At 36.8% G+C, this 60,948-nt stretch overlaps 5 protein-coding genes and 1 non-coding gene across 7 annotated transcripts in view; 4 read left to right on the top strand and 2 right to left on the bottom strand.

Annotated features, from left to right (window-relative positions):
- The first annotated feature begins 769 nt into the window (after window positions 1-769).
- On the top strand, window positions 770-2,329 carry LOC138897030 (nuclear matrix constituent protein 1b-like). The gene is made up of 3 exons (XM_070182984.1): window positions 770-1,399; window positions 1,499-1,690; window positions 1,757-2,329. The coding sequence occupies exons 1-3, from the start codon at window positions 770-772 to the stop codon at window positions 2,327-2,329; spliced, it is 1,395 nt and encodes a 464-aa protein (XP_070039085.1).
- A 22,747-nt stretch (window positions 2,330-25,076) lies between these two features.
- Window positions 25,077-25,149, top strand: TRNAF-GAA (transfer RNA phenylalanine (anticodon GAA)). The gene has a single exon. It is a non-coding gene; the product is annotated as a tRNA-Phe (tRNA).
- A 608-nt stretch (window positions 25,150-25,757) lies between these two features.
- Window positions 25,758-30,401, bottom strand: LOC104095760 (autophagy-related protein 8C-like). Of its 2 annotated transcripts, none has more exons than XM_033655986.2 (6): window positions 30,188-30,346; window positions 29,093-29,148; window positions 28,926-28,978; window positions 28,128-28,246; window positions 27,957-28,044; window positions 25,758-25,953 (listed from the first exon to the last, which is right to left on the bottom strand). In XM_033655986.2, exons 1-6 carry the CDS (start codon window positions 30,222-30,224, stop codon window positions 25,785-25,787), a joined length of 522 nt encoding a protein of 173 aa, XP_033511877.1. In that variant the 5' UTR covers window positions 30,225-30,346; the 3' UTR covers window positions 25,758-25,784. The 2 variants fall into 2 exon arrangements, with proteins under 2 accessions (XP_033511877.1, XP_009600249.1); XM_009601954.4 differs by lacking the exon at window positions 25,758-25,953 and adding an exon at window positions 30,353-30,401 and having other exon boundaries at window positions 27,771-28,044; window positions 30,188-30,261.
- A 2,386-nt stretch (window positions 30,402-32,787) lies between these two features.
- Window positions 32,788-33,309, top strand: LOC104095761 (protein S40-1-like). Its single transcript, XM_018770630.1, has one exon. It carries the CDS (start codon window positions 32,788-32,790, stop codon window positions 33,307-33,309), a length of 522 nt encoding a protein of 173 aa, XP_018626146.1.
- A 14,394-nt stretch (window positions 33,310-47,703) lies between these two features.
- LOC138897029 (uncharacterized) lies at window positions 47,704-48,201 on the bottom strand. The gene has a single exon (XM_070182983.1). It carries the CDS (start codon window positions 48,199-48,201, stop codon window positions 47,704-47,706), a length of 498 nt encoding a protein of 165 aa, XP_070039084.1.
- Window positions 48,202-58,550: 10,349 nt separating this feature from the next.
- Window positions 58,551-60,948, top strand: part of LOC104088683 (reactive Intermediate Deaminase A, chloroplastic) — a 4,872-nt gene continuing 2,474 nt past the window's right edge. Inside the window, exons 1-3 of the mRNA XM_009593405.4 lie at window positions 58,551-58,782; window positions 60,115-60,230; window positions 60,359-60,403. Coding sequence (XP_009591700.1) covers window positions 58,599-58,782; window positions 60,115-60,230; window positions 60,359-60,403 — 345 coding nt within the window. The 5' untranslated portion in view covers window positions 58,551-58,598. The remainder of the gene's footprint in view (window positions 58,783-60,114; window positions 60,231-60,358; window positions 60,404-60,948) is intronic.

Genomic DNA, 60,948 nt, shown 5'->3' with positions numbered 1-60,948 from the left:
GGTTCCTGGTCGATATGAACCAGTATCGAGGTATATGTGTTCGATAACTAAGGGACACCTCGAGAAGCTGAGGAAAGATTGTAACTGGGAGAAAATAGAAGTGATAATCCCGGTTCCCGAAGAAGATATCACTACTTATGTGAAATGGGTTTTAAGTGTTTATACTTACCTTTTCACATTGACCCCCCTTGACCCTGTCGTTATCGATTACTGCCGCCAATACCTAATAATCCTAGGCCAAATCTATCCTTCATTTTGGCGGATCGTTATTCTGATCCGCTTCTTCGTGAACAAGATCGATGGGATACCTTTCACCCTCGACCATCTTATTAGACTGTACAGCCCCCGCCTCTATCAAGGTGGGTTAATAAAAATCCAGCGCTGGTCTACTAAGGTGCTTCTCTCGAGCATAGACGAGGACAAGGATCGAGGTTGAATGGGCAGGATCGTTCGAGTGAAGACTTCGGACCTAATTCCGGCCGAGAAAATGCTATTTCCCGATGAATGGAATATTAAGCGTAAGTATAATTCTGTTGTTATCTCCTATTGTTTTCCCCTTCGTTTCTTTCTCACCGATATCCCCTTTTGCAATGCAGCGCCTTAAGAGCTGGGTACGGGACTTGGCTTTGACCTCTACATACGCCGAGCGCTCGTGGCGTGATTTGTCAAAGGGCCGATGGGAGGCCAAAAATCATGGTTGGCCTCTTTCCCATGTCTTTGATGGTTATAACCATTTTTCTTGTGCGTATGTTTGGTAAAAGATGCGTTTATGAGGCCCCCATTTGGTGAGGAAGAGACTTCGGCCTCAGTTCCGAAACCGACGAAGGGCAATAAGAGAAAACGAGCCTCCACTTCCGAGGATCCAGAACCCAAGACAAGGACGGCTCGTAAGCCGATGAAGAAGATTATCCCTCTGATCGAAGAATCTGCTCGGCGTCTGAGGGATGAAGACGAAGAAGAAGAAGAAAACGACGGCTCCATTCTGGTGTCCCGAGTGAAAAAAACCATCGATGCCCCAAAGGTAGCTGGATCGATGGTGGTTTATAAAGCTCCGCCTCAAACTGAGGGGATATCAGAGAGAGATTCAGATAGAGTCCCCGAATCATTAGAGATCGAGGATGCCTCCCACCGAAGTCAACAAACGGTGGGTATATCTGAAGGGGCCAGTCCCGAAGCTCTTCGAATTGAAGAGAACGCCCCAAGCGAGTCGCTTGGGGAAATAGTAATCAGGGAATCGCCTACTCTCCCTGCTTTTTACGAAGGGGCGATTCAGGAAGCCCAAGATTTGGGGACCCTCGACGTAGGCCGATCTCATGAGGGGGAGGACCCTTTCCGTGATTTGTTTACCAGTGTCGAGGATATCGTTGGCCCTAGTGATGTGTCGAGCCATTTTTGCGAAGTACAACAAGCTCTGAATCGGTTAAGTTTTAACTCCCTTCGCTGATACCACTTTTATGTTTGTTATTCTTTTCTAACTTCTTTTCTTCTTTCTTCGTAGGCCTCATCGGTTCATCGAGAAGCATGCTCTCGGTCTCGAGCCGAACTGAGTCGGTACGAGGCCGACCTTCGAAGGGTTACGGAGGAGAGAAACACCCTTAAACTCCTATGTGGGAAAAGGGAAGAGGAAATCAGGGACCTCCGAGCCGAGTTGGCCAGGGCTCATCAAGACCAGACCGACCTGACCGAGCAGGTAATGATAATCTTAAAAACCCATGGGCTCGATTCTGGAACAGTGGCTAATATTTCGATCTCACAGCTGCAACAGAAGCTTGAGGTGATTGGGAAGCTTCGTGAGGAGGTCGATACGATAAGGGCAGAGGCCTTGGGATGGAAATATGGCATGGACCGTCTCGCCGCAGAAAAAGAAACTGCTCGAGCCCAATTATCATCGGCCGGAAGTCAACTTCAAGGCATGAAGGAGAGGAGCTCAGTTCAAGCAAGAAAAATAGAGGAGCTCGAGGCTCGGTTGGCTTCCGAACTTGCCAAGGCCATATCTGAAGCCGAAAAAGCAAAAGCCAATGCTGATACATTCGTGGCCGTCTATCGGGTCGATGCTGAAGCCACTCAGGTACAAGCGAGAGAGGCAGCCGAGACCGCCAAGACTCGAGCACATTGGGTTGCTGAACTCGCCAAATGCCAATCTCGGAGGGAAACCCTCGAGGAGATCCATGCTCGAGGTTTCGATCTTACCGAAGAGATAAAAAGGGCTAAAGAGCTTGAAGCTGATGCTGGAGCCTTGGCTTTCGATGGTGATAACGATGGGAGCGAGAGTGGGTCTGATAGCAGGGTGGAGCCCGATGGAGAAGAGACTACCCCCGTAGATAATTAGGATTTTTCCCATTTTGATTTTTTGTGTAGGGTCATGATCGGACGTTGTAAATACTCTCATATATACATAAATATCTTTTACTTTCCCTACTTATCTTTGTTTTATTTCTGCCTTGTGAAGGTTTTGTTTCATTCATGCCTTATGAAAGTTTTCATAAGGTCGAGGCTCTAGGCAATTTGATCGAATTTGGACCTTATAGTCTTTATAACCGAGTGAGTTTTGCTCGAACTCGAAGTAAGAGTAGACCTCAGGCTTTATGGTCGAGTGAGTGATTGCTCGAACTCGAAGTAGTGTAGCCCGTAGTCTTTATGGTCGAGTTAGTGCTTTGCTCTAACTCGAAGTAATAGTTAGCCTGTAGGCTTTTATTGGTCGAGTGAGTGCTTTGCTCGTACTCGAAGTAAGTTAGCCCGTAGGCTTAGTAGTCGAGTGAGTGATTGCTCGTACTCGAAGTAAGGTAGCCCGTAGGCTTAATAGCCGAGTGAGTGATTGCTCGAACTCGAAGTAAGAGTATCCCTTAGGCTTTGATTGGTCGAGTGAGTGATTTCTCAAACTCGAAGTAATAGTTAGCCTGTAGGCTTAGTAGTCGAGTGGGTGATTGCTCAAAATCGAAGTAATGTTAGCCCGTAGGCTTAGTAGTCGAGTGAGTGATTGCTCGTACTAGAAGTAAGGTAGCCCGCAGGCTTAATAGTCGAGTGAGTGATTGCTCGAACTCGAAGTATGAGTAGCCCTTAGGCTTTAGTAGTCGAGTGAGTGATTGCTCGAACTCGAAGTAAGAGTAGCCCTTAGGCTTTGATTGGTCGAGTGAGTGATTGCTCGAACTCGAAATAATGTTAGCCCGTAGGCTTAGTAGTCGAGTGAGTGATTGCTCGAACTCGAAGTAAGATAGCCCCTAGGCTTAATAGTCGAGTGAGTGATTGCTCGAACTCGAAGTAAGAGTAGCCCTTAGGCTTTAGTAGTTGAATGAGTGATTGCTCGAACTCGAAGTAAGAGTAGCCCTTAGGTTTTAGTAGTCAAGTGAGTGATTGCTCTAACTCGAAGTAAGAATAGCCCTTAGACTTTGATTGGTCGAGTGAGTGATTGCTCGAACTCAAAGTAATGTTAGGATTAGTAGTCGAGTGAGTGATTGCTCGAACTTGAAGTAAGGTAGACCGTAGGCTTTTCAGTCAAGTGAGTGCTTTGCTCGAACTCGAAGTAAGGTAGCCCTTAGGCTTTTATTGGTCGAGTGAGTGATTGCTCGAACTCGAAGTAATAGTTAGCATGTAGGCTTAGTAGTCGAGTGAGTGATTGCTCGAACTCGAATTAATGTTAGCCCGTAGTCTTAGTAGCCGAGTGAGTGATTTGCTCAAACTCGAAGTAAGGTAGCCCGTAGGCTTGTGTGGGGCTTGGTCTTGTTGATTTTTCGGTTGGCAGTCTCCGATTTATGGGGTAATGGTCGGCCCTTAATCCTGTTTGCATAATAGATCATAAAATAGAGGATGGATTTTGAGACGTGAGATATCGGCAAAGAAGAAATTTCACTTTATGTCATTATACATGTGTTCATGTTTTGTACCAGTTATCGAGTAAACTACACGAGCATGGTTCGTTTTGACCATTTGGCTCTTACAATTTTTCCTATCGAAACCATATTGTTTCCTTGCATCGAACTTGATAATCGAACTTACTTGATATATCTGAGGGTAATGACCCCAGTATTCGAGGTTGATTGTAAAGAGGCCTCGGATACTATTGAATTGTACTAAGTTAGCACGATCAATGGTCTCCTCATTAAAAACCTTGCCGAAAAACCCATTTGGGACAAAAACTGGTCAAAGGGAAAAAACGTGTAACGTGTGCTTTCAAGCCTAAAGGCTTCGAGCCAAATAATCCATTCCTATTTCTGATCGAACACCTGCAAGGATTAATTTCGAAATATAAATGAACATAGGAGGTTGTACCTTAACAGTAGTATCGTTTTAGGTGCGACACGTTCTAATTGCTTGATAGTTGCTTTCCGTTTATTATACCTAACTTGTAGGATCCTTTACCGACGATTTCGAGGACCTGATACGATCCTTCCCAGTTCGGACCCAGTTTTCCTTCGTTCAGATTTCGGGTGTTGAGGGTAACTTTCCTCAGCACTAAGTCCCCGATCTTAAAATGGCGAAGATTGGTTCTTCGATTATAGTATCTTTCAATCCGCTATTTTTGGGCGGCTAATCGGGCGAGAGTTGCTTCTCGTTTTTCATCCAATAATTCAGGGCTCGTGTTCATTATTTTGTTATTCGACTCATTTGTCGCATACCGAAATCTAACGCTAGGTTCTCTGACCTCAACCGGGATAAAAGCTTCGGCGCCATAAACCAATGAGAATGGTATTGCTCCGGTACTGGATTTTGATGTTGTTCGGTATGCCCACAGGACCTCGGGTAGTATCTCTCTCCATTTTCCTTTAGCGTTGGTTAATCTTTTCTTAAGATTTTGGATGATCATTTTGTTTGTCGATTCAACCTGTCCATTTCCACTTGGATGATAAAGTGTCAAAAGGATCCTTTTGATTTTGTGGTCTTTGAGAAATTTGGTCACTTTGCTTCCGATGAATTGCTTTCCATTATCGCATACATTTTCGGATGGCATCCCAAACCGACATATGATATGGTCTCAAATGAAGTCTATTACCTCATTTTCTCTAACTTTTTCGAAAGCCTGTGCTTCAACCCATATAAAGAAAAATAAATTGAGCCTTACCTGGGGCTGATGGGAGAGGGCCAACGATGTCCATTCCCAATTTCATTAAAGGCCAAGGAGATAGGACCGAGTGGAGAAGTTCTCCGGGTTGATGAATTATAGGTGCATGTCTTTGACATTTATCGCATTTTCGAACGAACTCCCTTGCATCTTTGTCCATATCGATCCAATAATATCCTGCTCTGATTATTTTTTGGACTAATGAATCGGCACCGGAATGATTTCCACAAGTGCCCTCGTGAATCTCACGTAGGATGTAGTCAGTATCTCCCGGTCCCAAACATATTGCCAGTGGACTATCCAACATCCTTCTAAACAACGTTTCATCATTGGATAAGGTGAACTGTGCAACTTTTGTGCATAGAGCTCTTGACTCTTTTGGGTCCGATGGAAGTTTCCCGTTCTTGAAGTATTCTATATATTTGTTTCTCCAATCCCAAGTTAGACTTGTGGAGTTTATCTCAGCGTGACCTTCCTCGATTACGGGTCTCGAGTGTTGAATGATAGTCCCCGAGCTGATCTCATCTTCCTCGACGGATGACCCCAAATTTGCAAGTGCATCAGCCACACTATTTTGTTCTCGAGGTACATGTTGTAAAGTCCATTCCTTGAAACGATGCAAAATTACATGCAATTTGTCCAAATACCTCTGCATTCTATCCTCTCAAACTTCGAAGGTTTTGTCTACTTGGTTCACCACCAATAAAGAGTCACACTTGGCTTCAATGACTTCTGCCCCCAATATTTTAGCTAGCTCGAGACCTGCAATCATGGCCTCGTACTCGGCCTCAATGTTAGTTAACCTAGAAGTTTTGATAGATTGCCTAATAGTGCCACCTGTGGGCGGTTTCAAAATGATGCCTAGCCCGAACCCCTTCACATTCGAATCACCGTCTGTGAAGAGGGTCCATACCCCCGATGGTGTACCTGATTTTAACAAGAGTTCCTTTTTAACTTCGGGTACGAGGGTTGGCGTGAAATTGGCCACGAAGTCCGCTAAAATTTGATAATTGATGGCCGTCCGGGGTTGATATTCGATATCGTACCCACTGAGTTCGACGGCCCATCTGGTAATCGGCCCGATAATTCAGGCTTGTGCAAAATATTATGAAGTGGGTAAGTGGTTAATACGCATATGGGGTGACATTGAAAGTATGGTCTTAACTTTCTAGAGGCGCTCATTATAGCAAGTGTCAATTTCTCTAAGTGTGGATATCTAGTTTATGCTTCTCCTAAGGTCGACTTACATAATAAACGGGAAATTGCGTACCTTGATCTTCTCAAACTAGGACACCACTTACCGCGATTTTCGATACTGCCAAGTACAAGTAAAGTTTCTCGTCTGCCTTTAGAGTGTGGGGCAGTGGTAGGCTCGATAGGTATCGCTTCAATTCCTCTAATGCCTATTGGCATTCAGGGGTCCAGGCGAAATCATTCTTCTTTTTGAGTATAGAGAAAAATCTGTGGCTTTGATCCGGCGACCTCGAAATAAATCGGCCTAAGGCAGCTATCCGTCCAGTTAGCTTCTGCACGACTTTTACACTGTCCACGACGATGATGTCTTCGATAGCCTTAATTTTATCGGGGTTGATCTCAATCCCTCGATTCGATACCATGAAGCCAAGGAACTTGCCCGAACCGACCCCAAAAGCACATTTCTCGGGGGTTGAGCTTCATGTTGTATTTTCTTAAAATCTCGAACGTTTCCTGCAAATGAGCCAAATGGTCCTCTGCGCGCAGGGACTTAACTAGCATGTCATCAATATAAACTTTCATGATTTACCTATTTGTTCCTCGAACATTTTATTTACTAGGCGTTGGTAAGTAGCTCCTGCATGTTTTAGCCCGAAGGGCATTATAACAATATGTTTCATACTTGGTGATAAATGAAGTTTTTTCTCGGTCCTCCGGGTTCATTTGGATTTGATTATACCCGAAATAGGCAATGAGAAAAGTAAGGATCTCGTGGCCGGCTGTGGCATCGATCATGCGATCGATGTTAGGTAGCGGAAAAGAATCTTTGGGGCACGCCTTATTTAATTCCTTATAATCTACACACATTCTAAGTTTGTTCCCTTTTTTAGGGACTGCAACTACATTGGCTAACCATTCGAGACATTTCACCTCCCGAATGGACCCTATTTTTAGAAGTTTAGTTACCTCGTCCTTTATGAATGCATGCTTTACCTCGGACTGGGGTCTTCTTTTTTGCTTCACCGGTTTGAACCTAGGGTCCAGGCTTAGCCGATGCGTCATTATCTCCGGTGGGATCCCTGTCATGTCTAAATGGGACCAAGCAAAAAAATTTATGTTATCAATAAGAAATTTAATAAGCTTTTTCCTGAGTTCAGGGGTTAATCCCGTTCCCAGGTATACCCTTTGTTCGGGCAGATATTCGATTAGTATGACTTGCTCCAGTTCTTCAACCGTTGATTGGGTAGCGTCGGAATCATCGGGGACCACGAAGGATCGAGGGATCCCTCGCTCATCATCTTCGTCAATCTTCTGATTTTCTAGTTGGGTCGAAGCTGACGTCTGTGACTTCTATTTGGCATCACGATCCCCCTTTGTTGATGAAGGCGAGTATATCAGAATTGCTTCTTCGATGGCAAACATTTCTCTTGTGGCCGGTTGCTCTCCGTACACTGTTTTGACTCCCTCCGATGTTGGGAATTTAAGAACCTGGTGGAGGGTCGAAAGTACGGCTCTCATATTGTGGATCCATGGCCTTCCAAAAAGGGCGTTGTACCTCCTATCGGCTTTGATTACGTGGAACTTCAATTCTTGGATGGTCCCGACCACGTTTATCAGTAGAATTATATCGCCTTTGGTAGTTTCACATGCCATATTGAATCCGTTTAGAACCAGGGTTGCGGGTATGGCCTGGTCCTGTAGACCGAGCTGTTCTACGACCTTCGATCTAATAATGTTGGCCAAGCTACCTGGATCAATTAACACACGCTTAACTTTAGTTTTATTTATAAGTACGGATATTACCAGTGCATCGTTGTGAGGCTGCATGACTCCTTCCGCATCTTTATCATTAAAGGACAGAGTTCCTATGGGTGCGTAATCCTGAGTTCGAGGTCGCTTCTCTCTCATAACCGATGTCTTAGTGCGTTTAAGCACTGACCCTTGAGGGGTATCGATGCCACCAATGATCATGTGGATGATGTGCTGTGGTTCTTCTTGTTCATTTTGCCTACCGAAATCCCTGTTTTTGATATGGTTTTTGGCCCTGTCGCCTAAATATTCTCGAAGGTGCCCTTTATTGAATAACCGGGATACCTCCTCTCTTAGTTGCCTGCAATCTTCCATTCTGTGGACATGGGTGCCATGATATTCACACATTTGATTGGGGTTCCTCTGGGCAGGATCGGTCTGCATGGGTCGAGGCCATTTAGTGTCTTTGATACGTCCGATAGCCGACACGATGGCGGATGCATCGATGCTAAAGTTATACTCCGATAACCGTGGTGCTTCCTTAGGTCCGGTATGCCTATCAAACCCATTTCTGTTCATCAGCCCCCGTGACCCTTGACCTCGATCATTTATTTTATTGCCCTTGTCCGGGGTTACGTCTCGATTCATTCCCCCTATGGTCTCCACTATATGGTCAGTATCGTTCCCTGATCAGCCCTTGTTCTCGATTGATGTTAGCGAGTCCAGAACCCAACTGATCGTCTTCGACTCTAATTTTCGATTGATACCGATTATGCACGTCGGCCCAAGTAATAGCTGGGTACTCTATTAGGTTATGCTTCAACCGTCGTGAAGCCATCGAATTTGGTTCGTTCAAACCTTGAGTGAAAGCCTGAATAGCCCAATTATCTGTGACTGGTGGTAGATCCATTCGTTCCATTTGGAAACGAGATACGAACTCCCTTAGCATCTCGTTATCTTTTTGTCTTACCTTGAACATGTTCGACTTCCTGGTCTCAACCTTTATGGTCCCAGCGTGTGCTTTTAGGAAAGAATCTGTAAGCATAGCAAAAGAATCGATAGAATTGGATGATAAATTATGATACCATATCATTGCTATCTTTGCCAGGGTTTCACCGAATTTCTTCAATAATACGGATTCAATTTCATCGTTCTCTAGATCGTTCCCTTTAATGGTACATGTGTAAGAGGTGACATGTTCATTGGGGTCGGTAGTTCCGTTATATTTAGGAATATCAGGCATGCAAAACTTCTTTGGGATCGATTTTAGGAGGCGCGCTTGGGGAGAAAGGCTTTTGTACGAATTTTTTGGAATCTAAGCCCTTCAATATTGATGGTGCCCCCGGGAGCTGATCAACCCTGGAGTTATATGTTTCCACCTTTTTGTCGTTTGACTCGATCCTCCTTTCTCCTAATTTTATTCGTTTGGTCCGTTCTTCGAACATCTTAGAAATTTCGGGATTAATCCCCGACTCTTGCTCATTTAACCTTACTATAGCTGGTTCCGTTTTCCTCAATGTTATGGGTATCTCGAACTGCAGATCGAGTACCCCTATGAATGTTATTTTCAGGTTCAGAATGTAGGTTTGCCTCAATGGCCACATGCGAATTAACGTCTAATGGCACGTCGACTATGCTACACCCTATGCGTCCCAAGGTAACGTAATGAATATGAGACTTGTTAATCATGATTTAAATGATTTTAAAGTCATAATATGGCTATATATTATGTTTGGATAAAAAATATGAAGTTTGAGAAAATTCGGATTAAAGTTGCGAAAACACCGACTAAGGATTTGCCATATAACAGATCTTTTTCAGAAATATATTTCGTGTGCTATATGAGGTCTTTTTGGGATATATTATACACCAAATTGAAGTTCTTGGAATGTAGTTTCCAACGTACTTAACCGTTCATTCATACGACACCCGGATAAAAAGTTATAAGCAATGGAAGAAGGGCCAATCATAGGGTGCCAAGTAGCACCTTTTTGAATTTTAAATAAATGAGATTTTTACATCCCATCTCCTCTCTTTCTCTATCTTTCGAGAGTGCTCGCCCAAATAACACCCCTAACTTTACTCTTAAGCTCTCTGCAAGAGCTTCAAACAATATTATCATCCCGGGCACGGAATCAAGAAGCGATAACATTAAAACGATCCCTACGACGTAAGTATCGCTATATCGCCTCTCTTTTTCTTTGTAGTTTGAGTTTTGGAAGGTACTTCATAGTTAAGAAAATGTGTACTTTATGTATTTAAGTGTTTAAATATAAAGGAATGTTGATAAATTCGTTTTCTAATGGTTAGAAATCACGTGACGGTGATCGGAAGCCGTGAGTTCGAGTTATTTGACATGTACTGGACTGTTTGGTGGGCTGTTTCGTGTTGACTTTGGGCTGTATATTTTTCTACTATTTAATGGAGTTTTGTAGGACAAATGGTGTGGAGAAACACCACATAATGACGGAATTGTGGGCTGGTCGTTCGTCATTATATATTTTTAAGTTGTTTGACACTACTTTGGTTGTCGTTTTATGTATGAAGTGATTGGGGTGTGTAGGCTGTTTTGTGGTATATTGTGATGGAGATAAGGTTGGAAAATTATTCTTACATATTGTTATTGTTGTATTCTTGTTGTTGTTGGTATATTATGGTATTGGAGGAGGGCCTAGTTACAGGGGAGATGCTGCCCAAATTTACGTAAACGAGCTACTAGTTTAAGTTGCGGACTTAGCCTTTACTCAGCACTAATTTTGAATCTCCTTATGATGTGGTAGATTGAATTGAGTTGTTTGAAGAATTTCGTAGAAGGTATTAAGGATTCAACGGAGTTAAGGTATATTAAGGTTATCCCTTATTTCTTTTTGGCATGATCCAAATGATACAAACGAAATGAGCAAAATACGCAACTTTCATAAATGACTCTATTCATGATTCACAGAGCTATTCAGAATTTCAGGTTGAGTTCTTTACTCCATGTTTCTTTCATATCTTTTATATACTATTGTCATGCCTTACATACTCGGTACTTTATTTGTACTGACGTCCCTTTTGCTTGGAGATACTGCGTTTCATGCCCGCAGGTCCCGATAGATAGGTTGAGAGTTCTCTTAGTAGGCTATCATCTCAGCAGAATGTGTTTGTGCACTCCACTCGCTCCGGAGTTGCCTATTTGGTCAGTATGATTTGAATATGTATTTTTTGGTATAGCGGGGCTCTGTCTCGACCTTTATGATATTTATGTACTCTTAGAGGCTTGTAGACAGATGTCATGTATACGGATACTGGTATGACCTTATAAGCTAGTACGTCATATGTATAAGTCGGTATATCAAGTTGGGTCACCTATACTGAGTATTTCCTCATGTTTTATTCTACTTATCTCATGACAGCCTCTCCGGTTCAATTACCTATGATAGTATGATACAAAAGATACGTTACGTTGGTACTTGGTTGGGTAAAGTACCGGGTGCTCGTCGCAGCCCATCGGTTTGGGTCGTGACAAAAGTGGTATCAGAGCAGTTCTGTCCTAGGGAGTCTACAAGCCGTGTCTAGTAGAGTCTTGTTTATGGGTGTGTTGTGCACCACACTTATAAGCAGGAGGCTACAAGGCATTTAGGATTGTCACTCTTTCTTCTTACTCTAGATCGTGTGGTAGAGCTCAATTGTAAGAAATTCAAATTCCTAAATTCTATTTTATTTGTTATACAACGACATCTACATCCAGAAAGACAGTTGGTAAGAGATTGAATGTGGTTGTGGAAGAGTTGAGTCAAAGGAACTCTATTTTGCGTCATGCTTATGATGAGTAAATGTAAGGCCTTAAGTAGATATGTGTGTATTACGACGCGTGAGCCTCTTGATAAGGAGTCCTAAGGCATGAATATCTATCTACCCCTATGGTAAAAAAAATAGCAACAAGAGAATCAAAAAGTAGATACAAGTTTCAACAAGTAAAAGAAGCTAGGTGAAGAAGGATACGAGGTACCCAGTTAGTGAAGATTATCTGTATTTACAATTCAGGCAGAGAAATATAAACATTCTGAGTTGCTTTCAACAGTAACATAGATATATACAATTGGTCACACCTATCTCAATTATGTCATATGGGAGCTAACAGATATAATTTAAGAGAAGGATGGGATATCATCATCCAGCTGGGGTTAGAGTAACCCAAAATTGTGGATGGATTGTTATCATTAACTCACATTTCCGAGGGATATTGCAAACATGGTAATGGTTCTCCTTGTGAGACACCCAGATGGCGCACTCTAGAATAGTACAATCAGATATGAATACTAGAATGTTCAGAAATTTCAGAAGATTGGCATTGAAATCCTAGAAGGGATAAATATTTACCTTTGTATGGCTCTCGTCCCTAGTAAAGAGAGAGTGTTAGGCGACCCGAAGAGCCAGTGAGTTGAATCAAGGGGGGCTAAAAGTGAAAGAATTTTTTTAAGAAGTTTTCATAATAAGGTGATAGACATAAATATTAGCAGGAGAATAAGAAGAAAGTAAATGAAGTATTATGAGTAAGATGTGATAAATAGATGATAACGGTAAATCAAAATATGACAAGACTACAGATTCTATAGTCAAGTGAAGGAAAAGACAAGAAGTTACATGCCTTGAGACAATAAAAGAGTATAAGACATAAGGTCATGTCCCCATTTCGAGAAATGAGTTGGTGAATCATATGTGATTACCAGAAGGAAAAGTTAGACCCCGGAGTAATAGAAAATAGTATGGGCTAGTGAATAAGATAAACTGAACATGAATTCGAGACCGAAGGATTGTATAATAGTTGACATCGTGAGAATTTCAGAGATCGTGTTCCGGGCGATAATTGAATGGACAACAGAAGAATAACTTTTAAAGGTCATTCAAGAAGACGTTTCCCTAAAACAAGTGTTGTGAGTAGAGTTAAGTGTGCCAGTTATACTAGGTGCCACCTTTGTGTGTAAGAAATTAAATTATCCCTCGTACATAAGGGTTACCGCAAGGCAAGTAAGAGTCCGTGAAGATGTGAAAAGACGCCAAATATGAAGATGTGAAACATTTATAGGTAAATCTTCATAGCAATAAATGTTAGTACTCCCCTAAAGGGGGAAGATGGTGTGATATGGTATTAAGTCGGAGTTGTGTGGTTAAGGTAACTATGGAATAGTAAAGGAAGAATGTGGTAGAAAGGCGAAAGGAATGAGATTGCATTTATTTAGATCCTACGGATATGATACGATTCCAGAACAGTATGTAATCATGACGACGGGGAGAGACAGTAAGGGTTCCATAACTAGATGTTATTGATAAATAAGTGCAAATGAACACTGGATACATAAGGAGCCAGTGTGCGAGATAAGTTAAAGTTAAGATAAAGGATATAACCCAAGAGAGATTACGTAGAATATATATATATATATATATATATATATATATATATATATATATATATATATATATATATATATATGAGAATGGACTAACGTGTAGTTAGTAGTTGATTCAGGAAGAGCCTAGCCATGGCTAAATAAGAGGATATAGACAAATCAGCAGGTTGTGCAAGATAAACATAGCGAAACCCAACATAGGGAATTCAGTCTCGCAAATATGATGACATCGTAATCCTTGAGAAATATGCAAATAGGAGTTAGGTTGTTAAAGGTACCGTATAAGTGTACGAAAAAAAAAATGGTGCCACCGAGAAGACAATCCAAAAACATTCAGTTCAGAATCAACCTTACGAGCACAAGGGCGCGGAGGTAAGTAATTAAGGATAATTATAGGCGAGTAAGAACGTCAAAAATTCTTTCAAGTATACGATGTAATAAGATCGTAGCCTTACAGGAGTCAAAGGGTCCCCCCTAAGTCTACAAAGAAAGACTAGCTGAGGAAATAAGGAAGAAGGCTTCAACTTAAGTATAGTGACATAAAAAAGAAATGATCTTATAACAACAGTCTCACTACAACATTGTATGCACGCCATAAGAAATTGGCACATATCGTTACTAATGAACGGGAAGAAGAAAAAAAAATCAAAAGATGATATTTGAGATCATATGAGTTACAGGAAATTCCAGTATTTGTGGGCAATGAGATAAGCCATGTATTCATGCAACAAGTGGCAGAACGACCACGAAAAGTAATTGCTTATGTTTAAAGATAACTAATAAAGCACGAGAAGAATTACCCGACCCACGATTTAGAGTTAGCCGCAGTGATTCATGCACTAAAGATGTGGAGGCACTATTTTTATGGCATTCATGTTGATATCTATACGGATCATAAGAGCCTTCAATATATTTTCAATCAAAAGGAATTGAATTTACGCCAAAGGAGATGGTTGGAGCTACTGAAAGACTATGGCGTTGATTTATTTTATACCATCTGGGGAAGGCGAATATAATAGCCGACGCCCTCAGCCGTAGATCTAAGGGTAGCCTGTCATATTTATAGCCAGAGAAGTGTGGGATAGCCCATGAGATTCATCAGCTAGCTAGTCTTGGAGTTCGATTACTGGACTCAAGTGATACCAGAGTTACTATTTAGGACACAACAACATCCTCTTTAGTAACTGAAGTGAAGGAACGCCAGTATGAGGATCCTGTGCTAGCTCATTACAGATATACATCCCCTCAAAAAGAGAATACACCATTTGAGATTACAGGAGATGGAGTCCTCAGATATCGAGGTCGATTATGTGTTCTAATGTGGCAGGGTTGCGCCAGCAGGTTATGGGAGAAGCTCACTATTCTCATTATTCTATTTATCCAGGAGCGACGAAGATGTATCATGATATCAGGGGAATATATTGGTGAGACAAAATGAAGAAGGATATAGCAGAGTTTGTTACTCAGTGCCCAAATTGTCAGCAGGTTAAGATTGAGCATCAGAAACCCGGTGGATTATTATAGGCTATAGAGATTCCGACTTAGAAATGGGAAGTGATTAATATGGATTTTATCATAGACTTACCTCGTACCCAACGTAAGTGTGATTCTATATGGGCTATTATCGATAGACTAACAAAATCAACCCATTTTCTGCTTGTCATGACTACTTATTCAGCAGAGGATTATGCAAGGCTTTACATTAGGGAGATAGTACGACTTCATGGTGTCCCTATATCTATTATCTCAGATAGAGGTGCTCAGTTTACAACTAATTTCTGGAGGTCCTTCCAAAAAGGATTGGGGACTCAGATAAGTTTTAGTACATCATTTCATCCCCAGACAGACGGTCAGGCTGAACGTACTATTCAGATACTGGAGGATATGCTACGGGATTGTGTGATGGACTTCAGAGGAAGTTGGGATGATCATCTTCCATTTATTGAGTCCGCATATAATAATAGCTATCATTAAATCATCCAGATAGCTCCACATGAAGCACTTTATGGACGAAAGTGTAGGTCTATTATAGGATGGTTAGAGTTTGGAGAAACTAAGTTAGTAGGACCAAAGTTGGTACAACAGGCAGTTGAGAAGATTAAGCTTATAAGGGAAAGGCTATAAGCAGCTCAGAGTCGTCAAAAGTCCTATGCAGGTAATCGACGATGAAACTTGGAGTTTCAGGTAGATGACTGGGGTATTCCTAAAGATATCAACGATGAAAGGCGTTATGAGATTCGGTAAGAAAGGAAAGCTTGGCCCTCGGTACATTGGACCTTATAAGATTATATGCAGAGTAGGCCAAGTAGCATATGAGTTAGAATTGCCTTCCAAATTGGAGTATGTACATCCAGCATTTCATGTGTCTATGCTCCGTAGGTGTATTAGAGATCCCTCTAAAGTCATTCTAGTTGACGATGTTCAGGTTACAGAGCAGATATCATATGAGGAAGCTCTCATTGCTATACTAAATAGACAAGTTTGGAGATTAAGAACTAAGGATGTAGCTTCAGTTAAAGTACTTTGGATTAATAATAATATAGAGGAGATGACTTGGGAAGCTGAAGAAGAATGAAGACTAGGTATCCTTACTTTTTTCCACTTCCGGAGGAGGATCAGACTGAGACATCACAGCCCTTAGGTACGTATATGATACTTGATTCTGATGTTAGTTATTGTTATTGGTCGTGTGAGGCCATTAGTGTTATTGATGATTATGGCCCTATGCGGATTTGTATTATTGGGTTTACTGTGTGACAAGTTGGTAGTAGTAACATAACATAGGAGACCCTGCCAAAATTTCTATAGATTTATGGGAGTTTAACATTCGAGGACGAATGTTTCTACGGGGGAAAGATTGTTACACCCTGTGCGTCCCAAGGTGACTTAATGAATATGAGGCTTTTTAATCATGATTTAAATAATTTTAAAGTCATAATATGGCTATATATGATGTTTGGATAGAAAATATGAAGTTTGATAAAAATCGGATTAAAGTTGCGGAAGCACCGACTAAGGATTTGGCATGTAACAGAGCTTTTTGAGAAATATGTTTCGTGTTCTATATGAGGTCTTTTTGGGATATATTATATACCAAATTGAAGATCTTGAATGTAGTTTCTAACGTACTTAACCATTCATTCATACGACACAGGGATAAAAAGTTATAAGCATTGGAAGAAGCGCCAATCATAAGGTGCCAAGTAGCACCTTTTTTACTTTTAAATAAATGGGATTTTTACATCCCATCTCGTCTCTTTCTCCATCTTTCCATAGAGCTCGCCCAAATAACACCCCTAACTTTACTCTTAAGCTCTCTGCAAGAGCTTCAAACAATATTATCATCCCGGGTACGGAATCAAGAAGCGATAACATTAAAACGATCCCTACGACGTAAGTATCGCTATATCGCCTCTCTTTTTCTTTGTAGTTTGAATTTTGGAAGGTACTTCATAGTTAAGAAAATATGTACTTTCTGTATTTAAGTGTTTAAATATAAAGGAATGTTGATAAATTCATTTTCTAATAGTTAGAACTCACGGGACGGTGATCGGAAGCCGTAAGTTTGAGTTATTTGACTTGTACTGGAGTGTTTGGTAGGCTGTTTCATGTTGTCTTTGGGCTGTATATTTTTCAACTATTTAATAAATTTTTGGAGGACAAATGGTGTGGAGAAACATCACATAATGACGGAATTGTGGGCTGGTCGTTCGTCGTTATATTTTATTAAGTTGTTTGACACTACTTTAGTTGTCGTTTTATGTATGAAGTGATTAGGGTGTGTGGGCTGTTTTGTGATATATTGTGATGGAGAAAAGGTTGGAAAATGATACTTACATATTGTTATTGTTGTATTCTTGTTGTTGTTGGTATATTATGGTATTGGAGGAGGGCCTAGTTACAGGGGAGATGCTGCCCAAATTTACGTAAACGAGCTACTAGTTTAAGTTGCGGACTTAGCCTTTACTCAGCACTGATTTTGAATCTCCTTATGATGTGGTAGATTTAATTGAGTTGTTTGAATAATTTCTTGGAAGGTATTAAGGGCTCAACGGAGTTAAGGTATGTTAAGGCTATCCCTTCTTTCTTTTTGGCATGATCCAAATGATACAAACGAAACGAGCAAAATACACAACTTTCATAAATGACTCTATTCATAGAAATACTATGGGTGTGTATATTCTTGATTTTCCATGTGAATTATTATTATATCATCTATTCATGGGTCTTAGAAAAATATGTATTTGATAAAGTTTGTCCATAAGGCATATTGATTTTATGATATTCGAGAAATCTTATTAATGTATTTATTATGCATTTCATGCATTTATACATGTACATTGATCCATGACCAGAAGACGTTATATATGCATATATTATATATATATGGGATATGAGAAAAAGGTTACGGCGTTATATACGCACCACCACCTGATCAGCTGGTATACATTGATGATTTTGCCCACAGTGGCCGAGATGATATGATGGGATGCCCTCAAAGGATTGATGATGTTATGGACGCATATACTTATAAATGGTATGACATTTATATGCATATGCATGGCATTGTAAATTTTCATGATTCACAGAGCTGTTCAGAATTTCAGGTTGAGTTCTTTACTCCATGTTTCTTTCATGTCTTTTATATACTACTGTTATGCCTTATATACTCGGTACTTTATTTGTACTGACGTCCATTTTGCCTGGAGATGCTGCGTTTCATGTCTGCAGGTCCCAATAGACAGGTTAAGAGTTCTCCTAGTAGGCTATCATCTCAGCATAAGGTGTTTGTGCGATCACTTGCTCCGGAGTTGCCTATTTGATCAGTATGATTTGAATATGTATTGTTTGGTATGGCGGGGCTCTGTCTCGACCTTTATGATATTTATGTACTCTTAGAGGCTTGTAGACAGATGTCATGTATATGGATACTGGTATGGCCTTATAGGCTAGTACGTCATATGTATAAGTCGGTATATCAAGTTGGGTCACCCTATATTGAGTATTTCCTCATGTTTTATTCTACTTATCTCACGACAGCCTCTTCGGCTCAATTACCTATGATAGTATGATACGAAAGATATGTTACGTTGGTACTCGTTTGAGTAAGGTACCGGGTGTTCGTCGCAGCCCATCTGTTTGGGTCGTGACAGACTCGAGCTCCAACGGCGTCGACAAGCGGCCTTTCGGCCCTGGGCGTCAAGTTGTTGTTATCACCTTGAAGGCCAGCTTCATTGTGGATAGGTAAGGCCATTTAATTGAGATCTCGTCGTTGCTAATCTGAAAAAAAGATATTTTCAAAAACAAGCGTAAAATGGTGTGTTTTGCAAATTCATATCAAATAACCATTGTTATCCTTAGCCCCACGGGGGCGCCAAACTGTTTATCCGAAAAACAGATGAGTTGAATTTGTACGTAGTTCTAAGCGTATGTGGAATAACTTGACACAAATTGTAAGAGTAAGTAGAAATATCGAATATTGACTATAAAGAAAAGATACAAACCGAGTTAAAAGAAAGATGATTTATGAACAAGCAAAATGAAATTATGTATGAAGCTAAAAAGGATAATCTCTTAATATGGGAATGTATCAACAATATTTGAGTTACAGTATATTAATGACCTGATTCCTCTACAGAAATAATAGACATCCCTCTTATAGTGGAGGGATTCTACTTTAGATATAATAAAAAATACATAGTGGGGAACCCATGATAAATCAAGTTTTTCCTAATTTCCGCCGAGATTCTCTCTCTTAGTGCGGCTTTAACGGTTCTTATATCTTGGCTCGATCTTGATTGGACTCGGTATTGGTCTCTGGCTCTGAAGCTTGATACCATCGCTTCTCATCATAGCTCGATTTGGACTCAAGTTCGATAATGACGTCGAGCTCGGTATTTAATCTGACCTCAAAACTCGAAGCTCGTTCGTGCCTTCTTCAAATCTCACCTCAATATTATGAAGACGCTCTTCGATCCATCTTCACCAATCGTACGAAGGTCGAAACCGGTTTTGACCGTATATAGGTAGCTTTATAGAACGTCTACAATATCTGAAGAACATGTAAAATCAATTTTATGGCGCAAATTTAGTTGCCACAAAATTTAATAATAAAATAATAATTACAACGCAACATTGACGGATGCACATTTACATTGATCCAAGTTTTGGCAAAAAGTTTTCACAAAAGTTATATGTAAAAACAAAAACAAAAAAATTGGATTAGCCAATACTTTTTATGATTTAAATAATAATTTATAGATCAATTTACTTGGCTTCGAACAACTCACTTTCATGTTTGTTACTATTAGTGCACCGAAGAAAATAAGTTTTTAGTGACAATATTATTGGCGATCAATAATAGTCGCCACCAAAGGTAATAATCTAGGACGCCTCCCGAATTGGAAACCGACCTAAAATTAAGGTTTCTGGTGACGCTTCTTAGTAGCGACCATTTAGTCGCCACAAAAGATTTTTGGGTGATGCCGTTTAGTGGCAATAATGGAGTCGCCACCAAAAGTAAATTGTTATACTTAGTTCTTTGAAGTAGCTGACTTACCTAAAATCTATTTTGTTATTTATTTTTTGTGAAAAAGTTTAGTCGCCAAAAAACTTAATAATAACAATTCAATAGGGGCAGATACACATTTACATTGGTCCAAGCCTTAACGAAAAATGTTCACAAAAAGTATATGTAAAATAAAAATAAAAATGAAAATAGGTTGGTTTGAGCAATATATATTAGGAAAAAAATTATAATTTAATTAATTTCAATAACTCACTTTCATATTTTTCGCTATTGAAGCACTAAAGAAATTAAAATTTTCAGTATTGGTGGCGACTTTGTTAATCACCACAAAAGGCAAAGCTCTAGGTTGCTCTTTGTGGAAACCAACCTAAAGTACTGCTATATTTAGCCATGTGCAAAAGAATTGATGAGTGGTAATATATGATCTTATATTATGTCGTTGCACTTACATAATATAGTGATTAGGTAACTGTTTAAATAGACTTTTGAGTGTATTATACGAAGACTTGTTTTGTTCCTTTCTTTTCTTTGGTTATATTATATTTTGCTATTAATCTTGGTTATTAGTTGAAATCGAATTTTCTCAGTTATCTACTGAAGCTACTGAAAAATATTAGGTAGTAACAAGTTCTTTTTGATAAGGATATTAGGTTGTAAAAAGTTTTAAAAAAGTCATCCAAAACCTTTTATGCATTTTCTATTCATATTCCTTTGGTTCTGCATTCCATTTGATCTGTATTTCTACGAATGAGATTTTCAAAAGAATTATAATAAAATTTCTTTTTACAATCTTACAATTTTCTTAAAACTAAGTTGCAATTTGACAAATTTAAATTCGGTTTCAGTTATCTACCAACTCGAAATATTGTTTTGTATCAAGGATCTCATTCAAGTACCAAGAGTTGATCTTCTTTAAATAGGATTTAAATTTTTCTTAAATTCTTTTTCCATTACATAGGAGATTAGGAAAGGAAATAGTGGGAATCGAACTCACAATTATTATGTAGAAATTCTCACCGGTACCATTAGACTACATGTCTTTATGGTAAATATGTTAGACTTATATATATTGATCGTGCATAATTTTCTTACACAACCAAATGTAACCTATTGTATTAAATAATCTGCTCTATTTCTAGTTAACTAATCTCACTTTTATAAGTGTTTATCTATAATTAATATTTTTTAGGTAACAAGACAGTACTGTCAATGTATAGAAGTTATACTCCTCTAAATATCGTTGCAACAAAACATCGATCACATGATAAAACATGTAGTATACATTAAAAGAGCCTAAAACTAGTAGAAGTTCTTTAGGTGGATCACTATTAACATCTCATGAACTCTGAATTTTCGAGTCAGGTGTTCGACAAATGTTCAAGTAGAGGCGGAGCTAATAACCTTCTAGCTCCGTCTCCATGTTCAAGTAGAGGCGGAGTTAATAACCTTCTAGCTCCGCCCCTTTATTCAAGGTGACGAGCCAATGTCACCGCTAAGTCCAGCGTCACCAACTCCTCCATTACGGCCGCGCCATTGCCACCACCAACTCTGAATCCCCCACTAATTCCAACTCCAAATCGACCTTCAATTCCTCACCCACTTGGTCCTGCCCCAAAACCCAACCTCCCTCCTATTCCAACATTAGCACCCCACCAACGGCACTTCCTGTTAGAAAAGAATAAACAGAATCAAAGAAAGGCTTCGAGGCGTGAAATCAATATTCTTAAAAGCATATTGTTCGTATATTGGTTTGAAAAATACAAGCAAGTCGCTTTAGGAATTTTCAACAAACCCTATGTGTATTCTTACAGTGGAGCACCCACATGTAAGCAGGGGCGGAACTAGTGCAGTGATGTCATGTTCATCTGAACCCTGTATTTTCAATATGGAACATAAATTCATGGATAAGAATTATCTAAAATAGGAACAAAAAGTAGATATTAACTCATAACTTTAACAATATAATGAGTTCAATACTAAAAATTTTAAAAATTGAACCATAGAATTCAAATCCTGAATACGCCTCTGCATGTAAGGAAGGGAATTCGTCCAAAATTATACTATACAATGGGGTATAATTAATCTTTTTTTTTTTTTTTTGTAAATGTAGACACAACCTTTGAATCCGTTGAAATAAAATATAAAATACTTTGTGTAGCGGTAAAAGTGGTTCAAAAATATCAAATATAGCGTTTTTGTTATTTTTGAATCCTTTAATTACTATAATTTTTGTTTAAATTCAAATGACAAAATATTCTGTTAAAGAAACAAATAAAAATAAAACCTTTATTTTTTAAAATAAAAATAAAACCGCTTCCGCACAAATCCAAAGCGGAGCTGCAGTATTACGTACGGGCTCGAACGACAGTAGCTTGCTTAAATGTTGTATTTGTATTAGTAAATTTATTAATATGTTTAAATATTTAATTACAAATCAAATAATTAAAACGAGCTATGAATTCGATAAAATTTCAAAATTCATAAACTTCAAATCCTAGGTCCTCCTCTGTGACAAATATAAACAAATTGCAATTACATTACGTGCTGCAACTAATCCACCACCATCAGGGGCAGATCTACCTTATGAGTTAGGGATACTACGGTACCCGCTCGCTTCGCTAAAATTCTTACCATGTACATAATATCTCTGTGAAGAAACGTATATATGGATAAAGTGACACTTAAAAGTTACAAAGTGGAAGCGGGTGACATTGGTTCAGCCTTCCCTTTGAAGGCTTTCTTTGGCCTCATGAATGTCATTCCCTGTTGGAATAGCTTCTTTGATTTTTTATTTTTTCTACTTATTAAGATTTCTTTTATTTTCAGTTGAGCCCGAGGGCCTCACCTCTTTTTCGGCTCTTTCCTCCTTTTCTTCCTTTTATTATTTGCTAAGTCTCTCTTCTTCATTTTTTTAAATTTCAGTCCTCATTTTGTTTCAATCATTATACCTTACTTTATGAACAACTATTTTCTATAGGTAATTTGGATTAATTTTAATTAGCATATAAATTTTTTTATTTTTAATGAAACGATATTAATTTATATATTGGAATATAATTTGAATAATATCTTTTATTGGGTTTTGAAAAAAAATTAAATAGCTTGATTGATAGTTGTTTTGAGTTGAATATCATAGGTTGAATGTTGAAGATTTTTCTTTAAAAATAATTGTCATATAACTCAACAATTAAGATGAAAAAATAAACAAAGAACAATACAAGTAAATTAATCTAGTCAAACAAAGAACATATAGTGTAGTTAAGCTACTCTTTAAGCAAATATTTATATTGGAAGCGCTCTTTCATGAAATATTATTTTTCTTTTGCATTTTTATTTAGAATGTGTTTAAATTAAGCGTTAAGAATTTGAACTAAAATCAAACGTATTTGCTTTGTGAATGAAAGGCCTATACAAATTAACCAAAAACTAAGCGAACCGACCCATTATTCCTTATCTGTCTTTGTAGCTACTGACATATATACTCTATGCATAACATGGTGGCACGCGCAACCTTCGAATCCTGGATCCGCCTCTGAGTCCACCATTATCTTAATTCATAATCAGTAACCATTTTTGCATCCTCAATAGAAAATTTTGATAATTTTCTAGCACTAATGCTGCCCATTAAAACTCCAATTAAGAGTATAAAAAGCAGAGGCAAAAGTTTAGCAAACATTTCCAAGTATATGCAAAAGTTTTTCAATTTAAAGGGAAATGCTATAGTTTTGCTGAGAAGTGAAGAACTGAATAGAAGGGATTATATAGATAATTTCCCTCCAATAATAATTAAGTCAACAGCCCAACTGTTACATTGAGTATAATGTTAATGATCAAAATAGTTCATGACTTTCACATATGCTTCTTAAAATCATGGATTTTGAAAAAGCATTTAAATTATAGTATAAAGATTCTTTTACACTATCAGTGAATGTTGACCTATAATAGACGGTCAATTGTTATTTTTATCAGAGTATTAACTAGTAAGTACTTCCTCCGGTCTATAATAAGTGACCATTTGGCCTTTTTATTTTGGTCCAAAGTAAGTGTCCTTTTTACATAATCAAGAATGAATTAACTATAGTTTTTCAAATTTACCCCTATTTACATATCTCAATGTGTCAAGTTAAAAATATGCAAAATTTAATTGAAGGTAATTTTAGTCAAAATACTTATTTGTTTTCTAGGAGTTTGTATTTTATTAAGGGGTGTGCCAAAGACAAAAAAGTTACTTATTGTGAATCGAAAGGAGTAATATTTATCAAGAAATTTACCTGTAATTACTTAATAAATATTATTATAGTGTAAATACTTTTTACCGTCAATGCATAGAACTTAGAACTCTTGGAAAAATGATGTTAATTACGTGCATGTTAAAGAACCCTCGCTAACTATATTATATGAAAAGGAGAGTTACTACTCTAAACCAAAGTTGAGGAATTGATTCATTGGAACTCATTTAACGTGCATATTAAGTTCTTGATTCATGGAAAACAAGTGTCTATTGCTCAAATTTTCGAAGAGTACTTTTGCAGTAACTTTTATTGCAGTAGCAGGGTTGTGCGTTTAGACAACTGACACTAGTTGTATGACTTTTTCTATATATGTTTGATAACTGAATTTGTGAATCCAAAATCATGGATATAGGCAATTATGCACACAATTGTATCACTTATGTGAGGCACAAAATTAAATATTTATACGTCTATAATTGAATTTTCTTAGTTTGTTATATTCGCATGTCTTGTTCCGTTATTACTTGTTATTGGTAATTCCGTAATTTGCTAGCAGTATTTCATTCATATTCTCGTTTGCTGCCTTGGATTTAGTTTTCTAAATATATTGTCGTGATATTACTTGTTATCGGTACCTCTTTTATATTTTCTGTTGATATTTTCGATTTAGTTTTCTAATTATTTGTCTTGTTATTACTTGCTATCAGGGCTTCTTTCACCTTTTTTAGCCGAGTGTCTATCGGAATCAGTCTGACTGCCCTTCCAGGGTAGGGGTAAGACTGCGTACATCATACTCTCCCCATACCCCACTTGTGGGATTATACTTGGGGGTTGTTGTTATTGTACGTTAATTGTCGATTCCGGGGGCAACTGTTTCAAAATTAGATCTAGAACTTCTAGATTTTAATAAATAAATGTACAAACAAGCGGGGATAGCTCAGTTGGGAGAGCGTCAGACTGAAGATCTGAAGGTCACGTGTTCGATCCACGTTCACCGCATTCATTTTCGTTTCAACTTTCGATTTATTTATCAGACTATGAATATCAATTACAACATGGAGCTAAGTCATATCTATCTTTTTATTGGGTTGAGTTAAATTCCATTTTTTATTTTTGTTCATCGCTAATTAGAATTGATTAAGTCATTTTAGTTGAAACTTTGACTTATCCTCAACCTTGAGTATTGGAATAGTTCGCGAAGAAATTTAGATGCGGATATAGAATTTTAATTTGATGGAATCAACATGTTGCGAATAATATAATATTTGTTAAAATTTTAATGTATATCACATTCTGCGTCGAGAAATACTGAATTCGGTTAAGCTAATAAACTACATCCGCCACTAGAATTACACAACATGGGAAGTTCCAAGTTGCCGTCCAGGAAGATGGTATACATGTCGGGCTACACTACAAGAAGGTGTGATATAGGCAGTGATAATGAATAGAACGTCGAATTCACATAACTGATCCCCATAAGTCAAAGCTGTTTAATACTTAGAGAAAGTATATACTATCTACAAGCTAAAGTCGAAAGAAAAAACTGGCTAATTCAAGAATCTTAGCCATATTTTACATAAAGAATGTATGATGTATATTGGTATAAGTGCAAGAAAAGGCATAAATATTGATCTTCAAGATTTGCATAGAGAAAGCTGAGGAAACGGAATCCTAAATCTTCCCTTCTGTTTATTCTTGTTCTTGAATTTGATGTCAGGGGAGGAGGACTTGGGATTGCGTAAAACACAAACATCGCCATTGCAGACGAATTCGCCGGAGTCTGAGGACTCAGGTGAGAAGCAGCTACAGAAATTGAACAAAACCATATATAGTAGGAACCTAAGTAATTATATATCCCGATCAAAGAGCTGACGAAGGGAATGAGCAGAACGAGGAGTCTAGTGGATGCGATTCAACTAGCGGAGACTCTTGGAATAGCTGGAGTAAGAAGTTCCCAAGAGAGCGTCTTTTTGGCGAGTGTCAAGCACATACAGCAAGGATCAAGGGAGATCTCGTTGTTGCATAGCTCAGGCTGAGAACAGATAAAAGAGTTTGTCCTATATTGCTGGTGAAGAAGGGAATAAACACTAAATATTGACAGCTGCAACTATGCCAAAATGGAAGGGTATAATTTCCATGTGAAAATTGCAATTAGAGTCAATTTATAGGAGCAATGATCTACCAACATTTGATTAATGAGTACTCATTATTTTAGCGTGGAAAGAGTCTTCTTTCCTCTCTTTTTTTTAATCGATTTAGCTCCTCTTGGGTTTTACGTGATAACAAGGCTCTATTATACGCAGTCTTACCTTGCATTTCTGCAAGAGGATATTTCTATATCTCGAACCCGTGACCTCCTCCTGGTCACATGACAGTAACTTTACCAGTTACGACAAAGCTCCCCTTGTATTTTACCCTTAGTAATGAAGGTATCTTTATTGCCACAACAATATCATGACATATTTAAGACTACAAGTTTTAATATATTGTTAGTAACATATATAGTATAAATTCAAATCTTTTTGTAGAAGCTAGATAGCATACGCATCTAACATTATTAAAAATAATTAGTTGCAACTACAAAACGTGTGTTGGATACGGTCTTCTCACTGGAAAAGCCAAATTAAGGGCGAAAATCCATATCAATGCATATGTCAAAACTGATGACAGTGCCCGCCGCAAGAGTTGGCTGAGTTGGTTGGGTGAATGTCTTCTCACATGTGAGACCTGTGATCGATTCTTCTCACTAGCAGCCTTCTCAGTCAAAGCTCGTCCGCACCGAGCTTGCTTAGTGTGATTTACATCTTCTGTGTGATTTGTGAGCTACGGCTACAGGTTTCTCTGTGAATTTTCCAAAAAAAAATAAAAAAATCGATGACAGCTGCATGGATATGATACATACAAATGACAAGCATTAGAATAACAGGTGAGAATGTCCAATATCTGTACGCGTTTTGCGTCAGGAAATTTGACATTTTCACCTGTTTTCTTTTTCTTCTCCTTGTCTGGTGTCTCAAACTGCTATCTCTACATTTTCTATGTTTTTTGGTACAAGTGCAACTGCGCAAGAGTGCGAATGCAACGCTTTTTACAACACCAGCCTAATTTTGCGGTTAAGGAAAAGCAAAGAAGAAAAGTACTGTTTGGTATTTGTTTAAACTTTCAAAGTAGTAAATATATATGGCTACATTTTTGGTACAAAAAAAAAACAAATCACATTGTTTCCAACATTGTGCGATTTGCAAAAAGGGGCATTTTTTAAAAAAGTTTGGCAGGGGCTGCCAAGCTTGGCTAATAGAATAGGGGTCCCCAGAATGCCTGTCCTGTGCCTCCGAGAAGAAGCAATGACGGTATCTGAGGAATAAGTATCGGCTAACTCTGTGTCAGCAGTTGCAGTAATACAGAGGATGCAAACGTTATCCGGAATGATTGGGCGTAAAGAGTCTGCACAGTAGATTCACGAGCAAGAGCGTATCTCACGGCTGATTTAACAATATCCATTTTTTCTGGGGAACTTTCATATGAGTGCTTTTAATCCACTATAAAGGTAATCATCAAACCATTTGTGACCAAGGGGAAAAAGAAAAAGGAAAAGAAACTAACAAGATCACACAGCAGCAAACGGAAAATGAGTATCTTCATAAGAGTTTTAAGTATATACTTTAAACCAGTCGATGTACCTAAGTTAAACAAGTAGGCATCATACAGAAGACACCTTCTCGGAAGAAAGTAAACGCCAGACAGACGGAATTTACAAGTTTTACTAGGACGTATTTACACAAGCAGTTTGACTGCATTTTTAGAACGATCCGAATGTATTCTCTCCACTGTAAGTCATGTACAGGAAGCCATCCTCATCTTTGTGTTCCTCATAAATCGCAGACATCATGGCAGCTGTAAAACGACGGAAACCAGACTGATTAAAAACGAAGAAATTTGGAAACGCATAATGACAATTGTGCCAAAATATTGCTCACCTGTGGGAGGAAGGATATTTTTCACAAAGATAAAAATAGCCTTCTCAGCACTAAGCTTTATCCTCTTACGAACAACATACACAAATTGCCCCACAGTCAGATCAGCAGGAACCAAGTATCTGCAATAATTATGATTAACAGACATTTCAAAAAGGAAAATATCATAAAGATAAATGTAAAAGAGCTAGACGCTAACTCAACACTGTTAACAGGAGAATGCAGATGGAAATTAAAACGGAGATATCCCACGTTTATGGAAGTTTGAAGCAGTGTCTTCAATTGCTGCATATCACTATCAAATGAAGAAAACAAAATAAAGAAATCCTTGCACTTCAATTATACACTTTAGAACAGACAATCACACCCTACGTTGCTCGGACTCTCTGAAAATGTCGCCGGATGTGTGTCGGATCCTCCAAAAGTAGTGCATTTTTGGACGACCCGACTCGGGTGCGGCAACATTTTGGAGAGTCCGCAACATAGATCACACCTATCTTGTGCTCTAATCAATCTCATTGCTAGTGCACATTAGTCATCTTTCAACTCGAATTGTAAACACTACATCTTACAATCTTGTACCCATGAAAATACTTACGAGAATCCGTTTATTCTTTAGAAAGACGTATAAGAAATTTACATGTATCACGTCATAGTTCATAAAGGTGCAGTAGCCACCCCAACACTAGCTCAAGAAAATTAAAAACTCATTATCGAACAAAACCATCTTTAGCAACATTGACGATAACCAATCTGAATATAATATTGGACCGAGCGTAGATCACTATCAAGATTACTAACTTCTTCTTGTCAATGTCAGGAATGTCACTTCTTTCAGCCTTCTCCACAATAACCTAAATTCCAGGAAGAGAACAATGAAAAGCAGATTTAACAAGGCATATAAAATGTCTAGCTTTAAAAAAAAAAAAAGCAACACTGTGAGAGAATAGACAAAATTGCATTGGTACCGGTATTCTATCAGGATACTTCTCCCTGATACGAGCAGCTTCGGCCTGTCGCCTTTCTGGAACAGTGCAACACAGAATTAATAAGACAGATAGATAATGTTAGACAAAAGGAAAGACAAATGTTTACATACGCAATGTCTATAATTTATAAGGTAGGCGATGGCTATAATGAATTTTAAAAAAGAAGCCACAAAATTTTGAAGTAAGAGAGAATACAGACAGGTAATGACAGCAATATTTTTGCAGATTATCAAGCGATTAACGTACTGTGATATGAGCCAAGTACTTCTACTAGATTGAGGACACTGACTCGTTACAAAAATGATATTTTTCCTGTTAATTCTGCACGCCACTTTTCGCCATTTAATTCCTTTGTATAAGTACTACTTTGCCGCTTGCATCAAAATTTTCGCAAATCTTTGAGGGGTCGTTTGGTTTGAAGAGAAGTTATGCTGGGATAGTTATCCCGGTATTATTTTTTATTGACTGTTTGGTATGTTGTATTAATCCTGGAATTCTCAATTTTACTGAGGATAACTTATCCGGAGATTACCATTTCACCATCTTGCAGGTAAAAGTTATCTCAGTACTATTTTTAATCCTAGGATAACTTATCCTAGGATTAGTAACCAAACAAGGGATAAAGCGGTACTAAATTTTATCCCATGAGTATTTTTGCTTATCCATCATACCAAACGTCCCCTTGAAAGTGCAATAATCCACACAAAAGACACACAAAAGACACACAGTCCAACAGAAGCTTATAAAATAAACAAACTTATAATTATATAGCCATGTAAAAAAGAGCAGCCCAGTACACTAAGCTCTCACTATGGCCAGGTCCGGAAAGGGCCGGACCACAAAGACATATTATACTTCATTTCTGCAAGAATTCCAACTCTCAACTGCACAAAATAAACTACTATGAATTCACAAGGGAACATAACAAGAAAGGTCCAACTAAACAAGCCCCCCCCAAAACCCCCTTAAAAAAAACCCCAAAAATAAGAATAATTATTAGTAGATCAAACAAATTATTGAGCCAAACAAGTTAAAGATCGGATCTTGGAACCAAAAATACAATAATAATAATACCAAGTGGGTGTTCCAATTTGAAGGAGCTTTTGGCCATGGTGATGAGTGAATGGTCCTAGTAAATTAGGTTAGCTCTGCAATTAACAGATATAAAAGGAAATTAGGGTTTTGCCGAAAAAGGGAAAAGAAAGGAACTTCAAAGGGAGGAAGATGAAAGGATCTTACCGAGGAAATTCGTCAATTGTGAAGGTTGAACAAACAAAACTCTTTATCAAATGTCACTTTATGCTGCTACGGTGCCGTTTTGAACTAGTATTCCTTTTAGCATATTTTATGTGACAGTTTTTGTGTTGGAAATTTAAACTTCCTGCTTTACCCTATGCATTTGGACATAAAACAATTTTAACTTTTCGAAATAAAATTTATATATTTAAAAATTATATAAAAAATATTATAAGTTATAATAATTAATAATTTAAATATTTAAAAGGTATATAAAAAAATTTATGGTCAAAAAATAATTTGTTTGATTTTATTTTTGAGTCAAACAACTTCATAAGAATTCTTTTTTCCTTTGTCTATTTTTTTCTCTTTTGACTAATCTACTCTACTTGTTGTAGCGCTTTATGTACGTTATGTTCTAAGTGACAAAGAAGATATATATATATATGTGAACAGTAACAAGAAACGAGCGAATTCATTGAATGGCGGCTTCTCTTCTTTATTATTTATTTTATTTTATTTTTCACTCGGTATTCAAAACCTGTATTAAAATCCAACATAATTAATCGGATTTGCACGAAAAGAAGATCTATTAAAGGAAAAGTACTTTTTATACGGATTTTTTTTCATTCTCAAATACAAATCCGAGACTCATATCAAATTTCACCTTAAAGGGTCGTCATTTTTTGATATAGTATTTGAAAAACACATCCTATTTATTACCCACCCGAATTGAAAATTATTTCCCTTATCCTAAGTTATGAAATTATTCTTTCTTTTCTCTACTTTATTTAAATTAATAAATGGTTCTATCATCATGCTGAAGAATTTGTCTAGCTAGTTTACCACACTAAAAATTGCATGTAATGTTGACTATATATTGTATAACCTTTTCGACAATCAGCAAACATTGTAATTTACGTTAAAGTAATTCATATAATTTCTTATAATTAACATCTTAAGATTACAAGTCAAATAAATATAATAAATGATGTCATTTGCAAAAGCCTAAAGAACGTGCTATCACGTCGTTTGTCTATATTGATAGAGTTATAAACACCTTTTTAGATTTTTTATTATTCTGAAAGTTTGTCTATATTGATAGAGTTAATTAGGGTGACTAGATTATTCTGGCTAAGCAAAAAGTCATTATCATCAGAGCTTCATCGAAGTCACCTTGAAAATTTGGTTTTATATTTGTAAACAAGGGTTAATGTATGATAAAAACTATGTTTAAGCTCAATACGATAATGTAAATTATGTCAAAAAAAAATACACGTGAATTGCAATAAATAGCCCTAATTAATAAGTAATGTATGACAATCATCCGATTCTTAATTAATTAGTTTAAATGAAACACTATTTTGATTGTATGCTCTTTTTTGTTTAACTTATCCGATATTCAAAATACACAGACCCTGACTCAGTCGCAGAATCGCAACGAATTTCAGGTTTAATTGAATTACGTTGTTGAAGAATTATATTGCATATATAAAATTGGGCAAACGTAATTTTTTTCCCCTTATTTATAGTATAAGCTAATGAGTTCCCTTGATATAGGGAAAGTTTTCTTTGTTGTGACAAAATTTGTAGTTCAAAATTGCTTTTGGTTGTTGAGGTTTTGAATTCCTTTACTAAAATTCTTGGCTCCACGCCTCGACTAATTTAAATTCACGTTAGATAGGCCCACTAAAAAGCAAAGTACTTCCTAACAAGAATTTCTCTAACTCTCATTATATAAGACCGTCAAGCTTTTCTTTAATACAAAAATAAAAGACTAAAATAAACATGAAGTCTATTATTTAAGACATCTCTAGGACTAAAGTTAAAGTCTTTCTCTCTTCTTGATTGCTTACACATTTTCTCTCATTTGGCTCTCTGCTGAGAATCCCATTCATGTATAGACAGGACTAAAGTCTTTGTGATATATGCAGATATCAAATCTCAAGTAGTAAGCTAGCTCTTGCAAGTTCCAATTGAAGAAAAAAGTACATTTTTGGTAAGTAAGTCTTGCTTATATGCATAATCTATTATAGTGTCTATTTATCTGTAACAACTCAACCCCTTGTTTTGCTTGTTCGTATTCTAAATTGTGCTTTTGATATGTTTATATGCCTATTAGTCTCAGACTTGTTTTGTCTTTTTCTTTGATCGAGGGTCTATCGAAACAATATCTCTATCTCACACAAGGTAGGGGTAAGATTTGCGTACACACTACCCTCCACGAACCTCATTTGTTAGATTACACTGAGTGTGTTGTTGTCATTGTACGCCTATTTATGACTTGATGGTATTGTTTGAATTGAGACTCGAGGAGTTTAGACATCTTTTGGGAGAAAGAAAAAGGGATTCTATTTTTACATAATTTCTTTTTTTTTTGAATTAATGCATATATGCAACTTGGTTGACTTGATTGAATTTTGTGTTTTTTTCAGAAGATGACTTCATCAAATGAAGGGACATATAATTTCAAGAATGAAGAATTTCAAGAAGAAGATATTTGGGGTACTAATAATAATAGTGTTATTGAAAAAAGCCAACTTAGTTCCAAGTTCATAACCAGTAAAGATCAGCCATTTACTTTGAATCAAAGGAGGCAAATACCAACTGCAGCCAAGATTATGATCCCAAAGTCAAACAAGAATTCAATTAAAGAATTTAAAATAGTTCAACACTCAGCCCCTGTGAAAATACCAGATTGGTCAAAAATTTATGGGACAAGTTTAAAGAAAGATATTGGTAATTTTGTGACAAATAATAGTTGGGAAAGTGATGATCAAGAAATTGAAGAAAATGATGAAGGAAATATAATGCCTCCACATGAATGGCTTGCTAAAAGATTAGGGAGAAGCCAAATTTCTTCATTTTCAGTGTGTGAAGGTGTTGGAAGAACATTGAAAGGCAGAGATCTAAGCAGGGTAAGAAATGCTGTTTTAACCAAAACTGGATTTCTTGAATAGCATATGAATTATCATCAATGCTCATTAGAGGGGGGAGGGGGGAGTTGAATTGGGTCCCACTTGAATCATGGTTGTGGTATTAAAAATCTTTCTTTTTTAAATAAAAAAAAAACAACAAATTACGTGATTTCTTTTCATCTGTATGCAAATCTTGAAAGTCCGTCGATACACATACTGGTGAAAGATGACAAGTAACAAGTGAAAATAATCTAGATCTGTACAAGCCGGCTGGAGGCTCAAAAATTGTAGTTCCTTTTTGTACATTTCTAATTTTTTTTAATTTTTTTTACTTCACGAGGTAATCTTATAATTAAAGGGAACCAAGAAAAGAAAGACAAAATAGGGGGAAAAAAAAAAAAAAACAAGCCGCATTGTGTGTGTATAATTATCTTGGTGGCTTTGTAATGTTGCTAGGAGAATAAAGATCCTTTTTATGGAGCAAGCAAGCAATGATTTTGAGTCATGTTCTTTTATCATTGTGCACATGATTATGTAAAATTTTAATTTTGGAGTTTGGTCTCCCAATTTTATTTCTTTGCTGTCATAAGCAGCTAGTGGATGGTGAAATTATTTAAATATGATCAAGTACCTACCATGTAAATGCCTTTATATTTTTTAATGACGAGAGAACAAAAGTTTACTATTAATCTTCATCCGGTTGGACAGGCGAAATGAGGCCACCCTAGTCCATTGAATATTCTAATTCGGGCAATCAACATCATACACCCTACTGAAATAGATTTTGCCGAAAATCAGCTATATCCAATCTAGACCTATTAATGCGCTAAATACATATAATTTTCTTATTCTCGAAACTCAAAGACACAAAATCTTGAATTAAAGATGTAGAGATCCTAATCATACCATCACAATTCACGACAGAACATGACAATATTTTCAAGAAAAAGTTTTGTGTTGTTATTCTTTTCTGGTGGCCAGTTATTATAGATTATTTTAGAAAGCTCGTAGAAACAAGTTAGTATATGCTTTAGAATGGGGCAGGCAGAGATATGGCTATCCTGCAAGCAGATGCGGACCTACACTAAGGTTGGGGGATCACCGGTATCCAAAAAATTTTACAAAAACTCTATATATATACTTACAAATGTATTCAAAAAATAGACAGATATTAGCATAGGCCCCGTATCAATTTTTATGAGCACTGATATATTTATATTAAATGTTATAGTGTCCCTGTGATCTCCGAATCCTGGGTCCGCCTCTGCCTGCAAATAGGCCATTGATTAACTATTTCTTCTTTTGGTTCATAATGCTTACAAATGCAAATATTATTGACCAATTGATTCATGTTAATTGAAGAGTAGACGTACTGGGTACGGATTCGAGTTCTGAGAATGAAAAAAATTGTTGAAGAACACTTTCCTTTTAATGAGTTTCACGGGGGATGAATTCACGTTAATAAGGCGAAAAGAAAGAGGTGAAGTAACATTTGATTGAGGTGGGGTTGGCCTTCTTTCAACAAACAAATCAAATACTTAAATCTTAACTGACTCAAACATAGACAAGGAAATAATCTTCTTTTGTAAAGTAACTTCTTGAAATTAATGTATTAATTTGTTGCAAATGTTCTATATCCAGTCTTAACTACTTTAATTATATCTAACATCAATTTGTTCATCTTATTTCTAGCCTTTTCTTTTCTTGAATAAGTGTGGTGGGAGGTGGGGTCGGAAATAGATTATTGAGTAAATTTTATGGATGGTTTTTTAACTTTGTGTTCATTATGCAAAATTTATTTTTCTTCTTTTGTTACGTAAAAATTATTTAACTTTGTGTTCATTACCTAAAAGTTATTTTTCTTTCTTTTGTTATACAAAAATTATTTTACTTTGCTATGTTTATCACAAAAGTCACTTTGACCAGATTTTATAATATTTTTACTTGAAAGTCTATTATACCCTTGACATTATATATCCTCTCATTTATGTAATGTCTTCTATATTATATACTATATAATATATTTTTAACTAGGTAATTTACTTATAATTAAAATAACTTTAAATTATTTTATTTATTATTTTTATAATATATCCATATATTTAATTTTTTCACGGAACTCAATTTGTTTAATCATATTTAAACATGAACATATTTTAAATCTAAAAACCATAAAAAATATTTATTTGAAATAATAACAAACAGATTTGTTTAACAAATGATAATTTTTTTTATAGTCAATACAAATTTTGAAAAAAAATTCAAAGATATTTGTATTTAATATTAAGATTTTTAAAGCTTTATCTGTTAATATTATTTATTTGAAAGTATTAATCTGATGTGTCATTGTGCTAAATATAGGTATTTTATTTATTAGATTAATGTGTATGGCTTGGCTGATCATTAAAAATATTTCATTAAGCATGGTTAAGAATGTGGACTTGAGATTTGTTCACGGTAATATTTACTGACAAATTTAATAATGCTACTTATATATCTTGAAAATTACCGTTAAGTAAAATAAATAAAATAATATCAAGTTATTTTAATTATAAGTAAAATACCTGGGTAAAAGTATATTATGTAGCATAAAATATAGAAGGTATTACATAAATTGGATGATTTATAATATCAAGGGCATAATAGACTTTTCAGGTAAAAAATTTGTAAAATCTGGTCAAAGTAATTATTGTGATAACTAGAGCATAGACAAATGATTTTTGTGTAACAAAAGAAAGAAAAGTGACTTTTGGGTAATGAACATAAAATTGAATGACTTTTACGTAACAAAAGAAAGAAAAGTGACTTTTAGGTAATGAACACAAAGGTGAGTGACCACCCATGAAATTTGGTATGCGTTCGGATAAATATAGTAGTTTTTTGTTAGATTTTGTATTCAGTGGCAGAGCCACATGTATTCAAGTGGTGTCATCAACACTCCTTTATCGCAAAATTACATACACTGCGTAGTTAGGTAATTTTTTTAAATGTATATATACTACATATTGACACTTATTACCTTCTTCATGGATTTACTTTTTTATATTTTGACCTATTTTAGTAATAATTCCAGCTTCGCGACTGTTTGTATTTGTATAGGTAATTCATTAGAAACATGTATAAATTTTAATTACAAATCTAATAATTAAGACGAACTATGAATATATCGGGAAGTTCAAAACTCATAAATTTTAAATCATGGTTCGGCTTCCAGCGAGAAGGGCAAGTCAACAATTACTTTAACATGAATAACAATAATGGAAGGAACAAAGAAAGAAACACGAGGCAGTGATATAACTCTAAATACTTCGAAAAATATTTAATTCCCAATACAAATCATATGCTGGCCAGTGGGATTCAGATTAAACATTGAGAATAGAAAGAGATGTTCCACCAACTTTCCTTTTTCTATTAAAATAAAATGATAGTATAAGATAAGCTTTTTATTTTGGCTCTTTGCATAAATTCCGAAATAGCCAGATTTACAATTGGTAATTAAAAAATAGTCACAGTTTCAAAAGTAATCGAATTTTTGCGTATATGATTCCAGCATAATGTGCTGGAATTTCATGATGTAATGTAATTCCAACATAATATGCTGGAAGTTTATGCGCTGGGGCTCCATAATCCAAATCAACAATGCTGGAAATTTTCATGTTTCAGCAAAATATTAGCTATTTTTTAATGACTTTGCAAACGCTGACTATTTTTCAATTATCATCACGAATTAACTAGCCCATGCTATTTTCACTAACAACAATGTCAAATAAAAACTCATTAATATCGCAATGCAAATCTCTCTAAGTACAATTTTAGTGGTCGTTTGGCTAAGAAATAAATTATGCAGAAATTATAATACATGGATTAAAAATGTAAAAAATATTTTTTCAAGAATTTTTTTTCTGTAATAAAAATGGGATATATACGATTAAAATTTAAAACATGAGTTTATTTTTTAAACTTAACAAGCTTAATCCATGTACTGGCGGTATGAAATGATACACCAATTGGGGCATTAAATTATCTCAAAATCAGTTATGCATGACTCAAAATAGCAACCAAATACTGAGTAAAAAAACATTTAATTTTATATCACGATTATTTTATCCAATTCATCAAATTAAACGAATCCTTTGTACTTAATTGCAGTCTCTAATCCTTGTTAATTAGTAAATAGAGTATCATATTTTAGAGTTTAATCTCTTTTTGTACGTTGATAGTGTATTTTTTACTCAATCAATTTACTTGAAAGATAATTTCCAGTAATTATTCTTACAAGTGTCGTTAATAACTGGTAATTTAGACAAATAGATTATTCCAGTTGGTTAAATTATATTGGCGGCCATGTAAAATTTATTTTTATACTGTGAATGAATATAATTTAAAAGAGTTAATAAAGAAGGTAACTTGCAAGATATGAAGCAATAATAGATCACAACCGTCCGCTAATGAGCTCTCCTACTTGGATTAGGACAAACTTAATCGTAAATTATAATTAGTATAAAGGAAAAATATATAAAGAGACATTTAAAATTGGCCTCAGTTGTCAGTTGGACATTTAAACTTATCAAATAACTAGAGAATTTGTCCGCACTTCGCGTGGTTGCAATAAGTGTCATTGAACAAAATAATTATTATAAATTAATCCAGATATAAGAGATAATTGTTTTTTATTTAAATGCGTATAAGAAATTATTCTATGTATTGATTAAGTTACAAAAAAAATAATATTCTTATTAAAAGTTGAGCTTAATGAATCCATCTTCCTATCAGATTTTTTAATAAGAATTTTAAGGAGACTTGTAGTTTGTATGGGGCAGTGTTGTGCGCATATGGTTTTAATACTTGATTTTTAATATACATGAATGTGTACTTAGATATGCATTTGATTTTTTTTTCTTTTCACTAAATAGTAAAATTGTTTACCCTTAAAATTGGACAACAATTAAACTTATAATGTGGTTCTAAGGACACGTGATTTCACTTAATACCAATTGATAAGTACGAAGATTAATAACAGAAATGAACTATAAAGTAAAGCAAACCAGTGTTAGAATAGAACTCAGCCCTCGAGTTTGGATACCCTCGAACTGGTTGATGTGAGAACAATTAAAATATAACAAGCTGATGAACAATAGTATAAACAAGAAAGAGAATTATATTGCTTTGATATCTGTGAACAATGTGTGCTACAGATGATTAGATCCCCCTCCCCTAAAATACTAGAGGAATTTCACTTATGGTATAATTCTAATTACAGAAGAAAATCTCATGATTAGTTAATTAACCGTTTCTGAATTGATCCGTTCCGAGATTTACGCCATGATCCTGGACCAGTCACGGATATCGCGCCTTTCTGTTATTGTGCTATCTTCGATCTTGCTTGATGTCTGTCTCATTTGGTTTCGATTGCTACTAGCCTCGATCTCGACAGATACCTCGATTCTGAACTCGGTATCTTATCCTCGTGATTTAGTCTGTTCCGTTACGAGGCCATCCTTCGATGCAACCTCCCGGTCTCGGTCAAATAGTAAAATTGGATAGGCTCGATTTTAACCGTATACAAATAGTCCCCTCATTTTTTGGAGTGAAATGATAAGAAACGAATTGAGCCTTTGATTTTCTACCTCGACCTGTCATGACGTCATCCTCGTGACGTAAGCAACGGGAGTGACCGAAACGTCCCGTCGGTATAGTTCCCCAAGTCATTAATGAGTGTCAGTTGGTGGTCGGCCACTAGTGCCTTTGAACCGTCACCGTGAATCCAATAAATAGACCCCTTCCTCATTGATTCAAACTTTACTTTCACTTCCTTCTAATCTCCAAAACTTTTACATCTTCGAAGTTCTTCCCTTTTACAAATCTTCAGGTTTTGCTGTTAATTTTTTCTCAAACGTCAAGTCCTATTATCTCATTCTTCTTCAAACTTACACAAAATGGCAAAAACATCGAAAACGGTGCCACAAAAAGAAGCCAATTCATCTTCTCAACCGACCGGCGGAAAAACGCCGGTGGAACCCCGTCTTGAGGAATGCATTCCTGGGGGGTGCACTCTAAACTTCGATTTCAAGACTGATAAAGCTTCATCGATTCCTGGTCGATGCGAGCCAATGTCGAGGTATATATGCTCGATAACTGAGGGATACCTTAAGCAGGTAAAGAAAGATTGCAACTGGGAGGGCAAAGAGATGATGATCCCAACCCCTGAAGAAGACATCACCACCCATGTGGAAGGGTTTCTAAGTGTTTACACTTACACTTTCACGCTGGCCCCCCTCGACTCCGTCATCGTTGATTTTTGCCGTCAATATCAAATAACCCTAGGCCAAATCCATCCTTCATTTTGGTGAATTGTTATTCTACTCTGATTCTTCGTGAGCAAAGTCGAGGGGCTCCCTTTCACCCTCGATCACCTTATCAGATTGTATAGCCCCCGCCTCTATCGAGGCGAGTTAATAAAACTCCAATGTCGGGATACCAAAGTGTTGTTCTCGAGCATAGACAAGGACAAGGATCGAGGCTGGATGGGCCAGTTCTTTCAAGTGAGGACTTCCGACCTAATCCCAGCCGAGAAGATGCTATTTCCTGAGAAATGGAACATGAATCGTAAGTACCGTCTCACTGTTAGCTTCCAAGTACTATTTATTCCTTTGTATTTTCTCATTGATGTCTTTTTCCATGATGTAGCGGTCGCTTGGATGCCCCGTGCGATTCCCAACCTCGAGAGATGGGTTCGGAACCTAGCCTCGACCTCTACATACACCGAGCGCTCATGACACGATTTAGCAAAGGGCCGATGGGAGGCCAATACTCATGGTAAGCCCACATTTTGTGTATTTGATGATTTGATTAAGATGCCTTTCTTCTACTTATTCAACTTTCTCGTGTACAGGCCTGGGCAAGGATGCGAACATGAGGCCCCCGTCTGGTGAGGAGGAGACTTCGACCCCGATTCCGAAGCCGGCAAAGGATAAGAAGAGGAAAAGGATCTCAACCTCCGAGGATCCAAAGCCTAAGAAGAATCCGGTTCGTAAGCCGAAGAAAGACATTGTTGCCCTGCCTGCGGATGTGATTCAACGGCTAAGGGAGGAAGAAGACGAAGATGAAGACGATGGCTCGGAATTGGTGGCCCGAGTGAAGAAAACCATCGAGGCCCCAAAGGCCGCTGAGTCGGTGGTAGTTGAGGAGATTCCGCCTCAAGCCGAGGGGGTCATGGAAAAGCACTCGAGAAAAGTCCCCGAGTCATCGAAGATCGAAAATGCTGCCCGCCGATATGAGAAAAAGGCGGGTATGTCTGAAGGGGTCGGCTCCGAGGCCCTTCGCAGTGAGGAGAACGCCCCAAGTGGCTCACTTGGGGCAATAGATATTAGAGACTCGCCGATTCTCCCTACGTTTTTCGAGGAGGCAATTCGGGAGGCCCAAGCTATGAGGTCTCCCGAAGTAAACGGGGCCTATGGAAGGGAGGACCCCTTCCGTGGTTACTTTAACGGGGTCGAGGATGCTACCGACATGAATGAAGCATCGAGTCTCTTGGATGAGGCTCAACAAGCCTTGAATCGGGTGAGTCTCAACTCCCTTTGTCGATATCATACTTAGTTTATTTCTTCTCTTCCTGTCTAATTTCCTTTCTTTTTTATGTATAGGCTTTGGCGCTCCATCATGAGGCATTTTCAAAGTTCCGAACAGAGTTGAGCCGATGTGTGACCGGCCTTCGAGGGCTCACGGAGGAGAAAATGCTCTTAAACTTCTCAGTGGGCAAAAACAAGATGAGATCAAGGAACTCCGAGCCGAGTTGGCCAAGCCTCACCAAGATCAGACCGAACTGATCGAGCAAGTAATGAAAAATCTTAAAAAATCATGGGCTCGATTTGGGAACGGTGGCTAAAATTTCAATCTCACAACTGCAGCAGAAGGTCGAGAGGATCGAGTAGTTCCGCGATGAGGTCAACATGATGAAGGCAAAGACCTTGTGGTGGAAAGAAAGTATGGACCGCTTTGCTGCTGAAAAAGAGACTGCTCGAGCCCAATTGTCATCGATCAAAAGTCAGCTTCGATGCATGAAGGTGAAGAGCTCAGCTCAGGCAAAGAAAATAAAGGAGCTCGAGGCTCGGTTGGCTTCCGAACTTGCAAAGGCCAAATCTGAAGCCGAAAAGTCAAAGGCCGAGGTAGAGGTGATCGTGGCCGTCTACCGGGCCGATGCTTAAGCCGCTCAAGTCCAAGAGAGAAAGGCAACCGAGACCGCTCAAACTCGAGCACATTGGATTTGCTGAACTCGCCAAATGTCAATCTCGTAGGGAAACCCTCGAAGAGATCCATGCTCGAGGTTTCGATCTTACTGACGAGATAATAAAGGCTAAAGAGCATGAAGCTGATGCTAGAGCGTTGGCCTCTTCCGATGATGATGATGATGATGGCAGCAAGAGCGGGTCCGAGAATGGGGAGGACCTCGATGGAGAAGAAGCTTCCCCTGAGGAAAATTTGGAATCTTAGGCTTTTTGCTTTTTTAATTTTTTGTGTGGGATCGGGATCGGTCCTTGTAAATATTTTCGTATAGATAAGAGAACTTTTTTCTCTTTGACTTGTCTTTATTCTATTTCCTGCCTCATAAAAATTCTATTTCATTCATGCCTTCATGCCTTATGGAGATTTTCCTCACAAGTTTGGGACTTTAGGCAATTAGACCGAAGTCGGACCAGTATTGTCTTTAAAATCAAGTGAGTACTTGATCGAACTAGAAGTAGCATTACCCTTAGGTTTTAATTGAGTAAGGACAATTTCTCGAACTCAAAAAATAAAATGGCCCTTAGGCTCTTGAATTAGGCTGATATGGCCTCAAAAGACCCCTTTTCGGCTTGAAAACTTAATCATAAAAATTTGTCATGCCTTAGCACGAGGGAAATTTGTACCCATTAGTTTTTTCGAGGATTGTTGTTATCGAAATCCTTTGCTTTGTTATGCCTTAGCATAAAATTATCCGGGAGTTCGAACAATTCACTACCCCTTAGGGTTTTTCGAGGGTCGATATTATCGAGACCCTTGGTAATTCAGCCGAGGGTTGCCTTTTTTAACCATTTTATGAGAATATTTGAAGGTCTGTTTTATAACGGAATTCAGACGTCTTCAAACCGTGTTAATTTGGCCATAGCCTTTAGTTTGAGATTTTCCCCTTAGGCTTGTTTCCCTGCTATACTTCGAACTCGTCCGAAGTATCAGTCCCCGAGTGGGGTGGTCGTGGCCTATAAAATCGAGGATTGCCTTTTTAAGTTCTTACGATTTTGAGGTTTAGTAATTCGATCATGTCGAGTTTTTGGACGGCAGTCCCAGAGTATAGGGTAAATTGTTTGAAGTTCAGTTGTGATCGACCCTTAAGCCAGTTTCCATAATAGATCATAAGTATGAAATTATAAAGTATAAATTTTTCTGAGGCATGGAACATCTGGTAAGGAAACATACTTCTTTCAATTGATTATACATACGTACATGTTTTGGCATTAGGGCTCGAGTAATCTACATGGACGCGGTTCATTTGATCGTTTGGTCCTTTACCTATCGAGACCATGTCAACACGAAATATTTTCCTTGTAACTATCCGAGGGTGATGCCCCCCAGTATTCGAGGTTGATTGTAAAGGAGCCTCAGATACTATTGAATTGCTCTAAGTTAGCACGAACAATGGTTGCCTCGTTAAAAACCTCGCCGGAAAAACCCATTTGGGACAAAAACTAGTCTAAGGGAAAAGGAGTGCAACGCATGCTTTCAGACCTAAGGACTTTGTGTTTAAAGAATCCTTTGGTGTCTTCGATTAAACACCTACAAATGGTTAGTATAAAATATAAACAAAAATGGAGAAGGTCGTACCTTAGCAGTAATATCGTTTGAGGAGTGATATGTTCCAATTGTTTGGTAATTGTTTGCCGTTCTTCCTGCCAAGTTTGTAGGATCCCTTTCCGATGATATCGAGGACCTGATATGGTCCCTCCCAGTTCGGGCCAAGTTTTCCTTCGTTTGGGTCTCGATTATTGAGGGTGACCTTCCTCAGAACCAAGTCCCCGATTTTAAAGTGTCGAAGATTGGCTCTTCGATTGTAGTACCTTTCGATCCGATGTTTCTGTGCGGCCATTCGAACGAGGGAGGCTTCCCGTTTTTCATAGCCTCGTGATTTAACTCTTCCATTGCATATCGAAACCTGACGCTAAGTTCCCGACTTCAATCGGGATCTGATCTTCGGTGCCATATACTAAAGAGAACGGTGTTGCCCACGTACTGGATTTTGACGTTGTTCGATCCGCCTAAAGGACTTCAGGTAATATTTTTCTCCATTTTCCCTTAGCGTTGTTCAATCTTTTCTTTAGATGTTGAATGATGGTCTTGTTTGTTGATTCGGCCAGTCCGTTCCCACTAGGATGATATGGCGTCGACAAGAACTTTTTTATTTTGTGATCTTCGAGAAACTTTGTCACTTTGCTGCCGACGAATTAATTTCCATTGTTGCATACGATCTCGGCAGGCATCCCGAATCGGCATATAATATGGTCCCAGATGAAGTCTATGACTTCTTTCTCTCTAATTTTCTCGAAATCATGTGCTTCAACCCACCTAGAGAAATAGTCAGTCATAAACAAAATAAATTTAGCTTTACCTGGGGCCGATGGTAGAGGGCCGACGATATCCATTCTCTATTTCATGAATGTCCATGGGGATAAGACTGAGTGGAGTTGCTCCGGGTTGGTGAATCATCAGTGCATACCTTTGGCATTTGTCGCACTTTCGAACAAACTCTTTTGTATCCTTTTCTATATTGGCCCAATAGTATCCTGCTCTGATGACTTTATGAGCCAATGATTCGGCACCAGAATGATTTCCGTAGGTGCCCTCGTGGATTTCTCGTAGGACGTAGTCGGTATCTCATGGTCCCAAACATATTGCCAATGGTCCATCGAACATCCTTCTATATAGTGTTCCATCTTCGGCCAGCCAATGTGAATCGTGCGACCTTCGTACATAGAGTCCTCGATTCCTTAGGATCTGATGGAAGCCTCCCATTCTTTAGGTACTCGATATATTTGTTCCTCTAATCCCAGGTCAGACTTGTGGAGTTAATTTCGGCGTGACCTTCTTCGATTACTGACCTTGAAAGTTATACGACAGTCCCCGAGCTAATATCATTGTCTTCGACTGATGACCCTAAATTTGCAAAGGCATTGGCCTCGCTGTTTTGTTCTCGAGGCACATGTTGTAGGGTCCATTCTTTAAACCGATGTAGAGTCACCTGTAGTTTATCCATGTACCTCTACATTCGATCTTTTCGAACCTCGAAGGTTCTGTTGACTTAGTTTACCACAAGCAGGGAGTCACATTTGGCCTCGATGACCTCTGCTCTCAACCCTTTAGCTAGCTCGAGACCTGCAATCATGGCCTCACACTCGGCCTCATTGTTAGTTAACTTGGAAGTTTTGATAGCTTGTCTAATTGTATTACCCGTGGGTGGCTTCAAAACGATGATAAGCCCGGACCCCTTCACGTTCGAAGCGCCGTCTGTGAAGAGGGTCCATACCCCCGATGATGTACCCAACTTTAATAATAGTTCCTTTTCAACCTCGGGTACGAGGGCTGGCGTAAAGTCGGCCACAAAGTCCGCTAAGATTTGAAACTTGATGGCCGTTCGGGGTCGATACTCGATATCATACCCACTGATCTCGACGGCCCATTTGGCCAAGCCCGAAAGTTCGAGCATATGCAAAATATTGTGAAGGGGATAAGTAGTCACCACACATATCGGGTGACACTGAAAATATGGTTTTAATTTCCTAGAGGCATTTAGTAGGGCAAGCATTAATTTTTCTAAGTGTGAGTACCGGGTCTCGGTCTCACCTAAAGTTCGACTAATAGAGTAAACAGTAAATTGCGTACCTTGCTCTTCTTGAACTAGGACCCCACTTACCGCAATTTCCGAGACTGCTAAGTACAAGTATAGTTCTCGTCCGCTTTCAGAGTATGAAGCAGTGCCGGGCTCGAGAGGTACCGCTTTAATTCTTACAATGTTTGTTGGCATTTCGAGGTCCATGCAAAATTATTCTTCTTTTTGAGCAGTGAGAAGAACCTATGACTTCTATCTGAAGACCTCGACATGAATCGGCCTCAGGCGGCTATGCGCCCTGTTAATCTTTGTACGGCCTTAACATTGTCCACGATTGTGATATCTTCGATTGCCTTGATCTTATCGGGGTTGATTTCGATCACCCGATTTGATACCATAAAGCCAAGGAACTTGCCCGAACCGACCCCGAATGTACATTTCTCCGGGTTGAGTTTCATGTAGTATTTCCTTAGTATATTGAAGGTCTCCTGCAAATGTGTCAAATAGTCCTCTGCTCGCAGGGCCTTAACTAGCATATCGTCAATATAAACCTCCATCGATTTACCTATTTGTTCTTCGAACATTCTATTTACTAAGCGTTGATAAGTGCCACCAGTATTTTTTAGTCCAGACGGAATTACAGTATAACAATAAGTGCCATACTTAGTGATGAACGATGTTTTTTCCTAATCCTCCGGGTTCATTTGTATTTGATTGTACCCGGAGTATGCATCGAGAAAACTAAGGATCTCGTAGTCGGTCGTGGCATCGATCATGCAATCGATATTCGGCAGAGGAAAAGAGTCTTTAGGACATGCTTTGTTTAAATCTTTATAGTTTACGCACATTCTAAGTTTATTTCCCTTTTTAGGGACTATGGCTACGTTTGCTAACTATTCGGGATATTTTACTTCCCAAATGGATCCTATTTTGAGAAGTTAACTCCCGAGAAGTTTGGCTACCTCGGATTGGGCCTTCTCTTTTGTTTTACCTGACGGAACTTCGAGTCCAAGCTTAGTTGATGTGTAGTGATCTACGGCGGGATCCCTATCATATCTAGGTGGGACCAAGCAAAATAATCCATATTATTGATAAGAAATTTAATGAGTTTTTCCCTGAGCTCGGGAGTTAACCCCGTACCCAGGTATACCTTTTGATCGGGTAGATGCTCGATCAGTATGACTTGCTCCAGCTCTTCGACTGTTGATTTGGTGGCATCGGAATCCTCGGGGATTATGAAGGATCGAGGGGTCCAGTAGTCATTGTCCTCGTCTGTTCCCTGCTTCTCCGACTGAGTCGAGGATGGTGGTTGTGGTTGCTATTTAGCTTCCTATTTTCCTTTGGACTCCGATCTCTTTGTTGATGAAAGCGCCGATACCGGTATTACTTCGTCGACCGCGAACATCTATTTGGCAGTATGTTGTTCCCCATACACTGTTTTTACTCCATCCGGTGTTGGGAACTTCAGCATTGGGTGAAGGTTTGAGGGGACCACCCTCATGTTGTGAATCCAGGGTCTTCCGAGCAATGCATTGTATCTCATATCGCCCTCGATCACATGGAACTTTGTTTCTTAAATAGTTCCGGCTACATTTATTGGTAGGATGATTTCACCTTTAGTTGTTTCACTCGCCATGTTGAAGCCATTGAGAATCCGAGCTGCGGGTACGATTTGATCTTGTAGCCGAGCTCCTCTACGACCCTCAATCGAATAATATTGGCCGAGCTTCCTGGATCAATTAAAACACGTTTAACCTGAATTATATTCATAAGGATAGAGATTACCAAAGTATCATTGTGGAGTTGTGATATCCCTTCTACTTCCTCATCATTGAATGATAAAGTACCTTCTAGCACATAGTCTCGAGTTCGTTTTTCCCGTGATTGATACTTTAGTGCGTTTGAACATGGGCCCTTATGGAATATCGACCCCACCAACGATCATGTGAATCACGTGATGTGGTTCTTCTTACTCGTTTTTCCTGTTTACATCCCTGTCTCTGAAATGGTTTTTAGCTCGGTCACTCAAGAATTCTCGAAGGTGACCCTCGTTGAATAGACGGGTCACCTCCTCCCTTATTGTCTGTAGTCTTCGGTTCTATGACCATGTGTACCATGGTATTTGCATATTTGATTGGGGTTTCTTTGGGATGGATCGGTTTGTAGGGGTCTGGTCCATCTAGTATCTTTGATTCTCCCAATGGCTGACACAATACCTGATGCGTCGATGCTGAAGTTATATTCTGATTATCGTGGTGCTTCTGTGGGATCAGCCTGTTTATTGAAGCCACTTTTTCTCATGAGCCCTCGAGAGCTCTGTCCTCGATCGTTCCTTCGATCATTTTGGATGGGATTGCATCCTGGGCCGCTGTTTATACGATCTGCGTTGTATGGTTGGTACCGATCTCTATTCGACCAGGGTTTTGTGTCGATGTCCCTTTAAGTTCTGCCGACGAGCCTGTTTGGATAAACAGAACCGGAAGAGGTCCCTAATTGATCATCCTCGGCCCTAATCTTTGACTGGTACCGATTATGTACATCTGCCCAGGTTACCACTGGATATTCAATTAAATTCTGCTTTAGCTGTCGTGATGCCACCAAACTTCGTCGTTTAAACCTTGAGTAAAGGCTTGAACAACCCAATCGTCTGTAACCGATGGTAGTTCCATGCGTTCTATCTGGAACCGAGATACAAATTCCCTCAACATTTCGTTGTCCCTTTGTTTTACCTTGAAGAGGTCCAACTTCCTAGTCGCATCCTTTATTGTCCCGGTATGTGCCTTTACGAAGGAGTTTGCAAGCATGGCGAAGGAATCGATGGAATTAGGTGGCAAATTGTGGTACCATATCATTGATCCTTTCGACAATGTTTCTCCAAATTTCTTCAGTAGAACAGATTCAATCTCATTGTCTTCCAAGTCATTCCCTTTTAATGCGCATGTATAAGAAGTGACATGCTCATTGGAGTCGGTGGTCCCATTGTACTTAGGAATTTCCGGCATTCGAAATTTCTTCGGAATGGGTTTCGGAGCCGCATTTGGAGGGAAAGGCTTCTGTACGAATTTCTTTGAATCCATACCTTTTAGAATCGGTGGTGCCCCCGGTATTTGGTCAACCCGGGAGTTGTATGTCTCTACTTTCTTGTCATTTGCCTCGATTCAATCCGTTTAGTGAGATCCTCGAGAATTTTCATAATGGCGGGGTCAGTCCACGATTCGTTGGCGTTCGACCTTTCCGGCACACGCTCAGTTCTGTGGACGACTTCTGGTTCGATCCTACTCGGTGTTCGGTGCTGATTTTGTAATTATACTATAACGGCTTGTTGAGCCTGCAACATTTCGAATATCAATTGGAGTCTAACTCTACCATCTTCTCCGCCCTACGTACCTCGACCACCTGATCGAACTTCCCTGCGTGCGCTACCTTCGGGATCAATGCCCAAATTTGTATTTAGGGCGACATGTGAACTGACATTGACGGGATTTGCAATTGGTGCTCCCTCGAGGTCAGCCTGAGGCGCCTCGATCCCTAGGGCATGTATATTGTCATTTTCCCCATGAAATCTAAGGCCATTGTCACCATGTATATGCGCTGCTTATGAGTTTGACATGTTTATCCTGAAAATAAAGATTCTTACGAGAACAAGTGTAAAGCAGTGTGTGTTATCGGAATCAGTATTAAGCAATCACTATTATCCTTGGCCTCACAGTGGACGCCAAATTGTTTACCTTTAATAATTAAATTTATAATGTAATTTTAAGGACACGTGATTTCACTTAATACCAATTGATAAGTATGAAGATTAATAACAGAAATAAACTATAAAGTAAAGTAAACCAGTGTTAGAATGGAACTGAGCCCTCGAGTTTGGATACCCTCGAACTGGTTGACGTGAGAACCATTAAAATATAACAAGCTCATGAACAATAGTATAAACGAGAAAGAGAATTATATTGCTTTGATATCTGTGAACAATGTGTGCTATAGATGATTAGATCCCCCCCCCCCCCTCCTCCCCAAAAAAAAAAAAACAAATAATATAGGAATTCCACTTATGGTATAATTCTAATTACACAAGAAAATTTCATCATTAGCTAATTAACTGTTTCTGATTTGATCCGTTCCGAGATTTATGCCATAATCCTCGACCAGTCACGGATATCTCGCATTTATGTTATTGTGCTATCTTCGATCTTGCTCGATGTCTGTCTCATTTGGCTTCGATTGCTACTAGCCTCGATCTCGATAGGTATCTCGATTCTGAACTCGGTATCTTATCATCGTGATTTAGTCTGTTCCGTTACGAGGCCATCCTTCGATGCAACTTCCCGGTCTCTGTCAAATAGTAAAATCGGGTAGGCGCGGTTTTAACCGTATACAAAAACTTTTAATAAACATGAAATGAAAAATAAAGAAACTAAAAATAAAAAATAAAATACATTGGTTAAACTAAGTCATTTACACTTTTTCCTAATTGTTTTTCCTTTTATTGATCTTGTTTTTCTTTCCTTCTCAATTCCCTAAATACTCTACTATTTTTTCCCTACCTTATTCTTCCACTACAATTTTTTATTCTTTCTTTCCTTTTTTCTTTCTCTTTCCTATTTCAATTTGCCTTACTAAATTTATTCTCTTGGCAATTATTACTATGCAAAAACCGGAAAGAGGGGAACTTTTTTTAAATTTCTTACCGCAGTCAATTAATTTTTGGAGTTACTATATGTACACCTTAAATAATGGGAGGAAAAAGAATTAAAATTGTTATATACTTTTAATTGCGCAGATGCCAAGAACAAATAAATATCAAATTAGATACTACTATTTACTACTCATAATTGTATCATTAATTCTAATAACGGTTGGAAAAATAATACAAAGAGCTTTCATTGGGATGAAGAAAAATAAGAGGAGTGAGGATTCACCGGAGAAGCCGTTTCTGATTTTGAATACTATACTTCCTTACCAGCTTTATTTTATGCATTTTCTTCTTTAAGTCATTAAAGCTGCTTATTTTGCCCAATTAAATTGAATCTCTTCCTCTCCCTTATTTAAGACTAATAATTAACGTATGTAGGGGAAGATGTAATTCAAAAAATCTGAAAAAAAGATAAATATAGATGTTGGGTTTTGGAGGTGCCACATCACTATTTCAATTCCTAGCTTTATATAGATACTAGTGAATTTAGCGCGGTTTAATTGGATAATATTTTAAAAATATATTTTGTTGAATTTACTTGAGATAAAATAGATAGTTTTTATCCATAAGCATATATAGAAATTGATTATATCACAAATCAAATTTTTTATAATCATGAACAACTTGATCAATTTAACGGACGTCGTCTTATTACTTGCATTACTGTAAAATAATTGAGCATTGGTTTGACAATAGTTCTTTAACTGGTTCTTATTTATTCACTAAATAAATATGTACATATTATATTTATTTAACGTAGGTGATAACAAACAGTCATAAAATACGTGTACTTCTTGAATTTCAATCAAATTCATATAAACATTAGAGAAGAGAATATGAGGAAAAGTATTTAGAGTCTAAATAAGAGGAAAGTTACTCAAAACGACTCGAGCTATTATTGAACTAATTTATTTAAATAAAAATAATATATATATATATATATATATATATATATATATATATATATATATATATATATATATACACACACACACACACACACACACACACACACACACTTGCATTTAATTTTGTCTAAATATTGTTTACAAATAATGTATCATTTGTTGAAATAAAATAATAATATTATTAATAAATATATTTAGAGATTTTGAGCTTTAATGAGGAGAAAGTTAAAAATAAAAGAAAAATGATTTTGGTGTCACGTAATTACTAAGCAAAATGATAAATGACTAATTAATAAGTAATTATGGTTAAGGGAAAAAGTGACATTTTGAGTTTTTAACGGAGTACTTTTAGGGGAACCAAAAAGCCTCAAGCCATTATTGAACTAATTTATTTAGATAAAAAAAAAAAAGAATAAATAGAATCCTTGGCCAATAAGAGGTGTCACGTCACTATATATATATATATATATACTAAAATTATGTATAGATATTATTAGTATTGTAGTTACGTATTGTTGGGCGTTAATATTGAGAAAATATTTTTAAAATGAGAAAAAGTTATTTGTGTTTTTTGGTCTAATAATGAACGTCATTTTTCCTTGATATAATGTTTTAATTAATATAATTAAGGAAGAAAAAGATGGAAAGATAAGGTAGAAGGAACATCAGATTTAGAAGGGAAAAAGACAGTAAAGAAAATAGAAGTTATCTATTATAATAATAATAATAATAATAATAATAATAATAATAATAATAATAATAATAATAATAAACAAATAGAAAGAACTCCACAAAGCAAAATATTTTACTTTAATTACAGAAATAAGAAAATAATGTAATTCACTATCACAGAAATATCATAAGAGTACTAATTTGTTGAAACTAATCTTCAGTTCAAGAAATGAAGAGCAAATCGATTTTCAACTACTTCACCCACTGCATTGGCAAAGTTTTGCATCATTTGTTACACCTGCAACAAAACCCCAACTTTAACACAACTTGGGGTTCAAAATATTAATATTTCATATGGGTCCTAATCAGAAAATTATATTGAGTAATAGAAATATATTGAAAATAAGGTGGAGATAATAAAACTGTTCTCCTGATATAGTGTCATCTAAAAAATTGCAAGAAAAGATAAAATAGAGTATTTCTCAGAATATATCCAATTTTTGCACAATAGCTACATCAAAATATTCTTCAAATTGAAAAATATGCTCTCCCAAATTCAGCAGACCTATCACCAAAAGAGAAAAGGTTATATAAAAACTTGCAGTACTATTGCAAAAAAAATATAATTAATAGAGAGTATTACTTCAATGTATAAGCTCCACCTTTGATGCAATCTTTACATCTCCAAATCGCCATAGCTTTTCTCTTGACTATGTACTGTTCATGATAACAATTATATAATTGAAACCTAAGTATTTAAGCAAAACCTTTGAACTTATTAAAATAGAACATAATTATAGCTGCTAGTTTATTCAGAAGCACCAGAATATTAGAAATTCATACCTTTTCACAAAACTCATAGTAATGCTTATTACGGTGGCTAATCTCCATTTTCTAAATATGCTTTTGTAGGCTAACAATGGGTGCCTAAACACATTAGCCATTTATTTAATGAGATGTTAATGTATCTAATTAATAAGCAATTATGGGGAAGGGAAAGAGTTTGAAACAATAGAAGAAAGTTTAATAAGGTATCACTTTGAAATGGTAGAAGAAAGTTAAGGTGTCATTTTGAGTATAATAAAAGTAGGGGAATCAAAAAGACTCAAGCTGTTATTGAGCTAATTTACTTAAATAAAAATGAGAGAAAAATGCAAAAAAAGGAGAAAAAAAGATAAATAGGATACTTGGCCAAAGAGAAGTGCCAAGTCACCCCATCTCTATTCCCTCCTTTATATATATATATATAAAAGTAGGGGAATCAAAAAGACTCAAGCTGTTATTGAGCTAATTTACTTAAATAAAAATGAGAGAAAAATGCAAAAAAAGGAGAAAAAAAGATAAATAGGATACTTGGCCAAAGAGAAGTGCCAAGTCACCATCTCTATTCCCTCCTTTATATATATATATATATATATATATATATATATATATATATATATATATATATATATATAAGCTGTTATTGAGCTAATTTACTTAAATAAAAATGAGAGAAAAATGCAAAAAAAAAGGAGAAAAAAAGATAAATAGGATACTTGGCCAAAGAGAAGTGGCAAGTCACCATCTCTATTCCCTTCTTTATATATATAGATAGATAGATATATATATAGATAAATATAGATATAGATCAACTAGACATCTTTACATGACTAAGATGTATCTCGTGGACACCCGAATCCGGCAGATTAAATACATGCTATAAGCGCGAATGATGTGGCTAATGAACAAATCAATAAATGGCAAAATTTTGGTTGGTGACTTTGGTGTTTTAATCTTTCGGGCGACGTCCATAGTGTTTTAATGGTGTTTCAATCTTCTTCTTCTTTCAAATTGTGGGTCCCACAATTTTACTCTTTTCTTCACACTTCTTACGGGGACGAGTTGAGGTGTCTAATGGTCATTTGGTAAGTTAGAATATTCATGTGACCGTTTATATATTTTGTTTGATACTAATCTTAATATATGTGTATTGTACGTTTATCCATAAAAAATGTATTATGCATAATAAAAATTGATGCCGAAATAATTACATCGTTCATTTAAATAAAAAAATAAATATTAACACATTGACATACATAACAACTTGGATTAGAAAATATAACTACTAATTATGGGCTTAGAAAACAAATCTTATGTAATGACTTCATATCGTCCCCGACCCCATCACTAAATCATGTCAAAAAGAAAATTACAGAAAGGGAAAAAAAATAAGTAGAATAAGTATATGGTTGAGGTTGAGAGCAAAAGAATTGATCTGAGTACAAACTGAAGTATTTATAACTTTAACCATAATAAAATATTTAAAAACAATAACTCGATAAATATTGACTTTAAAGAATAGTTCAGTAAAGAAAGTAAAAGATTTAACTCGCTGATCACAAAAAAAAAAAAATAGGGGGAAAAAGATTCAAAATCACTTACTAAAGGAAAAAAATTGAAAAGGAGAAAAATTTACATAATGCACTAAATAAAAGAACTTAAAAATTCACACTAAACCACAAATATACACAAGAAATTCAAACAAAAAGATATACCCCAATATCATTCTCACTATCTTAAGAAGGTACATACAAAAAATAGACCATTTTCTTGAATATAGATAAATAATCTATGAAATGTATAAGAAATGTTGAACTGCAACAAAGACTCGTAGAAAAAAAAAAAAAAATTTTATTATGAATTGCAATAATCCAACCAATCTTTACAAAATTGTAAATTAAGTCACATATAAATGCCTCTCGAGTCCAAAACATGAAAATAAATTAATGCACAATTCAAATATAGACAAGAGAAAGATCTCTTTGATATATGATAGAAAACTTGTACGATGTAAAAATAAAAGCAAGAATTCATCGCTTGCTTCTCCATTAAATAATGGTTATTATTTTTCAATTTATAGCATGTTTGGCCAAACTGCAAAAATTAGCTTATTTTGAGAAATATTTTTTCTCAAAAGTGTTTTTCTCAAAAGTACTTTTGGTGGAAAACAGTTTGTGTTTGACCGCTTAATTTGAAGAGCACTTCTGAGCAGCAATTAGCGTTTGGCCAAGCTTTTAAAAAACTACTTCTAAGTGTATTTTTTTTAAAAGTGTTTTTCAAAAAGTCTTTTTGGAGAGAGAAAAGCTATTTTTCGCTTCTGTTTCTCCTCAAAATCACTTTTTTCTTCCAAAAGCTTGGCTAAACACTTCAACTTTGAAAAAAATAGTACTTTGTTTTTTCAAAAAAGTATTTCTAGGATTGGAGAAGCTTGGCCAAATATGCTATTAATGTGCTTGCGCTTTAAAGTCCATGATATGAAGTACTATTTACTGATTTTTTTTTTAAAAAAAAGGTTAAATCAACAATGTAAACTATTCAAAAAACCTTATATTATGAATTGATAAATGAATAGTGACGTCTCTTGTGTGTTCTATATATGTAAACTATTCAGAAGGCCTAATATTATCAATGCTTTTATAGCTGCTCTTCTTCCTTATTTTCTTTATTCCTCCTCTGTCTCACGCCTAAAATAAAAACACAATCAAATGAAAAGAAAAAAAAAAAAATCAAAAGTTATATATGCCAAATGATACAAGAATTGCATAAAAATTATGGTTTGCATAGCAGACTTTAAGCACAATAATATATTGAACCTTATAATAAAATGAATACAAGAAGAAAATCAACAATGAGTAAAATCATTCAACCCTCCTCGAGGAACAAATGAGAAAAAAAAAATCCTTAAGAGAATTATCAACCAAACTTGTTATTTGATTAACTTGAGAATCTGAATAAGATGGAGTATATGAAAGTATATCATATCGAATCAAGCCTTTAGCTTAAATTATGAAAATATAATTGCCCAATATACCAAAGTATTTTCATTAAGCTCTTATCAAAGTGTAAGTTCAGCGCTGAGCCAGGAGAAGAGGGAGTGGATGTGAGGCTTGATTCGAAAGTTATTCCGAGTAGAGGTAGCTTCAAGTACCTTGGTTCGGTTATCCAGGGGGGAGGGGAGATCGACGAGGATGCCACACACCGTATTGGGGTAGGATGGATGAAGTGGAGGTTAGCATCTGGAGTCCTGTGTGACAAGAGAGTGCCACCGATACTCAAAGGTAAGTTTTATAAAGCGGTGGTTAGACCGGCCATGATGTATGAGGCTGAGTGTTGGCCCGTTAAGAACTCACATATCCAGAAGATGAAAGTAGCAGAAATGAGGATGTTACGGTGGATGTGCGGGCACACTAGGATAAATAAGATTAGGAATGATGATATCCGGGAGAAGGTGCATGTGGCTCCCATTGATGATAAGATGCGAGAAGCGAGGCTTAGATGGTTCGGACATGTTCAGAGGAGAAGCCCAGATGCTCCGGTACGGAGGTGTGAGCAGTTGGTTGTGGATGGCACGAGAAGAGGTAGAGGGCGACCTAAGAAGTATTGGGGAGAGGTGGTCAGACAGGATATGACGAGGTTCCAGATTTTCGAGGACATGACACTTGATAGGAAGATGTGGAGGTCGAGTATTAGGGTTGTAGGTTAGAAGGTAGTTGAGTCGTGCCTTACTTCGTACCACTGTGGGACTAGCCTTGTAGGGATTTTGTCTAAGATAGCTATTGGCAATGTTGTGGCTTACTATTTTGCTTTTCAGTGCATGTCCTATTTACTAGCTATCGCTTTTGCATTGCACCTTTCTTCTAGATTTCATGATGTTCCTATTTTCCTTATAATTATTGTGGTGATACTAATATTTACTAATATTGTCTCCCTTTGCTTTGCATCTTTCTTCTGGATTCCATGGTATTCATATTTATCCTATAATTGTTGTTGTGATACTAATATTGTTTCCTTTTGTCTTTTTATTTTTTTTTTTAGCCGAGGGTCTTTCGGAAACAGCCTCTCTACTCCTTCGGGGTAGGGGTAAGGTCTGCGTACACACTACCCTCCCCAGACCCCATTAGTGAGATTTTACTGGGTTATTGTTGTTGTTGTTGTTGTTGTCATCGTCGTTGTTCTTAGAATCGAATCATAAGCATAAACACTAATAATAACTACAAAAAGAAAAAGGTCAACAGTAATTTAAATCTTATCACATGTGCCCAAAGGAACACCAAGAATTCAGTCTACACCGACAAAACAGATAACAAAATTTAAATGCAGCGAATAGAATTATGTCATTGAAACCAATCGCGAAAGTTCTTAAAACTTTATTTTTGGTTAAGGAATTGTTATACTACTAAAATAAGAAAGAGGAAATTAGGGTCATAGAACATACCTTCAAGCCAATTATATTCAACCTAAAATTTGTGAATCTGTCTTTCCCTAATGCACAAGAAGATGATTCTTATATCATCCTATTATATAGAATCTCACAATATACAATAATTTAAACAAATCATAGATGAATATTTGCAATAAAATAGAAAGAACTATTCAAGAAAATACAACATAATATATGTTTACTATAGGCAAAAAAATTCAGATTCACACCGAAATACAGAAGTAATCAACAAAAACGAAACAATAATCGCATGAATAAGAAATTAAGGGGAAAAAAGAAAAAAGAAAAACGAAAAACGAAAAGCTTAAACCTCATCGTTAAGCATGCAAATAGTCAAAACCTCTTGTCTTTTTTTCCCACAAGTTAGCCGCTTAGTTTTTCTATACGGATGAGCAAAGAGGTTTTAAGACCTAAGAACAAACAAAAAGACTCTTAAACCTAAAAAATGTGATTTTTATATTAATAATCAAAATGACTACCGTTGCTAAATTTGAACCAAACAATAGTAGCAAGCGAGTTAGGGTTTGAGTTTTAACATTGTCGTAGGCTTCTAGGATTTCGCCAGCTAAAACAGAAGTCTAAGACTAAGCCTTTGGCTCAACCGAAAAATTGCAAAAGTTATAGATCTTTCGATACAATTTTATTAAATTGTTTGGGTGTTTTCAAGGTTGGTCCTAGCCTAAACTTAAGTAAAGCGAAGAATTAACCTAAATAGTCCTCCACCCCCAAATTTATAATATCTGTATAATTTATATATAATACATGCATATAAAAATAAAGTATAATCTATGTATACCGATTAAGAAAAATAAACGGTGAATCTATGTGCTGACTTTGTGCTGAAATATCCCATTATGAAGCAATAAAATCGCAAAAAGAGAGGCAAGTGCACAGATAGTCATTCCTAGGGATGCTATTTAGAGATTAACCAATACTTATTTTTTCCTGAAATTTTAAACTAAAAATCTTAACTTTAGGACAATTCAAGACATTTTTGTGCTGGAAATTTGAACTGAAAAACTGAAATTCAGGACGCACTGACTAATTTTTAAATAGCAGCCCCTTAGTGTGACTACATGGTGTCATTTCTACGCGAAAAGACGTAGCTAGGGGTGGGCGTTCGGGCAGTTCATATTGAATATGAGAATTTCGGTTTGGATTTTCGATTTTCGGATTGAAGAAATGACAATCCAAATCCAATCCAAATAAGTTCCGATTTGATCGAATTTTTTAAGTTCGGTTTCGGATTAATCGGTTTGGATATTACGGATTTTCGGTTTTGAGCGTATAAGTTGAGATGTTTCTACTTTTTACAAAAATGAATATTCAAATGAAGTACTCATTCTTGCCGCAATTATCCAAAAATGAATATCCAAATTGCCTGAAAAGTTTCTCATTCTTGCCGCAATTATCCAAATAAAGTATTCAAGTAATGAAATTATTATATAAAAATACAACAGAGACATTAATACGGCCGATAAGAAGTAGTAATAGTAAAATCATGTCCAAATAGAAAATATTTTGACAGTAACTTAGTAATTAATATTGAATATATGAGATAATACCTAATGGGTAGGGTATTGAACTTATTACAATTGACATATGGATAATTGACTAAATTTAAAGTATAAAAATTTCGGATTTTCAGATATCCAAAAATTTTAAAAATAAAATCCAAAATCCAAACCAAAAATCCAAAAAATTCGGATTTTGGTTTGGATTTCGGATTTGCCCAAACTATGTCCACACCTGGACGTAGCAGATAGCCGTCCACAATAAATGGGCCTAGATTCAGTCCTACAAATATTTGGGCCTATATTTGGGCCTATATGGGCTTTAGAGACCATGCCTGATATTTCGTAATTAGGCAGCAATAAAAGGAGCGGAAAAAACAGAAAAAAGGTCACAGCAGAAACATAACAGAGAATCGGAAAAATGACGTGGGCCGCCGCAGCTAGTCGCTTCCAAATGCCAACAATGGACGTCGCCGCCCTACGCAGCCGAGCTCCGGTAGCGTTTGGAGTGTGCTGTGTCTCACTTGCCGGTGCAAAGTTTCGTGGATCTTCTTCACCAGCTCGGTCAAAGCCTTTCGCTTGCTTAAGTACTTCCACTGATGCAAGTGAGTCACTATTTACCCTTTTCCTTAAAATTTGGCAAAAACATTACAAACAAATAAAGTTTTTAACTTTAGTTTCCGGAGAAAACAAGGAGAGGCAAAAATAAAAGGGGAATAAATAGAATGTCTTCTTCTATTTACCTACTTTACTTGTTTTTGTATTAAATATAAAAGAAAATTGGCTTATGGTATTATCCAAATAGAATGGAATGAATATAGTGGATTCTTATAGCCGATTCTACTTAGTTTGGATTGAGGCATAGAGTTGATTGATGTAGATATATCTACATCAATCATAAAAGGTAAAAGCTTTTGTAGGATCATAATATTTGTGTGGCTATAAAAGCTTCTCATTAATGATAAAAGAGGCAAAATAAAAAGTTTAAAGTTAAATTGCTTCCATGTATATAAATGTGTCATTCTTTTTTGAACGAACTAATAAGAAAAGTGTGTTATATAAATTGAAAAAAAGCGAGTATCAATTTTGCATTATCTATTCTGTACAGGATATACTAAAGTCGGGATTTTTAGCTGATTGATTAGTCTTGTTGCTTTGGTATAAGGCCGAGTGGATTTAAAGGATTCATTATTCAGCCTGAACTTGTTTGAATTTGAAGCATAGTATCGTTTATGTTGGATTCAAAGCACTAGAACACTTTCTTTTGTAATTTTTGACGTTTTCTTTCTATTTTCTGACTTGTATGTGATCTTAGAGTTTAGTTTGTAATTTGGGCATGGATTATAATCCTGCTTTAGGAAAGCAGTATGTTATGTGTTGTTCCATTCGTTATCACCAATGGCGTGAGAACTTGATGCTGAAATGCAGAAATAGTTATGTTTAATTGCTTTTCGCTGATGAATGATATTAGGCAACTTATTATGTAACAAGGTAATTAGATAATGTTTTTTAGGTTATATAAGGCGAGTGTTGTAAAGAACTTTTATACTATCAGTATAGCAGGTTGCTTGCTGTTACTTTTTAGGTTGTCAACAACAACACCCGTAATAATCCCACTAGTGGGGCTTGGGGAGGGTAGAGTGTACGCACCTTACCCCTACCCCGGAGGGGTAGAGAGTATTTTTAGGTTGTCAATGCACAATAATTATAGACAACTTCCCGTAATTAGCTTTTAACTCATATTATACGTGAATAAAACTTAAATATAACCCCTTAATTTGTGTACCACAATTTATGTTAACAAGGAATTATTATTAACGATGCAGCATTATATCTATAAATAATTAATTTATAAGGTTTTAGGGAAATTGCTCTCTCACACGATATTTCTCCAAGAGTTCTTTACCTTATGTTAATGAATATCTGTATTTCACTAGGTGTAAAGGAGGTTGTTCACACTGATAAGGCTCCGGCAGCACTGGGGCCATACTCTCAAGCCATCAAAGCCAATAACTTTGTTTTCGTCTCTGGGGTTTTGGGTCTTGTTCCTGAGGTTTGTGATATTCGCATCAGTTATTGCAAGTACTTAAGTCTTATCATAAGTTTGAAAAGATCCGTGTACTATTTCAATTACGTGCATTTGGTTTATGCAATGTTTAACTAACTTATGACTGAATGCAGACTGGGAAGTTTGTCTCAGACAATGTGGAGGATCAAACAGAGCAGGTATTTTAGTAATCAGTCATTTTTTCATTTTGTTATGCATCCAGGTGTCATGATTATATTTATGGTTATCGATATTAAATTGTTTCAGATTCAAAACACTGACTCTAAGGGGTCGTTTGGTATGGTGTATAAGAATAGTATTGAATATGGTGTATTACTAATCACTAATGGTGGGATTAGTAATGTTGGGATTAGTTATGCTGGGATCATTTCTTGTCGACGGTTTGGTTTGGTGTATTAAAAATACGGAAAAGGTCCAAATATGCCCTTACAGTATGCGAAATTGAGCATATTTGCCTTTCGTTAATACTTTAGCTCAAGAATGCCCTTGTTGTCACATTGTTGATCCATATATACCCTTTTCTTAACGGACTAATTAGGTCTTTCATTAGCTCTCTAATTAGTTTAGTTAGTCCTAGATTTCACCACGTGTCCTCCATGTGGTTTAATCTACACCCACCTTTGTTATTTTATTTTTTTATTTTGCTTTTCTTTTTCCTGCACTTTTATCTCCACCGCCGGCCACCAACTTCATAGTTCTCCGC

Source organism: Nicotiana tomentosiformis, chromosome 8 (assembly GCF_000390325.3).
Source record: "Nicotiana tomentosiformis chromosome 8, ASM39032v3, whole genome shotgun sequence".
NCBI lineage: Eukaryota > Viridiplantae > Streptophyta > Magnoliopsida > Solanales > Solanaceae > Nicotiana > Nicotiana tomentosiformis.
This window is presented reverse-complemented; position numbering and strand designations above follow the sequence as displayed.

Bases quoted from the DNA above. Each gene is read 5' to 3' on its own strand.
- LOC138897030 (XM_070182984.1), top strand. From the start codon at position 770: ATGAGGCCCCCATTTGGTGAGGAAGAGACTTCGGCCTCAGTTCCGAAA. The intron at 1,400-1,498 runs GTACAACAAGCT...CTTTCTTCGTAG, and splicing joins TGTCGAGCCATTTTTGCGAA to GCCTCATCGGTTCATCGAGA. The intron at 1,691-1,756 runs GTAATGATAATC...TCGATCTCACAG, and splicing joins AGACCGACCTGACCGAGCAG to CTGCAACAGAAGCTTGAGGT.
- LOC104095760 (XM_033655986.2), bottom strand. From the start codon at position 30,224: ATGGCCAAAAGCTCCTTCAAATTGGAACACCCACTTG. The intron at 28,247-28,925 runs GTTAGTAATCTT...TAATTATTGCAG, and splicing joins CCTGACATTGACAAGAAGAA to ATACTTGGTTCCTGCTGATC. The intron at 25,954-27,956 runs GTTCTAAAAATG...CAATTTCTGTAG, and splicing joins GGAGAGAATACATTCGGATC to CTGCTTCTCACCTGAGTCCT.
- LOC104095761 (XM_018770630.1), top strand. From the start codon at position 32,788: ATGACTTCATCAAATGAAGGGACATATAATTTCAAGAATGAAGAATTT.
- LOC138897029 (XM_070182983.1), bottom strand. From the start codon at position 48,201: ATGGATTCAAAGAAATTCGTACAGAAGCCTTTCCCTCCAAATGCGGCT.